General features: G+C 43.6%; 1 long non-coding RNA gene across 1 annotated transcript; it reads right to left on the reverse strand.

Annotated features, from left to right (window-relative positions):
* Window positions 1–14,829: 14,829 nt before the first annotated feature.
* On the reverse strand, window positions 14,830–58,203 carry LOC103882607. Its single transcript, XR_002520827.2, has 4 exons — window positions 57,064–58,203; window positions 54,462–54,627; window positions 19,629–19,704; window positions 14,830–15,787 (listed from the first exon to the last, which is right to left on the reverse strand). It is a non-coding gene; the product is annotated as an uncharacterized LOC103882607 (long non-coding RNA).
* Window positions 58,204–72,089: the final 13,886 nt, after the last annotated feature.

The raw sequence follows: 72,089 nt of genomic DNA on the forward strand, positions 1-72,089 counted from the left end.
TTAAAGATGATACGGTAACAATAAGGTCATTTCATTCAGTCTCTAAATTCACGGCAGACGGGCACGGTGGTGCACACCTATAGTCCCAGGACTTTGGGAGGCCAAGGCAGATGGATCACGTAGTCAGGTGATCGAGACCAGCCTGGCCAACATGGTGAAACCCTGTCTCTACTAAAAATATATATATAAACAAAAAAATTAACTAGGTGTGGTGGTGCACACCTGTAATCCCAGCTACTCAGGAGGCTGAGGCAGGAGAATTGCTTGAACCCAAGAGGTGGAGATTGCAGTGAGCCGAGACCACACTACTGAGTGACACTCCATCTCAAAAAATAAAAAATAAATAAAAAAGATGATATGGTAATGATAAGGTCATTTCATTCAGTCTCTAAATTCACGGCAGATGGGAATGGTGGTGCACGCATGTAGTCCCAGCTACCCGGGAGGCTGAGGTGGGAGGATCCCTTGAGCCCGAGAGGTAGAGGTTGCAATGAGCTGTGATTGCACCACTGCACTCGAGCCTGGGCAACAGAATGAGGCTGTGTCTTAAAAATAAAAATTAAAATTAATAAATGAATGCCAGAATTAGGAAGGAAAATTTAATTATATAAATTCTCTAAGACTCTGTAAAATAGCCAGATGAGTGGTCCAATCCTTTCTCCAAATAGCTTTGGTTTCAATTTTATGTTTGTTGGCTTGGGGTCTGTTCATCTGGGTCATGTGTTGGGCCAGTGTGGGATCTCAGGCATTGTTACTGGGTTTGCACGGCTGTTCCCTGACCTAACATAGCAGCATTAGATGCCAGCACTTTGATCCATGCACACACACAGGATATAGACATAAGAGCTTCCCAAACCAACTGGAAAGAGTCCCAGTGGGACTACTCCATGACATATTCATCAAAGTCAAATGCAGAGCAAATTGAACTGGCTCATTAATTATGAAAATTCTCTCACAAAGTGACATGTTGTTAACTATGTGGAAGCTTAGCACATTTTCACATGGTTCTTTTTGTCTACTTGGATCTAAAGTGTCACATTTAGTAATGCATTGAGGTTTTCTTTTCCTTACTTAGGAAGAAAAAGCTATTTTATGCCTAACCCACATCTAAATATATATACTTGTATGTTTACATATGCCCACTATGTGGATAGAGGTAGCCTGTTGGTAAGAAGGAAGTTTGGCATGCCAGAATTTGTTTTACAAAGATATACAGAAGGAATTCAAAAAATAAATGTTGATGATTTTAAAACCGTTGAATCCATGTTGAGCGCCTGCGCCCCCTGGACTAACTGGGCAAATTCAGACATCATATGAAAAGCTGGCCTTATTTCTCTACACATGTTGGCTAAAGCAATGAAAAGAACGTGTGCCTCTCTTCATCATCACTGAAAGGAATTTCAGTTCCTTGGGTCTTTGATTTCTTCCCCCAGAATGTGGGAATGAGAACTTTCAGAAGGTCACAAAAGTTACCCTTCTATATTCAGGCCTTTTATCTAAACTGAGATGGTCATTATGTACTGCTTGACTTTTAAAAGCTCCTAAATGTGACCAGGCACGGTGGCTCACACCTGTAATCCCAACACTTTGGGAGGCTGAGGTGGGTGGATCACCTGAGGTCAGGAGTTCGAGACCAGCCTGACCACCATGGAGAAAGCCTGTCTCTACTAAAAATACAAAATTAGCCGAGAGTGGTGGTGCATGCCTGTAATCCCAGCTACTTGGGAGGCTAAAGCAGGAGAAACGCTTGAATCCGGGAGGCAGAGGTTGCAGTGAGCCAAGATTGCGCCATTGCACTCCAGCCTGGGCAACAAGAGCAAAACTCCATCTAAAAAAAAAAAAAAAGCTCCAAAATGCGCCTACTGAATCTTATGACAATGCCTAATCATTGAAAATCCTTTCTGGATCAGTTAGGTTATTGGTTTGGCTGTCATTAAAAAAGGTCAAAGTAACAGTAACTTAAATTGGTAATAGTTTATTTATTTTAAATATGATCTAATCATAAATATTCAAGGTGTTGTAACACTCCATAGTATCAGAGTTCCTGCTCTTCCTGTCTTGCTGTTCTGCCATCCAAAACACATGGCTTCATTTTGCTGGCTACTGACACGTGCGTACTTGTGCCTACCTACGCCTGTGCATGGAGGCCCCATAGCAACTCTGCACATAGCCCTCAAGGTCACATCACATGTGCCACATGGCACTTCTTGCTGCAAGGGAAGCTGTGAAACACAACCTTTGTTCTGGGTTGCACTGGACTCAACATAACTAAAGAAAAGGGGCGGGTGAGACCAGCCATGTCTGCCACACCCTTCTTTTCATTAAAGTGCAGCATTTCCCTAAGTATTGGCACAGAGAAGGCACAAAATAGATATTTGTTCAATGAACAAGTAAACAAATGAATAAATAAAATTCTTCAGGGAATGCTTACCTGAAAACAGACATGAGAACAGTTTGCTAGGATATTCATGGTTGGTTGTTTTCATCAATTTATCAGAGGAGAAATTTAGTTTTTATTAGATCATCAAATCAATTTAAACAGACATATATTTGTATATCAGCATCAGGAAGAGCCATGTAAATGTCCTACGGGTGACATCATCATATTCTTCCCCAGCATTTCTCAAACCTATCTAGCCATGGAACCCTTTGTCAGAGAACATTTACTAATGATTTACAAGACATTCATGAAAAATACTCTCCTGCCTAAAATCTTAGCAGAAAAATAGAATTCAGCCATGTATCCACTTAGGATAGGACCATAAAGAAGTCAATATACATGTAAATAAACTACGTTTTTTTAAAGCAACAAGAGAGAAGTCTTTTCAGCACATACTATTAACAGTCCCATAGTATCTTCCCATGGCTGTGAATAACTAGTAGGTTGACCTGCCGCCTTACGTAGTGTCTTCATCTCCCCAGTAATTTCCCAGTAATCCCGGAGTACTGGAAATGGAAGACACCTTGAAATGGTATCAAAGCCATTCATCAGCCTTCAGATCCTATTGTTACTAAACTAACTGAGGGAAACCAACATGAGAGCGAAACCTCATGACATGAGCTCGTTCCTACACAGGGTCTGGAAAACATCACTTCCACTTTAAGTACACACTAAAAAAGGGTGATGATCCAGACAGACAATCTTAGATGCACTACACGGGTGGACGAGGGGATTGTAACCAGCCCTCCAGGAAATCTGGCATCTGTCCAGAAAACAAGTCTAAATTTTGAAAGGGCTCTGCCTAACACATTCAGTTTATGTCCACAGGTCTCTGAGGAAGTGCACTTTTAAAGAGGAGATGACTACGTTAGAAATTATGACTGAGGCAGCTTTTGTGCTGTAACTCTTGCTTAAAAGGGAAGTACGCCAGTTCCCCTTTGAAACAGTTTCTAAGCAGCAGGTGGTTACCACGAGGAAGCGAGGCACACGATGCAGCAGTATTGATATCTGACTGTGTTGTAAAGATCTTTCCTTCATCCGTTTGAAAGATGTGACAGCGAGGGCAGAGAGGGTAGAATTTTTAGCTGGTAATGGTCTCTTTTAATCAAAGAGACCAATAAATTACAAGGAGACTGAGTCACTTGTCCTATCTCAAAGAAATGTCAGAAGAAGAGCTCAGGGCAGTAAAGAAAGTTGAATTAACGCAGCCGGGTGTGGTGGCTCACACCTGTAATCCTAGCGCTTTGGGAGGCCATGGCAAGTGGATCACCTAAGGTCAGGACTTCAAGACCAGCCTGGCCAACATGGCAAAACCCCATCTCCACCAAAAATAAAAAATAAATAAAAAATAGCCGGATATGGTGGCACATGCCTGTAATCCCAGCTACTGGTACTGGGGAGGCTGAAGCACTTGAGCCTGGGAGATGGAGGTTGCAGTGAGCCGAGATCATGCCACTGCATTCCAGCCTGGGTGACAGTGTGAGACTCCACCTCAAAAAAGAAAAAAAAAAAAACAAAGGAGCTCAGTATTGGAGAACGTTTATAAGTAGCTTGGTTTAGGGGAGGACAAATGAGGAGAAAGCTGATCTAAAATACTTTGGGACAATCTACTAGCCAACTATCTATACTCTCCCACCATAGTTTTCATTATTCCATTAATGAATGCTGAGTCTCCAGAAATTAAAAAAGACTGTTTCTCAACCTGCCTAGGCTGCAATCCATTTTAATGAAGCTAAGTATAGAGACAGAGGGAACCTAGATAATAATAGAAATAACTGTGCTAATGTTTAAAAGAAAAAAAGAATGAGGTCAAGGTTAATTGCAGTAAATAATAATGAAAAATATGTGTTACTCAATGTAGTCACTAAAAGGATGAAAATATTTTCAAATGTGACTCATTCCAATTGAAACAGGAAGGGAAGTAAAAGCATCAACATCTGACAAGACATTAAACTCCCTAAGTCAGAGCAGCACGGCCCCCGTGGGGAAGAAACTGTCCTCCTCCCAGTGGCACAGAACCAACTCACTCAAGCCAGGTGCCTTCAGAGAAAGTCACTGAATCACATACGTGTGCACACACACACACATGACAATAGCCAGCCAGAGAGTGAGAAAGAGAGGGTATACTGACCCCTAAAGGACCAAGGCAGACTGTAGATATCTTTCAAGATGGAAAGGAATGAAGAAAAAAAAAAAAAGAAAAGGCAATATATAACTTAGCTCAAAATCATGTTGGGAGAGGGTTGACCTGTTCTTGGACCCAGGGATCTTGAGAGAAAGAGTAAACGAGCCCAAATGTCCTCAGTAGGCACTTGAGGTAAGGAGCCAAGAGCTGACTTAGAACTAAGGAGAGGGAAGGAGGACCCAAAGGAATAATAAAGCAAGAAGGGGAGCACTTAAATACACCGCATGTCTTCAAATTCACAGGCCCTGGGGATTTGTAACTTGAAGAAAATGACCAAAAGTTATTTCTGAAGGCTAGAAAAAGGTACAGAAAACACATGCTGCTTCAAAAGTGGGAGTGGAGAGAGTGGGAGAAAGGGATGACCTGCTTCTATGAATAAATATTCCCACTGTAATTCCCTAACTGGCAAAGTACTCTTGTGTAAATGATACTTTTTAAACCCATAGGCAGAAACCTAGCTAAGAAATAATCAGCACAATTAGGCAGAGTACAAATGTGTCTGTATTTATGCAACTTTCTTGGTTGTTTATTTTTAAAAAAGCATTAAACTTCACATCACAGAAGAATGAAAGCAGTGTCATTTGTTTTAATTTTTTAATACTTTAATTTAACCTAATCAAGATTTTGGTACGAGTGGAATCAACTACCCTAGGAAGGCAGATAGAATTAGAGTCTTGAGGTGCAACTAAAATCTAGATGTTTCCTCCTGACTTTCCCCCACCTCAGCCTCCTCATCCAACTGCCATTGGACCCTCCACCTTCCCAGACTGAACTCAGTACTTCCCCTTCCTTCACTCTATCTCCTCTTCCATTTTCATCTCTCCTTCTCCTCTCAACCCTCTTGCACTCTTTTCTAGATCTCAGTTAATGAAGTCAGCATCTATCCAACCTCCAATGCAAGAAATATTTTGAAAACCCCTGCTTGAAATAAATGTCACTTCCTTCACCTATAGAATAAAATCCAAACTCCCCCAGCATAATAGAGAAAAGTTCTTCATATATAAGTGCCCATCTACCTTTCAAACCTGTCTCCCCTCCTTACCCTATGTTCCCAACACACCCAATTATCCTCCAAGCCCCCAAACCCAATCACATTGCCTTCATCTGGGGTGCCCTCCTGGTCTTTGCCCAGGGAAATGCTATCTACTCCAAGACTCAGCTGAAACACCAGCTCTCTGTGAAGCCCTCCCTAACTCCCCAGGCATAGTCTGTACGTCTCTCTTTTATCCCTCTATCGCCTTGGGTTAATGTAATAGTGCTTCCCCTGTTTCTGGTAATTGATCTGTTTTTAAGACTGTCTTCCCGAGTGGAAAGCAAGAAGATACTGCCTTCATCTTTGCATGTGAGCACTAAGCACCTTTGTCACCTTCCCTAGAGGAACACGCTTCCTGCTATGTTTCTCCCTAGCGCTACCATATACTTGCATGTTTACTTGTTTATTACCTGTCTCTCTCCACTGGAATATGAACTACATGAAAGCAGGTATGTTTGTCTATTCTGCTCTCCCCTGTAGCACCAATGCCCTGAATAATGCCTGGCACATGATAGGTACTTAATACACATTTGAATGAACATGGATCCAAAATGACTTAGAACAGTGTCTAGCACATTCAACATACAAGTACCTCCTACTCCCTAGAAATTTTCTCAGTATTCCTCCACTTCTCCCTCCACCTCCTCTGAATTCCTACCATGACTACATGAGGTTCCACAATACTTGGCATTTCATCCATTAATGTATTTTAATCTTGTCTAAGAAGATTATAAAAATCCCAAGGACAGGTGCCACGTCTTTTAAGAAAATCGGTATTAAGTATAACTAGTGCCAGGCACTTCCATGCTTATTGGATCACTTAATTTTTTCCCTAAACATCCTGCAAAATTATTATATTATTCCAGTTTGACAAATAAACTAACAGAGGTGCAGATCTACCCAAGCTCACATGGCCTTTAAGTAGCTATTCAAATAAGCATTGACTCTAACTTTCATGTTCTTTCCAGTACCTCACACTGCATCTGTTAATTTAGCTCTGACAGGGTGCGGAGGCTCATGCCTGTAATCCTAGCACTGTGGGAGGTTGAGGCGGGTGGATCACCTGAGGCCAGGAGTTTGAGACCAGCCTGGCCAACATGGTGAAACCGTCTCTACTAAAAATACAAAAATTAGCTGGGCGTGGTGGTGTGCGCCTATAATCCCAGCTACTCAGGAGGCTGAGGCAGGTAAATCGCTTGAACCCAGGAGGCAGAGGTTGCAGTGAGCCAAGGTCATGCCACTGCACTTTGGCCTGGACAATGCGAGTGAAACTCTGTCTCAAAAAAAAAAAAAAAAAAAAGTTGTGTTAAAGATTGAATTGTGTCCCTGCAAAATTTATATGTTGAAGCCCTAACCCACAATATGACTGTTAGATAGGGCCTTTAAGGAGATAATGTTAACCTTTTAACCTTCAAGGTCACATGAAGTCATAGTCCAATAAGACTACTATCTTTGCAAGAAGAGAAAGAGACACCAGGAATGTGTGTGTACAGAGAAAAGGCAGCCACCTGAGAGCCACAGGAGAAACCAGCCCTGTCAACACCTTGATTTTGGACTTCTAACCTCCAGAATGGTGAAAAAATAAATGTCTGTCGTTTAACCACCCAGTCTGTGATATTCTGTTAGGATAACCCTAGAAGACTAATGCAAGCCCACTGTTAAATTTTCCAAAGCTACAGAAAAGCCAAAAGGAGAAAAACAATCACCCACAAACTCATCATCCAAAAGCAATTGCTATTAACATATATTCTATGATCTGGTCGTCTTTAACTTCACATATTTTTAAATAATTGTAATTAGACTGGAAATACAAATTGGTTATACCGGTTTTTCAATTAATATTCTTAAGTTGTGTACCATTTTTAAATTAATATTATAATGATACAACAATTACTATTTATCCATAAGAAGAAACTTTTCCAACATATTTTTCAAAATGTTTTCCCTTGTGAAAAGAAGAAAAAAGTTTTCCCTTGTGAATTGTGTATTCTTTGCCTACTCATCTATTTCCTTGCACATTATACAAAGAATATTCTTTTTTATCCCTTTTTTGGAATGATTTTCTACGCCTTTTCTCAATTATCTCACCCAGTAAGTACCTACCATTGTGCTGAATACAAAACAAGTGTGACCTAATGTTGATGATCAATCATTAAAAACCATTCACCCAACAAAATGATCAAGGTTAACATCAGCAGTATGAAGTCATGTTGATATCACATGCACCTGCCATGATGCAATGAAAAGGGCACTTCATCTTCGTGGTCTTCTTCCCAGAAACCCAAAACCTTGGTCTAATCATGAGAAAATATCAGACACATGCAAATGGGGAACATTCTACAAAATGTCTAACCAGTTCTTTTCAGAAATGTCAAGGTCGTGAAAAACAACAAAAGACTGAGAAACTGTCACAGATTGGAGAAGACTAAGGGGGTGTAATGACTAAATGCAGCATCAAGTCCTGGATTAGATTCTGGAAAAGAAAAAAAGTCATTAGTAGGAAAACAAATCAGAATAAAGTCTATCGTCTAATTAATAGTATTGTATCAATGTTGAGTTCTTACTTTTTATGAATATGCCACTGTTATATAAGAGGTTAACATTAAGGAAAACAGGTGAGGAGTACACAAAAAGTTCTCTGTACTGCCTCTGCAACTCTTCCATACATCTAAAATGATTTCGACATTAAAAGGTGGGTTTTGCTTTTAATAATTCACTCTGGATGCATAACTAGTGGCATTTCACAGACAATCACACCTTTATCCAACACAACCTTAACCCTTTCATCAACAGCCTTAAATTATAAAATAAAAGAAGTATTTATTGAGTTCCCAATAAATTAGAAGATAGCTAAGACCCAGAAACTGAGATTGCATATTGAGTGTGAGTTTGCTGAGCTGAAAAGGAGATTGACAAGAACAAAATTAGGTCCATAAGACAGGTCAAAATCATGCTCTCTGAGCAGAAAAAGTGGACCACACAAACTAAAGACAAGTTCCCCCAAGGCAGCATGGTATGTTGGAAATATCCTGGTTCTGAAATTGAATCACACAACTGCTAATTTCCAGTTGGTTAGGAACCTTAGGAAAGTAAATAATCTTCCAGAGTCTTGGTTTCTTCAAATTTAAAACTGAAGTGGTAAGGTTTACTTTATGAAACTCTGGAGTAGGGGGTCAAACAACTTTTTCTGTGAGTTAGACATATTAGATTAGGGCCCACCCATAGGACCTTGTTTTAACTTAATTACCTCTGCAAAGACCTTATCTCCAAACATGATCACATTGTGACATATTGCAGATTAGGATGTCAACATGTAAATCTGGGGACAAGGGGAAGGAAAGAACAGAAGGAACACAATTCTATCCATAACTCTTTAGTTTTTCTAGCTTCTAAAGGCCACCTACATTCCTTGGTTCATGGCCCCTTCCTCCATTTTTTTTTTTTTTTTTTTTTTTTAACGGAGTTTCACTCTTGTTGCCAAGGCTGGACTGTAATGGCATGTACTTGGCTCACTGCAACCTCCACCTCTCGGGTTCAAGCAATTCTCCTGCCTCAGCCTCCCGAGTAGCTGGGATTACAGGCATCTGCCACCACACCTGGCTAATTTTTTTGTATTTTTAGTAGAGACCGGGTTTCACCACATTGGCCAGGTTGGTCTCAAACTCCTGACCTCCGGTGATCCACCCGCCTTGGCCTCCCAAAGTGCTGGGATTATAGGTGTGAGCCACCGCACCTGGCCTTTCCTCCATCTTTAAAGCCAGCAGTATTATGTCTCCAAATAGCATCTCTCTCTGACTTCTGCTTCCATCACCATGTCTTCTCTGACTCTACCTCCCACTTTTCTTAAAGGCCTCTAACTATTACATTATATAATCCCCCTTTCTAAAGATCCTTATTTACATCCACAAAGTCCCTTTTGCTACGTAAGGTGTCATAGTCATGGTTCTAGGAATTAAGACAGGGATGTCTTTGAGGAGCCATTGCTCTGCCTCACAGAGGCACACAACAAGTTCATTGGCGAGCTGCAGCCGTTGGCCCATACTTGTTCCTGCATCTCTCCAAGAGGAAGCATGTGCCAGTTCCAGGCATCTGCATCTGCTGAGCCCTTTTTTTTTTTTTTTCTTTTTTTGAGACGGAGTCTCACCCTTGTCACCCAGGCTGGAGTGCAGTGGCGCGATCTTGGCTCACTGGAACCTCCGTCTCCCGGGTTCAAGCATTCCCCCTGCCTCAGCCTCCTGAGTAGCTGGGATTACAGGAACCCGCCACCACACCCAGCTAATTTTTGTACTTTTAGTAGAGATGGCATTCCGCCATGTTGGACAGGCTGGTCTTGAACTCCTGACTTCAGGTGATCTGCCCACCTCAGCCTCACAAAGTGCTGGGATTACAGGCATGAGCCACTATACTTGGCCAGCTAAGCTCCTTCTTGAACCTCTGCTCTTACCTCAGTTCTTGTAACCAGACCATCATCCGGGAAGGCAGATGCAGCAAAGAGAGAAAACAGGACATGTGAACATTACCTAGCCCAGGATTCTAGAAACCTGGAAGTATGGTTGGTCCTTTGACTCTCTAGTTGCCCAATCCTGCATGTGTTCACAACCCCATCAATTTCTAATTGCTTCTCATGGTGTGTTTTCAATTGATTCCATAAACTGGGTGATTTGAGCATCTCAATTTGGTCTGTGAGACTTCCTCTTCCATGACAGCAAGGAGAGCCTTGGGGTACCGGAGGTGGGATATTGGAGGCTACCACGGCATCAAAGTAATCTTCCACCTGCTATCAGCTTTCATACAGGAGTAGATTTTTGAGTCAAAAGAGCATGGTGAAATTTGAGGGAGGAGGGTGCAATTCAGGACATGGGGCTTGGGCTCAGAGAGGACAAACTTGGAAGAAACCCAGCAGTGAGCAGCCCAGAGCCCAGTGGGGGCCTGAGCATCTGAGTCCTCAGGGGTCAGGGGGGATGACAGAGCAGCAAGCAGTGACAGAGAGGAACTTGCTGGCCACCTTCTCCCTTCACTCCCCACCCAACCAGCCCTGCTTGCACAGTGCCCAAGGCTCAGGGCAGGCCAGATGCCAGGAGCATTGGGTAACCTGCTTTGAGGTGGTTAGTCACACCGATGAACTTGGAATCATGTGGGAAAGCTGACAGGCAGGGCACGAACCAGAGGGCAGGAAAGGAACCTCAAACAGAACCCTTGGTTTCTCTTTTGTGCCGTTTCTGAGCTGTCACTTCCATAATTTGTGAAATCCAAACCAGAAGAGGAATGTTAGAAGGCTTGTGTGTACACAGGTTGAGAAAACGTTCTGCCCTTTTCCCAAAACACCAAGAACAGAAGCATTCCAGATTTTTAGGAAGGAAATGCATATTTAAGTTCAAAACTCCATTTGGAAAACATTAAGAGGTTCCTTTGTATACCAAAATACTGATTTTTTGACTTTTAGAAATGAATTAATTGTTCTTTCAAAAAGATTTTAAAAGTTAAATTAATATCCTTTTAATTCAATGTCAATCTTTTAAAAACTAAAAAAGAGAAAGGGCTTTCTCAATGGCATGGTCACAGAAACACTTTCAACCACTACATTGTGGTTCTTTTATTAGAATGGAAATAAAATGTGTCTTTCCTGGTGAAAGAACATAGTTACAAGGGCCATGCCAAAAACACTTCCTTGAGATCCCCAGTTGCGAATCAGGTAAGCCTCGCACATGTCACCTGCATTAAACCCACCAGCGATTGGAGGAGAGTGTCACAGTCTTTAGAAACTGTGGATGTCTTTAGAAACACACAGGGGGCCTCTCACGGATCTCTCCAAGTGATAGAAGATGCTATAAACGTACAAGAGGGTATAAAAAAGCAGCCTTTGCTGACAGAAAGCCTCAGGGTTAAGCTGTCAGAAAATAAATGATGCTGGTATAAGGCAAGGAGAACTTACTTGCAAAACAGAACAATCTGAGTTTTCTACCTCTGACATGGACTTGTCTAAAAAGATGCTACATGAGAAATATTTTCAAGAATTCTGATAGTATCCTAATTTCAGAGACCCTTGATCCAGCTGTGAGTTTATAACCAGAAGGGTGAAGAACTCTTCCTGAGAAATGTTGCACTTTACTTCTACATCAAGAAGCCATTAGCCCTCCCTTTAATTCCAATTACAGAAATTCGTGGTAAGAAATGAATCAGAGATGTGAGAACAATGCATCTGTAACAGTGTTTATTTCAGCATCATTTCTGAAAGTAGAAAATTTGAAACAAAACCTAAGTGTCCATGGATAGGGAAATGATTAAATATTAATATTAAATGATTAAGTATGATTAAAAATACAGCATAGGCAAAAGGTGGAATAGTATGTTGCTGTCAAAACTCAGTTTTTGAAGAGTAATGATCTGGAATACAGTATGTTCATTACACAATATAACATTAAAAGGAGGATATAAAGTTATGCATTCAACATGATTTCAGTTTGATCTCTAAAATGGTAAGAATTCTTGTTTTCATAATAATTTTTTGTATTTTCCAGATTTTCTACAATGGAAATGCATGACTTTTATAATCAGGGGGAAAATTATTATTCAAAGAAATGGATTTGTCCCAAAGAAAACCCCCTTTTCAGTGACAGTATGGTTACAATAGCCCAGCACATGGATAAAAGTGACTACAATAAAGGTTACCATGATCCCAACGTCTAAAACATCATCTCTCTGTGCCTCCTCAGCAAGGTATCCTCCTGCTAAAGGCAGTGTCTACACCCGTAGGTGGCATACTATTACAGACACTCTGGAGAACCAGGCCAAGAGTGACTTTTCAGTTACATTGATGGCTCAAAGTTTGACCACAAAGCAGCATTAGCAGAGTGGGTTCTGTCTATTCAACAACAGATGATCCTGCCTCCCAACTGTCACAGATAAGCCATTCAACAAATGCACCACCAGCCCAAACAACACTTGTAGGGTTATAGCACTCTGTGCGATGCGTATTCATGCGAACAGCTAAAGTTTGTGCCTGGCTAATTTTAAAATGTGCTGACTATAAAATTTTCCCAGTATTTCCAGCATAGGAAAGAGCACCTCTCTAATTAAAACAGTTCCTCTGTTCTCTGTTTCTTCTTTCGATGACTTAACATTATCATCATCAGCTTTGTCTTAGGTGTACAACAGTCTAGAGGACTTGTAACTGATGCCCGGTGAAAGGGGAAAACTGAGCCGTTCAAACGCTTCACACACAGCCTGAGCAGTTGTGTCTGCATGCATTAATGAGCATGCATAGTAATGGAGATTTAGCATGGATACAGAGGGCCATCTAGTGACCAGCTAAGTAAAAAACACAGTGCAGCCTGCAAACTACATGGAGGTAGCCATGGCTCCTTGCCCTAAAGTTGTGCTTTATTTGATAAATAAGTATTGAACATCTAATATGTCCAAGGCACTGCACTAAATTTAGGGTCTACAAGGAACAAGACAAAAATCCTTCCGTGAGAGACAGGATTTTCCATAATTTAAATCTGATGGAAAAACATCTCATTAGAAAGTATTTTTTCTGTTGTCTCTATTCATGAAAGACAAAATGAAATTTCACACTCAAAACAGAACATCCCTCTCAAAGGAAACCCAAATTATTTCCTTTCCTATTGTAAGATAATTTTCTAAAAGCACTAGAAATAAAGTAATATTCTATGTCAGCAATTCCAAACTTGCAATACATGCAACAGGTTTTTTCTTTGATTTGTGTTAACAATTTCCCATATTTCTTCCCCAACCCAAAGGGCTGAGCATTATAGAAACAGTGCTCGTAAAATGAATTAAAACAAACTTAGTTCTGATAATTTTAGAAATTAACTTGATCGTACTCCTTAAGTTAATCAGTCCCAACATTAGGCTCACAAACGGACCAAAAGTAAATACAAAACTGGAAAATGCTGAATGCAAGCCCCAAAACTACTATCGAAGACATGAAAGCGGGAACTTTTCTAACCTAACATTGAAAGGAATCTGTATGTGTGTGTGTATGTGTGTGTGTGTGTCTTAATCCTTTACTCCCTACCACCACTAAAAAATATTAACATGTGAAAGTTTTGGAATGTATTTTATTTGAATATCATAATGTTTTGCCTATGTAAAATGGCACATTGCACACTACACCATCATGCACTTCTTTTCTGTTATAAAAGGAGGAAAACAATTAAATAGTGCTGTACACAGAGCGCGTCAAGAAGTTTGTGTGCAATCCTAGAGAGAGTTGAGTGCCTTTCGTCTGGGAAGAGCCAGTGACAATCCAACTCACTGGATCATGTAAGACCTATAAAAGTAAAAGCAATTCAACTCAGAGTTTATTTTATTTGGGGGTTTTGGTGAATACGGAATACAGGATATTGCCATTGTCTTCAAAGTGAAGACTAAGAAACATTAAATTATTCAGTAAACGCAGTAAGTAAAAATAAGCTCTAGTTCTACATTATGTACACTTCAGAAAAAGACGCGATGATGAGGGTGGTAATCAGGATAAAACAGAGACCATGAGACCAATGTGGTCACTTACCGTGAGCTACATGCCCCGAAGGCAGATTGGCTATCTTTGGAAAAATCTCAACCCTTTAGATTCAAAGGGTGAGTGAATATTTCCAGAATTTTAAAGTTAAATGTGTTTAGCTATGGCCATTGATGCCTTTTTGTCCTCCTTCATTTTCTTCCCAATCTTTAGGGTGGCTCCTTCAGCCCTCTCTAACCTGCCTTGGCCTCTCTCACTCCAGCAGCCCTGCAGCAGAGGAAGGCAAGGAGGCTCAGCCCATGAAACTTCATGCCTGTCTCAGCTCAGCCTCTTTCTTTCTGGCATTTTCTATAGTCATGGCTCTCAAATAGCTCACCTGTCACCATCTTCTTCTGACAATATCTTCCCGATGGTTTGAATACAAGTACCAGGCCAGGCTGAGCCCACAGAGGGCACCAACCAGACAGGCCACTCAGAGGAGGCCAGGGTCAGACCTATTGGATCCATGCATGCTGCATACACATTGGTGTGCACACACACACACTGCATGAGCAAGCATAAACACACACACACTCCTACTTACTTACCTCCTCATTACACATCATGCACACACACATCCCTACCTGTGTACCTCAATTACACATCATACACCTACACACTCACACACACAGCCTTTGACAAACTGGTGTGCGCACACACACACACACACCACTACTTACCCCTTCATTACACGACACACATCTGCACAGACACACTCCTTCCCACATACTTCCTCATTACACATCATACACACACACATCCCTACCTGTGTACCTCAATTACACATCATACACCTACACACTCACACACACAGCCTTTGATAAGAATAATTTTATGAGATAAATGAACAACTGATGGCCATTGTCATTAAACCAAGCTTGTTCACCCCTGATTTCAATAGTGTCGGCTCCCCAAAAAGGAGGCTGGGTCAATGCTGCTGTGTCAGCAGAAAGAACAGCGTGATTCCAAATGAAAAATACCCAGAGAAATTACAAAGAGAGTTATGGTGATTAATCAAATTGGAAGACTTAGAATTTACCTTCAAACAGGATTTGTCTAACGCCTCCATTCACAAGAGCATTAAGAACGTACACATCAGGACAGAACAGTGGCCCAGTAAGACCTCCATCCAGACAGCTCCAGCCTGTCCTCTTGTCACAGGCCCCAGCAAGGACCTCATGCCACTCCTCTCCACCTCTCCTAGGTCTGCACCCAGTGCTCTGTCATCCTGGTAGACTGTAGGTGGGGGTGGCCATCACCCCATTGGCCAGGACAGTCCCACTTACGCCTCTTGCCCTGGCAAAATTGTTATTAGCACTCTCTTTTTATTCTAAAAAGAGCTTTGGTCTGGATAATACATTACATGGCAATTTACCTGTTGGAATGTTTTCTCCACCAACACACCTTTCCTACCTGTTCAGTTGCAGTGTCAGTGTAAACATGGGATGCTGATCCTTGCATAGCCCCGTGATTATACATTGGCCCTGTCCGTGGTTCCCAGAGGCCAATGTGGACACCTTGTAGACCATGTACTTGTTGTCCAAGGTAAATGGACCACACGTGCCTTCTGCCTTCTACCTTCCATCTTCAATCATGTTGAACTCGAATCTGCATCAGACACACAGGTGAGTGAATATTCAACAAGAGAGAAGAACTCTAATGTATTGAATCCTATTAATGGATCCATAATACAAATAATTATCCGTAAGGTTAAGGAAGATAGTCAGCTACTCAGTAGTAAGTAATCACTGAAACCTTTTAAAGAAGCTCAATTCAAAATTCAAATGGGGTGAAATCCACGAACATCTTTATTTACTTTTAATACTAGTAAATGTAGAGAAGGTGGCAGAGCATAGTTCACATGAATTATTAGAACCGACATTCAAGTGTAAATAAGCCTTTTATTTATAAATGTCATCTGTCCAAGTGTGTCATGAAGCTGTCACCTCATGGCAGACACTCAGCGAGTATTCATTGGCTCATTTATTCACAGAACGAAGCCATTTCTCAGGCTCCATTTGCAGGCAGCATCACAGGTGGTGACGAGGACAGGTGGGGATCAGACATGCCTCTCTTAAAGCCTGGCTCTGCCTTATTAGCTCTTGGCTTTGAACAGTTCCTTCACCTCTCTGAGTTTGTTTCCTGCCTTTGAGTAGGGATAATAGCAACCAATCCCTTAGCATCATTATAATACTGCATTTAAAGTCCTTATCACAGTCCCTGGCACTGAGAAAGCTTTCAATCTTTATTTTTACCTAAAAAATTCATATTGTGCTTATTATGTGCCAGGCCCTGTTCTAAGCACTCAGCGTATATCAGTTCATTTCATCCTGTTAACGACCCCATGGTATAATTTTTTTTTTTTTTTAAAGACAGAGTCTCATTCTGTTGCCCAGGCTGGAGTGCAGAGGCATAATCTCAGCTCACTGAAACCTCTGCCTCCTGGGTTCACACGATTCTCCTGCCTCAGCCTTCTGAGTAGCTGGGATTACAGGTGCATGCCACCACACTCAGATAATTTTTGTATTTTTAGTAGAGACAGGGTTTTACCACATTGGCCAGGCTGGTCTCGAACTCCCAGCCTCAGGTGATCAACCTGCCTCAGCCTCCCAAAGTGCTGGGATTACAGGCATAAGCCACTGTGCCCAGCTGACCCCATGATATAAATATAGATATTAGTATTGTTCCCATTTTACAGATGCAGAGCTGACACATACAGAGGGTAAGTCCCTGCTCAGAGTCCCACAGCTGGTTGCCATCCAGTTAACCTGGCTCCAGACTCTACTCTCTTCATGCTGCACTAGGCTGCCACTATGGTTTGAACGTGTTCCCTCCAAAATTCAGGTGTTGAAACTTAACGGCCAGTAAAATGGTATTTGGAGGTGGGGCCTTTAAGAGGTGATTAAGCCATGAGAACTCCTTTTTGATGAATGGGTTTAAAGGCCCCAGAGGCTTCACACAGCAGTGTTTGTCACTTGCTCTTCTACCTTCCACCAAGTGAGGACACAACATGCCTCCCCAACAGAGGGTGCAGCCCTCACCAGACAATCCAACCCACCAGCGCCTTGATCTTGGACTTCCCAGTCTCTAGAACTGTGAGGAAATAAATTGTTGTTCTTCATAAATTGCCCAGGCTCGGGCACTCTGTTTTAGCAGTATGACATGGACGAAGATAGCTGCTATTCCATTTCTCAATATTGCTGGAGCCCACATGGAGAATTGCTAGAGCTCATAGAGGCCAAAAGCCCAGGAGCTAAGTTAGAAGCTCACAAGTAGTGTCCGTAGCAGCACATGGACTTGAGCAGCACAGTTACTGCTCCCACGATCCCCAGCACGGTGATCCATAGAGATAACCAGCAGCCAGATCATTCCATCTTAAACCCAGATGGACCCTGAATTATCTTCTATTACTTAAAAAAACAAAAAAAAAACAAAAAAAAACAAAAAAAAAAACCTGCTTATCTTCATTTTCCCTTTTGCACTGATACAAACAGATGTGGAGAGAAGATGCATCCAACAGCACCATATCTCCAGATAAAGAAGCAACGCTGAATCATTCCTTCAAAGGGAAAGTGTTTCAAAGAACCTGCTGCTTCGTTCAACCTTTACTTCAGAGACACATTCAGTGGAAAATCATAACTTAGTGATAGCTTGAAGGACTTGCTGAACTCACTAGGGTAAGAGTAGGTGGGGGATAGGGGTCTGGTATGGGTTTGTATCCCCTCAAAAAATACATGTTGGCATTCTAACCTCTAGTACTTAATTTGAAGTAGGATCTTTATGGAGTAATCAAGTTAAAATGATGTCATTAGTGTGGGTTCTAATCCGATACTACTGGTATCCTTACAAAAGGGAAATTTGCACACAGAAACAGACACAAATAGAAGGCAGATAATTTGAAAAGACACAGGGGCCAGGTGCAGTGGCTCACACTCGTAATCCAGCACTTTGGGAGGCCAAGGCAGGAGGATTGCTTGAGCCTAGGAGTTTGAGACCAGCCTGGGCAACAGAGGGAGACCCCCATCTCTACAATATATTTAAAAAATCAGCCGGGTATGGTGGTGCATGCCTGTGGCCCCAGCTACTCAGGAGGCTGAGGCAGGAGGATCACCTAAGCCCATGAGGTCAAGGCTGCAGTGAGCCATGTTCATGCCAGTACACTCCAGCCTGGGTGACAGAACGAGACCCTGTCTCAAAAGAGAGAGAGAGAGAAAGAGAGAGAGACAGAGAGAGAGAGAGACAGAGAGAGAGAGAGAGGGAGAGACAGAGAGAGAGAGAAAGAAAGAGAGTGGGAGACAGAGAGAGAGAGAGAGAAAGAAAGAGAGTGAGAGAGAGAGAGAGAGTGAGAGACAGAGAGAGGGGGGAGAGATAAAGAGAGAGAGAGACAGAGAGAGAAAGAGAGAGAGAGACAAAGAGAAAGAGAGTGAGAGACAGAGAGAGAGAGAAAGAGAGAGAGAGAGAGAGATAACCATCTACAAGTCAAGTACAGAGGCCCAGAACAGTTCTCCTCACAGTCCTCAGAAGGAAACAACCCTGCAAAGAACTCATATGAGCTGGACAGTGGGCAGAGACTGGACAGTGGGCAGAGACTGGACGGTGGGCAGAGGCTGGACAGTGGGCAGAGACTGGACAGTGGGCAGAGGCTGGACAGTGGGCAGAGACTGGGAGCTCAATGCCCCCAGGCAAGACCAGCAGAACCCCACCCTCAGCATCAGAGGGTCCACATGCTCTGAGCGGAGGCCTGATGTTCATCAGCAGAGCAGCCGCTGCAGACCCAGGGTGAGTGGCCTAAACTCCCAGCTTCCCACAGAGGAAGGGCCAAGCCACACAGCTCAGCAAACATCCATTTCCTTTCTCCTTCCTCCCACCTGACTTGCTGACTGAGGAGACCCTGAGAGACTCCCCACTCTCCCACTGGGGTCACCTGAGCATTGAAGCCAAGAAAAGTCCCATCCAGCTCCGCTCCCCTGGCCAGCCCTGCCCAGGCAAGAAAGCCCCTTGCTCTAGCACTCCTATTTCAAACCCCCACCCTCTTGAGGTTTACAGTCATCACCACTGATGCCTATTTTATTAAAACCTGGGACAGGGGTATGTTCCCCTTCCACAGGTTCCCTTCCACCTAGATTAACCCTTTGCCTAATTGGCAGAGGTGAATGAACACAGTTGAACCTGAGGGTGCTACCCCGAGAAAGCAGAAGTCCTTTCCTGTACATTCTTTTATTATTATCTTTAAAGACAGGGTCTCCCTGTGTTGCCCAGGCTGGTCTTGAATTCCTAGCCTCAAGAGATGCTCCTGTCTCAGCCTCCCAAGTAGCTGGGATACAGGTGTGAGCCACCACGCCCAGCCTTCCCTGTATACTCTTCTCTTTGTCCTTGACCTCAAGCCTTCCCTAGCAAGTAACTATAGGCCTATGTACCCCAAACCTCTGTGCGACTTCTGGTTACTTACCTATGAACACTCCACTCTGCCCCCTTAAATTTCACTCCTCTATGTGCTCAGTGATGGCCATTGTGGAGCTGGTGCCCTGGAAAGAAAGGATATATGTGAGTATCAGGGATGATTTGCACTCTGTTAAATATTGCATTTATATTCAGCACCAGCTTGAATTAAACCCTCCAGATTTGTAGGAATTACCTTTCTTACTGAGGTTTAATTACTTCTATGATGTTGATCTACCAGGAGAGAAAAGAAAATGTACAAGACATAAATTTTAAAAACAGAAAAGGGAGCACCAGACAGCTGACAATATTTTTCTTAATACAGAGCATACAGATCCTAATTGCCTTCAAACAGCTATCACCCTGTGGATGAAATAGAGATATCTTTATTTTTAATAAACAACAAGAAAAGAATCTTTTATGCAGTGTTCGCGTGGAAGCACCAAACATCTTGCCATGCCAAGGATCAAATAATTTTATTAATTGACCAGTCAAAGCCTTAACCATTTCTACTGTAGTCCAAGAATATTCAATAACATGGGGAAAATATTTGTACAACAATGTTAAGGGGTAAACGGTAGAATTCAGAATTAAATATTACATAATATATGTATAATCACACACAATGATTCTGTACAGGCACAAAAAAATGAAATACTTTAAATAACGGTCATTATAGCTGACTGATGAGTTCCAGGTGATTCCAGCACGTTTCTGTATTTTCCCAATTTATTAAAATAAGCTTACATTACTTTTTTAATCAGAGAAAAATGTTACATTATATCTTAATCATTTAACAATTATATATTTACTTTATAAGTATATGAATTCAAATTAATTTTACATACCAGGCTGCTAGCCCATTAGGTAAAATTTTATAACCCCAAAAGTTATTACAAACTGTGTACTGGAACCCATAGAAGCTCAAGATATATAACTGCAAACAAAAATTAAATAAAATATATGAGGTGTTATCACTTCAGCAAGGATAGTTTTTGGTAACTGATTCTGTTTTAGTGTGCCACTAGAAATATATCCTCTTCGTTTATGTCCTCTCTTGCTTTCTCTGAGCGTATAAAATGACAGCTTATGCGGAAATCAAGTCGAGGTCAAATTACCAATATTCTGTAAGTGGCTGGAGGTCAGAATTACCTTCTAAAGAGCCCTGAGCCCCCGGAGTGAGTTTCTATTTATTCAGCATTCTACTTCCCAATCTCAGCTAACCAAAAAAAAAAAAAAAAGGAGAAAGGGGGAAAATGGGTCCCAAGCTCAGGGTTCAGCCTGTGTTTTCAAATAACCAAGAAAAAGACAGGCAGGCATATGCAGGCACAACCAGACAGAGTACAGGGTCGAAGTCCCTTGTATTTGTAAAGGCAAGTGTTTGATTAGTTCCATTCAGCTTGAATAATTCTAGTTATGTGATAAAAGAAAAAGAAAAAAAATTGTACCCCGGCAAACAGCTAAAAAATCCTTAATGGGCTTTGAGGGCTCCCTATAGTCATTATATTTTTAATGTAATGGGCAGCCACCATGCGCCATGCCTACTGCTAGAAACGTTAAGATGCCATGATGGGTGAATGTGGCCCTAGATCCTTGGAAGAGCGGGGTCACTTCTTTCCCAATTGTTGAATCTTTTTATGTCTATTTTTGGTTTTAATACATGTTATGGAAGCATAATCGTCCTTCCAAAAATACTTGGTAAGCAACATTGGTTTAATTGTGTATAAAATTTATTTTAGCTCTAACGAGGCATCTGGATCACAGATTCCTATAAAGGTTGCAAAGTCAGGCCCCGAGTGATACAGTCCATGGGACACTGCCTTTCCCACCCCTATCCATTCCTCCTGCTCCTACTCCCAGCTGCCTTGTGTGAAAAGGTCAGTTGTACTGGTTTACCCAGGATAATGAAACGTCACTTTGAATGAGCTGCTATAATACTATTTTTACTGCTTTTGCATGTTCCTTTCTATTTTTATCTCATCTTTGAAAGATGCTTCACGACATCTTTGCAAGATGAATGGAAAAGGCAACGGGGCATGAGTTGAAATGTGGACTATGCTAAAGCTTTACAACTCAAGACCAAATTCCACATCGATACTTCCTATTGACTTCCATAGTCTGCTTGCTGCTTTCCCTGCCTCCTCCACCCTATCCCACCCCAACCCCTTCACATGGACTTCAAAAATTCAAGTCCGGCAGGGCATGGTAGTTTATACTAATCCCAGTGCTTTCAGAGGCCAAGTCAGGAGATTACTTGAGGTCAGGAGTTCAAGACCAGCCCAAGCAACACAGTAAGACCCTGTCTCTGCAAAAAATATAAATAAATAAAAATTTTAAATTAGCTGAGCATGGTGGTGGGTGCCTGCAGTCCCAGCTACTCGGATGGCCGAGGCAAGAGGATTACTTGAGCCCAGGAGCTTGAGGTTATAATGAGCTACGACTGCACCACTGCACTCCAGCCTGGGCAACAGAGTGAGACCCTATCTCTAAAATGAGTGAATGAATGAACGAATAAATAAATAAATGGATTAATTTAAAAAACAGTCAAATCTGATAATGATATTACCCAGCCTAATCCTTTCCAATGGTTCCATGTCACTTACCAAAGACAGTCAGAACTGCTCATGCGTATTCCAGGCCTTTCTGGTCATTCCTGCTGGCTCCTTCCCCACTCCTGCAGCCAATGTGATAGCCCCACACCTGTGTGCATGTATTCCCCAAACCCACACCACCCTCATCCCACCTCATCACCAGAAGAGCAACTCCTATCTGCACCAGCATCCCATCTTCCATGAAACATGTTTCTCAGGAAAATGTTTAATTAGGAAAGAAATTTAAATCAGTATCTTCTTGGAAGAATACTGGAGGGATGGGCTTGGCCCTGGAGAGAAAGTTACACCCAACCTTAGAGAATCTTGCCTCTGCTTTTTCTTTTATTCAGTACCCAGTAACTACTGATGAGGTGGACTCTGTACCACACACTGATTTCACTACTAAAGCCCCAGGAGAATAGACAAGTCCTGGAACCAATCCGGGCTGGCAAGATTTCATGGGAAAATGTGCACAGAAGTAAAACATGCAAACACGTATTTTGAGTCCTTGTGAAATACACTTCTGCAGAAGTATATCTTCCACTTTTATCACATCACTGTCCCCAAGAACATTTGGGGAATAAGGTGGCCACTCGGAGAGTTAAGCTGCAAAACCATCAGACAATACGTATAAATGGCAGGTTTAAGAGAAAGAATAGCTCCCAGTCCAGCAATCCTCCCACGGGGATGGATTACCATGTCTAAAGATAAAATGTGCTTCTTGTAAACTAGAGTGGCCAGCCATGGAAGCTGCCCAGCCTGTGCGCAAATGTTGGCAGGCCCCATAGAAGCACGGTGCAGGGAAGGGGCTGGCCCAAGGACTCCAGCTGCCTGGCCCAGGGGCAGCTCTATCTAAATGAAAGAGTGTATTAATTTCCTAGAGCTGCCATAACAAATTAGCACAAACTGAGTGGTTAAAAACAACAGAATTGTATGGTTTCACGGTTTTGGAGGCCAGAAATCTAAAATCCAATATCATCAGGGTTAGCTCCTTCTATAGGCTCTGAGGGACAAGACATTCCATGCCTTTTTCTAGCTTCTGGGGGCTGTCAGGAATCCTTGACACTCCTTGGCTTGTAGCTTCATAACTCCAACCTCTGCCTCTGTCTTTACATGGCCTTCTTCTCTTCTAAGGGCATAGAATTTGTAAATTGTCATTGGATTTAGGGTTCACCTAATCCAGGATGATTTCATCTTAAAATCCTTAACATAATTACATCTGCAAAGACTCTTTTTCCAAATAGGGTCACATTTATAGGGTTCGGGTGGACACACCTTTTGAGTGGCTCACCATTCAACCCACTGCAGAAAGCATCCATTATTCTGATTGAGCCTTCACCACTGACACTCCCAGTTCTGAATCCAAGCTGATCACCCTTCTTTCTGATTGTGATTTCATTCCCCAGGTAGTTAGACCTGCCTGGCATTCTTGAGAATCCAGGCTCTCTGCAGTTATATTTCTTGTGAAAAATCAATGGATTGGAGATCTGGTTTTACACTTGAGTCTCATGAGAGAAGCATGTGTCTGTGCTAGAGAGAGAGAAAAAAAAAAAAAAAAAACATCTCTTAATGTGTTGACCCAATCCTCTCTGAGCCTGCCAGCCTGGGGCCAAACCCAAGCCTGGAAAATTCTCTAAGGTAAGCCATCCTGGGAGGCCCCTGGAGACACTGCCTGTCTGCAAAAGACCTTCTGCTATGCGCTGCCAAGTGAGGATGAAGAATCAGAGCGAACTAGAGCTCCTCAATGAGCCAGTAGTCACCCCAGATCCTTCCACCCTACATCTGTGCTGACCAGTGGGGTGCACAGTAGTGTGCCCTAAGGATGTGATCCCTTGGATTATTCTTTTGGAAGATGAAGAGTGGAGTCAGTCAAAAGGCAGAAGAAGAGATAAAGAAGAACCTTAAAGACCATTCTGACTCCTCATGAACTATCTCAGATTGGGTGATGCCCACCGTTCAAACACAAGTGTGACCAACCTGTGGCCAGGTAGCTGCTGCCTGAGAGGTAAGGACCCTCTCAGCTACTGTCAAAAAAGCCAATAGAAATAGATCTACATTAAGACTTTTTAATCCGTTTTGTGTTGCTAGTTTTGTAATTGCTATTGGTGTTTTTGCATGATTTCCAAAAGATCTGGCTTCCTGGAGAAGCTGGCAGTTTTCCAGTGATTAAAACTATTCTCTGTGATAAGAAAATGATTGGCTGGATGTGGTGGCTCACACTTGTAATCCCAGAACTTTGGGAGGCCAAGGCAGATGCATCACTTGAGGTCAGGAGCTTGAGACCAGCCTGGCCAACATGGTGAAACCTCCGTCTCTACCAAAAAACACAAAAACTAGCCAGGTGAGGTGGCACGTGGCTGTAATCCCAGCTACTCAGAAAGCTGAGGCAGGAGAATCACTTGAACTCAGGAGGTAGAGGTTGCAGTGAGCCAACATTATGCCACTGCACTCCAGCCTGGGCAAAAGAATGAGACCCTGTCCAAAAAAAAAAGGATTAGGAAGTAAGATTAAAGGTCGCAATGACACTATATGTGTGTCCTCGGGGAAGACATTTTAGCGGAGAAATAAAAGCTTGCAGGTGCTTTCATCTGTGAGCTTCCAACAAACCTGTGAGCCTCTGGCAGTAGTAGAAATTCTCAGATGAGATATGAACTCATTTCCAGACCCACAGACATTGAAACAGGGAAGAAGGAGCTAAAGTGAAAGGACAGAGGTAAGGGACGGTTTGTAGCACTAGAGCCAACAACTGGGAACCTCATAGCTCCAACTGAGTCATCCTGGCTCATGCTTCTGAAGTTAATTTAACTTAAAGAAATACTTTTTTCTTTATGGATGAAGTGCATGGGTCTGTGCTGTGTGTCCTGCCCAGCTTCCCTTCATTTTCTGTGCCAAAATCAGCTGAAATGCTGTGTCTGCCCATTACTTTTGGCCAATCAAGTAGAAATGCAGGGGCTAGAAGCTCCAGCACATTCCTGTCCCATTTCCTCCCTGTCCCCTATGATACCAACATCAGCAGGAGATTGTCCAAAACTGGCAGTGGTTTCTGGAGGGAAGGAAACGGCTTCCTAGCGAGAAGGATCAGGGCAAGGGCTATGCATGCTTCTGCGTTTCGTGTCAGACCTAACGCCTCTGTGCCACTGCCCGAAAGAAAAGAAAGATTCTGGAGGATGTAAGTGCTGGAATCATCACATGAACATCTTTAGGGACAATGTTCTAGAGGCCCACCCCTATGGCCCCTTGGATGGGAAATAGCAATATCATTTCAGGAAACATCAATGAATTTAATAACTTAACATTTCCTGTAAAGAGAAAAAGGAAAGAATGACACGTTCAGCTGGCAAAAACTTTGGTGTCTAACATATGCCAACTCTTCCTTCTCTAAAGGCTTCAAAAGTCAAGGCCCATGTGAATACAGAAACATCACTGATTGAGATGACCGTGGTTATTCAATATACTTCTGCCGCAATGACACTTCCAAATGCTATCTAAGAGTTTTTCTGCAAGGAGTTTGGAATCGCTCCTGTAAACCCATTGATATTTTTGTTACATTGCAAGGATTTTCCCCTAAAGTAAGGATCAGACAAGAGCCTTAAATGATAACTTTTTAAAAACCTGCCTGCCTTTTCTTTTAATGGAAGTTTTCTTTTTCAAAGGTGAAGGATGTTGTTTTTCATGAAAGCTTTGTTGCCGCCAACAGAAATTCAAAGTAGAGAGCTAGAGGTGAATCAGGTAGGATTACCTACATTGCTGTTCTTGGAACGCAGCTCCACTTATGGGATAATTGTCAACTATTTTAATATTCTATTTTCCAGGAAAACATAGTCTATGTTCAACAGAAGCCCAGTAAATTCCAAAGCGGACAATCAACAAAGCAGACTCTGTCACCAGGCAAGATATGACTACATCTGGGTCAACAACATGAAGAAATACGTTATCACTGTGTAAATATGAACAGTTCCAGGAAACAGATCTTTGCATTCCCGCCTTTTGTTTCACTGAAACCGGGACATGGAGCTCATGCTTCCAGACAAACGTCAAGTCTACTTTGACCCTGGCTTTCCCCAAGTACACGAACACTCCAGGGAGGCAGAGAGATGCCTGGCTGAAACCAAAGAATCTTCTGGCCACCCCCAAACCTGCCCCTGGCAGTGGCCTATACAAAGTAAGTCTGAGAAATGTAATACATCTTAGGAATGCACCTGGAAAACAGCAATATTATATCCACCCAGGGAAAAGTCTTCCTGGGGATTAGAGTGGGCTCTGAAATTTGAGGCTTCTCAAGCTTTCATAATTGTTATCCCAATTAATGTAACTGCAGACACCATTCTTATATTCCCAGGTACAATAATGTCCCATGCCTTTGAAGCTCATCAAGCCATTTGCTTCAACACTTGAGGAGCCAAGCCCCAAGGTTAACAGCCCTCCACGTGAGCCTATCATCTGCCTGCTGTACAAACGCATTTTCTTTGCATTTCAGTCATGCCCTGACCTTGGAGAGGACGATGTAAAGGGGAACGCCTGATTAACTTTCCATTTATAAACCAATTATTTTACTATTGGCATCTTCATTCTGCAATCACTGACATAAAATCTTTTACAAAACAAAATGTAATAAATGAGAAATCGATTGGACTTTTTTAAAGTTTGCTTTGAAGTCAGCCATTAATAAGAAATGTCCTTTAATAAGAGAGCTCTGTCTGTAGTTCTTTGATGTCAGAGCCCAGCTGTGTGGCTGCTGGAGGAGATGAAGCCACATTCAATCAAGGCTTAGGAACTCTTCCTTGTTCATCTTTAACTGCAAGGACAGGGGCATACTATTTTTCTTTTTCTTTTTCTTTTTTCTTTTTTTTTTTTTTTTTTTTTGGTAGACAGGGGGTCTCCCTAGGTTGCCCAGGCTGGTCTCAAACTCCTGGACTCAAGCGATTCTCCTGTCTTAGCCTCCCAAAGTGCTGAGATTATAGGTGTGAGCCACCACACCCAGCCAGTACCAGAAGTACTGCTTTTCTACTTAAAAAAGAGGGAAAGAATGTTTTCATGTAGATCTTCGCATGCTAAAATCACACCAAAACCTCATGCAAGGTCAATGAAGAACAAAGTTATCTGTTCCCACCACAGAATCTTTGCATTTACTGTCACTGTCCCAGACACTCTTTCCCAGAGGTCAGCATGGTTCCCTTCTTTATCTTCTTCAGTTCGTCATCAAGTGTCACCTTTGGGTGAGACCTTCCCTCACCTCCCTACTGACAATTATGAACCAGCAGCCCTGACACCCGCATCCCTTCTCCACCCTGCTTTCCTCCATAGCACTCCCAGGCTTGACATTCCTTATATTGTGTCCACTCCTCCCTTTTGATTATTGCATGCCTCCCCACCATGAGAATGTAAACTCCATGAGGACAGGAAGATGCCAGCAACACCTAGAACAGAAGCCAACGTACAGCCAGCACTCAATAAATAAAATGAGACATATACATAAAGTATTTACAATGGAAAGTCAAAATACCACTGCCCGTCATGAATAAGTCATTCCCCTTCTCTCCACAAAGATAGACAGTGTGGCCAAGCCACTGCCCAGGTGAGTCAAGAACAAAGAAGAGAGAGAAAAACTGCTCCTGTTCTCCCACATCAGATAAAAAGCACCGTGCCTTCCATGTCACCTGGGAGCCCAGACTCAGGCAACTACCACGATCCCTGCCCACACCTCCACCTGAAACTCCAGAGGGAAGAGGGGTAATGTTCCCTCTTGCTTCTAGTTTGCTTGTGGCTTGCTGGTGAGTTGTATCCAGGGCCAGCTCCATGGGAACTGCTGTAGTCACACCCAGGGTCCCACACTCAGAAGAGTCCCAAGCTTGGTTTCATGCTCTGCTGTGGCCATCTGGAAATTCTTGCCAATTTTACCTTTGAACCTGGGACAGTGGAGCATGCACGTGAGCAGAAGAGATTCGTAAAACCAAAAGAAAAACTTTATATTTTAGTACCTTTAGCAGCATTTTTTCTCTGCTTTTTCAACAAGCAGATCCATATTTTCTTTTTGCACTGAGCCCTAAAAATTATGTAGTTGGTCCTGGATGTATTCATGTTCTTTGTGGAGGGAAAACTTTCTAAGGTGGAGAAAATCCACTCTGTCTAATGGTTCTGTTCTCCCAACTTGAAAGAAGCGTGGTCATCTCTTTTTGGCTAACAACAGCAACAACAAAGCTTAGATTCTATTAAATCCCAAATCAAGGAGAATAATTGAGCTGACGAGTTGCTTTGAAGGAAAGAAATAATAGAGACAATTCTTTTATAAAAATCATTACTGGAAATGCTAAGAGTAGCTGGGAAACTACTTTTGTTGTTGGGAAGCTATTTTTGTTGTTTGGAAACTTCAGAAGGTTATTTATTGAAGTCACATCACAATTTCTACTACATGTGCACCATGTACCAAAAGGGAATTGTCAATCCACCTCTTCCCAAGGGAAGAGTCAGGATTAGTGGACATAAAACCCAAGGCTTTACAAATACTGAAGAGAACTTGGCTATTCAACAATTATGCATATTAATAAATGGCAAAATGCATCATTAATTCTATAACTTTCTAATTTTGAGAAAACTCCGTAGACTCACAAGTTAAATTTAAAAGTTAGATGGGTCATTCACATGTTGAATGATAACGATACCCAAATTTGATAAATTTCAAAAGATCAAAAAGTTCAACTTCATCTAACTTGTGATGGTTAATAATGAGCGTCAACTTGGTTGGATTGAAGGATACAAAGAATTGATCCTGGATGTGTCTGTGAGGGTGTTGCCAAAAGAGATTAACATTTGAGTCAGTGGGCTGGGGAAGGCAGACCCACACTTAACCTGGAGGACATAATCTAATCAGCTGCCAGCAAACATAAAGGAGGGAGAAAAATGTGAAAGGAAAGACTGGCCTAGCCTCCCAGCCTACATCTTTCTCCCGTGCTGGATGCTTCCTGCCCTCGAACATCAGACTCCAAGTTCTTCAGTTTTGGGACTCAGACTATACACACACACACACACACACACACACACACACATATATATCTTCTATTAGTTCTATTCCTCTAGAGAACCCTGACCAATACACCAACTGAGTCATATTTTCCTAATTTGTCAATCCTTCCCTATTTCTCTATCTCTACTATTCTATGAAAGATAATACAAGACCTAGGAAATAAAATCAAACACCTACAGAAGTCAGACATGTAACGTAAACATGTGAACCAGGCTGAACACAAGATAGAAGGGGTAAGACAGTGGGACTGCATGTGTACCTTCTAAAACTTGTTTGAGGCAGAATATTCCTTTGTCAACCAAGCTGGAGCACAGTGGTGCAATCTCAGCTCACTGCAACCTCCACCTCCTGGGTTCAAGCAATTCTGCCTCAGCCTCCCAAGTAGCTGGGATCACAGGCACGCACCACCACACCCAGCTAATTTTTGTATTTTTAGTAGAGACGTGATGTCACCATGTTGGCCAGGCTGGTCTCAAACTCCTGACCTCAAGTAATCCGCCTACCTCAGCCTCCCAAAGTGCTGGAATTTTACAGGTGTCAGCCACCGTGCCCAGCCACTTTTTAAAATCAAGGGATCTTCTGAATCTTTAATCAAGTCAGGATCTTCTGAAAAGCAGAAACCAGGGCAGGATTCAATGTACAAGTAATTTATTAAGAGAAGTGCCTATAAGTCTCTTATTTAGGCTGCTATAACAAAATACCATAGACTAGGTGACTTATAAACAGCTGAACATGATTTCTCACAGTGCCAGAGGCTGCAAGTTGGACATCAGGATGCCAGCAGCAGGGTTAGGTTCTGGGGAGGGCTCTCTTCTGGGTTGCAGGCAGCTGACTTCTTGTTACATCTTCATATGGCAAGATAGGACAAAAGAACTCTCTGAGTATTTTTAAAGGGCACTAATACCATTCATGAAGCTCCACCCTCATGAGTTAATCACCTCCCAAAGGCTGTCACATTGAGATTAGAGTTTCAACATATGAATCTGGGGGGAAAGACATTCAGTCTACAACAGAGAGAACAGGAGGAGCAGGCTACCAGAGATGTTAGACCATCATGTAGGTCTGACCTCCTTGAAGGAGAGAGGGAAGGAAGCAAGGTGAATTAGATGCTTCTTCAACTACAATGCATTTCTCCAGGAAGTTCTGCAAGGCCAATTGGGAGGCCTCAAGCCACAGTCAGAGGCATCTCACCTCTCCCAGAAACAGGCCTGTCTGGGTATCTCACCTTGCTCAGCCATGAAAAGCAAGGTCTCGGGCCAATCAGTGATGGATTTCAGAGCACAGCAGCTGGGGCTGTTGGTCAACGATGCCACCTGCTGTCACAGATCTGAGGCCATTCTCATATCCTCCATAGTGCCCAATAGAATACACCTGAAGGTCAGCAATCTGAGATCGCCCAGGCCTTTGTTAAACTCTCATGCTTCACTCTCTCGCCAACTGTCATCTCTCCACGCCTATACCTCACTACCAACCAAATGAAAGTTTAGCTATCCATTCCATTCAGAAACATGGAAATAATTCATTCCTTGAAAAACGGACCTTGCAGGACCTGTGCTAGGAGCAGACACAACTTCAAAACAAGCTGTCCTTACAGACCTGTTGGAAGTCAGTCACTGGAGTTGCCTTCAGGCCAGAAAGTTTGCATCAGGTGTTCAGGTTGTTCTGTTTCCCCACAGAGGTCACAATGCCCTTGACTGAATGTGGCTCCATGGTTGGATAAGTTATGCAGGAATAAACCACTATTAAAAAATAATAATAATAACAAATGCTTATGCCAGCTTTTGAATCATAAAGCAATTTCCCACCCTTTCCTTTCCATACAGAAAAGTGTTCCCCTTAGGAAACTTCCAGTGATGCCACTGCTTTTTCCATGGATGCAAAAAACAGTGTTAGTGTTGTATTTTCAAAGTTGAGAAGGAAAAAAAAAACAAAAAACAGCACTACCAAATCGAGGACCTGTGAAAATATCAGTGGCAGTGTTGCCACACAGAGGGACTGAAAATATAATGGCTGCATTCCCCAAGGTAGTCTCAAGTTACCAAAATCATTCTGTGGAAGGCCAAGAGAAAATAAAGAACAAAGATCCCTGTAAATACGGAAGCAGTGAAGAGAGCAGCAACAGAAGGGCAGCCTTTCAAAAACACAAAGGAATTATGAAACATGAAGGAAGATTAACAGCTAAAGCTTCACAGGAACCAGAAGAAAACAGGCAACTGTCAGAAAGCCCAGGAACCCTCATACTCAACATGTTCCCCAGAAAACACCCTGCCCTAATGTGTGGGGTTCTTTTTTTCAGGAAACGGAAACCCCATTTCTTCCACTGCACTCATCAGAAACCTGTCCATGTTTGACGACTTCTCTCCTTCACTCCTATACAACACATCACCTGGTCTTCTTGGTTTCGTTTTCTCTTGAATCCACCTACTTCTCTTAACCCTAACGTCCACCCTGGTCCAAGTGAAGGTCACATTTTGCCTACTCTTTAACAATGGACCATCTAACTGGTCTCCTTGAGTCAACTCTTGCTACATGCCCCCATCATTCTCTAAAGAGTCCTCAGTGGTCCTCTTAAAACATAAATGTAATCCCAGGACTTTGGGAGGCTGAGGTAGGTGGATCACCTGAGATCAGGAGTTCAAGACCAGCCTGCCCAATATGGTGAAACCCCGTCTCTACTAAAAATACAAAAAATTAGCTGGGTGTGGTGGCGTGTGACTGTAATCCCAGCTACTCTGGAGGCTGAGGCAGGAGAATCACTTGAACCCAGGAGGCGGAGGTTTGCGGTGAGCCAAGATCATGCCACTGCACATCAGCCTGGGCAACACAGTGAGACGCCTCTCAAATAAATAAATAAATAAATAAATAAATAAATAAATAAATAAATAAATAAATAATTGGGATCATATTGTTCCACTGTAGTCTAAACCTCTCCAGTGGGTTCCAATCCAGTTGTCATCACAAAAACCCTCATGCTTGACAAGATCCTGCATGTTTGTAACCCCTCCCTTTCTAATATATCTGCCCCATCTCCTCAGTACCTACACAGCAACCGCACAGGCCTTCCTCGGGTTCATCAAATATCATGCTCCATCTTACCTCAGAGCCTTTGCAAATACTGTTCCCTCCACCTTTCCTCCCTCTCTTTGCCTATTACTTCCTGCATTTCCTGAAGCGCAGACGCCAGTTCCTCAGGAAAACCTTTCCTAACATGCCCTGCCTACCCCATCCCAGAACAACTCAGTCTATATATATATATATATATATTTAATACTTTTTGTAGCATGGTTGACATTTTTAGCATATTTGTAGGGTGGTTTGACTAATCTCTGTTTTTCTATCTAGACTTAATGCAGAAACTATGCCTGCCTTTAATTTTCTCAATCATTCCACCTGTGGCTAGCCTAGCATCTGGCTCATGGATGAATAATTGGATGGATGGATGGATGGATGGATGGATGGATAGATGGATGAATGGATGGTCAATCGATCCATTGATTGACTGATTGCTAAGTATCGGAATATTGTAAAACCATAAGCCAGAAATATTATAAATCCATAAGCCATCTTTCCAGGGGCAGAAATAAATATCAAATGTAGATAGAGGCTAATGGGTAAATATACCACTTTTTTAATGTTTTAATTGCTGAATAGGTACCATATGCACATACTTCAAATCTACAAGGTGTCCACTGAGAAGATTTGCTCCTGTTCTGTGTCCTTCTACTCCATTTTTCACTGCCTTTGTAAGTAACTAATTCAATAAGTATCTTATATTCGTTGTGTTTCTTTGCACAGATACAAGCAAATGTTATTTTCACTTTCTTACACAAAAGAGAGAATAGTATGCACAGTGTTTTGACACACTGGATTTTGTCGTTGCTTTTGTTTAACCTAACAACATACTCCAGAGCTCTCTGATTCATTCCCTGAGAGCTTTCTTACTCTTGGTACAGCTCTGTGGCAGTCCATTGTATGGATGCACCATCCTTTATTTAACCCTTCCCATCCTGCTGCTTCGTCTTTTGCTATTTGAAACAAGGTGGCAATGGGTAACATTGGGCATATGTCATTTTGTACCTGTCTGGGTCAGACCATAGGTCACTTCCTACAGAAGTGGGACAGCTGGGCCAGCTTGTAAATGCACTGGTGGTTTTGATAAATTGCTATCCACAGAATAATTTTTTAAGACAGGTTCTCACTCCATCATCCAGGCTGGAATGCAGTGGCATGATCTCGATTCACTGCATCCTCCACCTCCCGGATTCAAGCAATTCTCCTGCCTCAGCTTCCCAAGTAGCTGGGATTACAGGCACACGCCACCGTGCCCGGCTAATTTTTGTGTTTTTAGTAGAGATGGGGTTTCACCATGTTGGCTAGGCTGGTCTTGAACTCCTAACCTCAAGTAATCCACCCACCTCGGCCTCCCAAAGTGCTGGGACTACAGGCATGAGTCACTGTGACCCATAGCATTTTAAAGTAAAGGTTCAAAGAAGTTGAATAAAGGTAAGTTAGGAGGTGGTGGAGTAAGCCGTAAAGGCAGAAATGTCTGGGTTTGAATATGAGTTCTATCCATCATCAGCTTTGTCAACTTGAGTTAGATAAACTCTCTGAGCCTCAGTTTCTTCATCTATAAAATGGAGACAATATTCCTCTCCACATGGCTGAGGATGAAACAGAATAACACACATGAAGCATTTAGCTTCTTCTCTTGCATGCTCTCATGCAATCCATCACTTCAAACATCACCCATCACAGGAAGGCTCCCAAGTCTCCTTCTTCAGCTGAAACCTGCCCTGTTTTTCCAGGTACCCACTGGATTCTTTCTCTTGTATGTCTTGTATGCCCCCAGTCTTTGTTTTGTTTTGTATGCCCCCAGAGTCTCACTCTGTCGCCCAGGCTGGAGTGCAGTGGTACAATCTTGGCTCACTGCAACCTCCGCTTCCTGGGTTCAAGTGATTCTCCTGCCTCAGCCTCCCGAGTAGCTGGGCTTACAGGTGTGCACCATCATGCCCAGCCAAGTTTTTGTATTTTTAATAGAGATGGGGCTTCACCATGTTCGCCAGACTGGTGGCCTCAAGTGATCCGCCCACCTCGGCCTCCGTAAGTGCTGGGATTACAGGTGTGAGCCACTGTGCCCAGCCCCATATCTTTAAATTACAAAATATCCGGAACAAAACCTTCTCAAAAATGCCATTTAAAACGGTATTATTTTCCTGCATTCCCCATTTACCCAAAGACCAAGATAACTGAGAGTTTTCTTCTATACCCCCTTCTCCCTTTACCCACACTCTCAGTTCAGTCACCAACTCCTGATAATTTTTTTCTCCCAAATCTTCTGGAATCTGTTTCTTCCATTTATTTCCATTCTGACCCAGAACAGGTGTCCAAGGTTTCCCACCCAGACTATTGCAAAAAAAGGGGGCCAGACTAGTCTGAATGACTCTGGTCTCATAACCTTTCAGGAAAACCTCTCTAACCAGTCCTAAAGTGATCTTTCTAGAATACAAACCAGGCCTTGTCTCTCACTTGTTTGCCCTCCACCTTCTGTGGGCGGTGTCTAAAGGAATAGCATGTAAACCGTATAAACCACAGCCTTCTCCCAGGCTGCACCTCCAGGCCCTCTCCTGGCCTCTGGCCACAGCAAACTTCTGCCTTCCTCTGGGAAACTCTCTCTCTCTCAAGCCTCCTTCTCTTTGCACAGGGAACTTTTCTATAAGCTGTTCATTTGCTCATTCATTCAGCAAATATTTTTAAGAGCCTGATATATGCCAATTATCCTTTAACTTTAAAAAGGATGGTCCGGCATGCCCCAGACTACTGAACTCCTAGAAACTTCCCTGGTGTAACAGACCCCTGAATTTGCATAGAGTTGACCTCCCACCACGGGTTCACAGGGGTCTTCTAGGACAGTGTTTCCCAACCTTGACACTATCGGCATTTGGGGACAGATAATTCTTTGTTGGGGTTGGGGGCTATCCTTTGTGTTGTAGGGTGTACAGAAGCATCCCTGAGCTCTATCCACTAGATGCCAGTTGCTCACATCAACCAATTATAACAACCAAAATATCTGCAGATGTTCCCAAATATCCCCTGGGGCTTAAAAGCATCCCAGGTTGATGCCCTGTATTAGGGCATCTATGATACTTGCAACTCCCAGATCAGTAAGTCCAATTAGCATGATGTCACTAATAGGTGAGCCAGAGCAATGTTCAGCAGAATGTCAGTATGATCAAGATCCCTGCAGACATGCAGACAGTGAACGTATACTGCTGTCCTTGCTACAGAAAGGCCAACCACTGCAGAGTCCCCCTATTGATGGAGGTCGAGAAGAAATCATTTGCCAGATCAATAGTCACATACGAAGTTTGAGAATGCGTGTTGCTCTTCATCAGTAAATATAGCAAACCCAGCACAACAGCTTCAAGGGGGCTATCACCTAATATCATGTGCCATAATTTATCTGGTTTTTACAGGGACACAGTGCGTAAACTGGAGATATTATGAGGACCACCACCTTGCAGCTTTGATGTTCTTGATGACAGCAATCATATCTGCACTTCCTCCTAGAATGCCTTGTTATTCCTGATTACCATCTTGAATAATGGGGAAAGAACAGTTGCAGATATTTTACTTGGCCCTTCCCACCATGTTCCTTACTTCACAAGTGGGAGTTCTGCCAACCACTAAATATATCTATCCCAATTATATATTGGGACCTGATAAATAACCACAGGGTAGTTTTTGGACCCAGTGGACCAAATGGACCCATTGTGAAACAGACTTGGGGTACAACTCTATTTATCACCTGACTTCCTAAAACTGCCAATCTAACAGGGGACAGGGCAGGTGGGGAGGGACAGCATAAGGCATTTAAGATCCCTTGGTATTGAAGCGGCTACATTGTCTGGGGTAAATACCTGGGGTTCGTCATCTCACACGGGGAAAATTTAGGACATGGACACACATGAGGCATTTAGGAGCAGAAGTTTAATACGCAAAAGAAAGAGAAAGGAAAACAGCTCTTTCTCTAGTGAGAGAGAGGGAACTTCTGAGAGGAAAAGGCCTGCTGGGGGCGGATGTGCCAGATTTTATAGTCAGGCTTGAGGAGGTGGTGTCTGATTTACATAGTGCCCACAGATTGGTTTGAGGCAGGGCCTGATTTACATAGGACTCACAGATTGGTTCAAGGCAGTGCCAGATTTACACAGGGCTCACAGATTGGTTCAATCAGGTATGATGTTTACATACCACTGGGGAAGGCTGACCACCCCACCCTAATCTTATTATGCAAATGAACTTTCCCCTTGGCTGGGTCATCTTGTCTGCTCCTTACCGTACACCCATCTTGAACATGATTGGCACAGCTGCCAGCATCTATGTCTGCAGCTCGATTTTTTTTTTTCTTTTTGAGATGGAGTCTCCCTCTGTCGCCCAAGCAGGAGTGCAGTGGCGCGATCTTGGCTTACTACAAGCTCCACCTCCCAGGTTCAAGCCATTCTCCTGCCTCAGCCTCCTGAGTAGCTGGGACTACAGGCGCCTGCCACCACGCTCAGCTGATTTTTTGTATTTTTTTTAGTAGAGACGGGGTTTCACCGTGTGCAGCTTGATTTTACAGGCTGCTCTTTGTTAGAAAATGATTTGGGGCTGCTTTTCATTGAAGGAAAAATCTTACTGAGGGCATCCATATCCTCACTATCTGCCTAAGTAATTTCTTCTTAACTCCTGTGTCAGTATCAGCTCAAACCTTGTGTATTACTAATCCTCAAAAAGTCTGAATTGTCCCCATTCTCTGGCACTAGTTACTCGGGGAAATGGCTGCAAATTCCTTAAAGGGGAAGATTAGAAGAACAACTTTTCATGTATACTGTGGAAAATAGCAGGGTCGTTCTTCAAGGAGGCCTAAGTCTTCCCCTCAATCCACGTATCAGTCATTGCAATAAAAAATTGGGGACTCTCACTCAGTTTTCAAATGTATTTGGTTGGTGCAAAAATAATTGCGATTTTGCTATTAAAAGTCATGGCCAAAATTACGGTTACCTTTGCATCAACCTAATAAGTCAGTTTGAAAACTTTACTTCAAGCTAGTTTTCAAGCTGGCTTACATTTGAAAACCGAGACTGATGTCAACCTTCTATTCTCCAGCTTTCTTTCTTATTATACAATCTTAATAACACGCTAGTTAGCTGTCCTTCTGTCTCATGTCTAGGAACACCATGATCTCTTAACCATTGCTACAAATCTCTGAAGGTTGAGGCATCCTAAGTACTATTCTGCACTGCTTCCAATTATAATCATTATGGCCACCTTGCCTCTGGTGGTTACGAGCTGTCATCCAGTTTTATAATTCTGGAATCTCACCATCCCCATTGACATAAAGAAGTTCAGTTCCAGCCGGGTGCAGTGGCCCACGCCTGTAATCCCAGCACTTTGGGAGGCTGAGGCAGGAGGACTGCTTGAGGTCAGGAGGTCAAGACCAGCCTGGCCAACATGATGAAACCCCATCTCTACTAAAAATACAAAAATTAGCCAGCCATGGTGGTGGGCGCCTGTAATCTCAGCTAAGGCAGGAGAATTGCTTGAACCTGGGAGGTGGAGGTTGCAGCAGGCTCGGATTGCACCAATGCATTCCAGCCTGGGTGACAGAGTGAGATTCCTATTAAAAAAAGAAGAAGAAGAAGAAGAAGTTCAGTTCCATGGAAGTGTCTGTACCCACTACCCCTGCCTACAGAAGACAGACACTAAGCTTCTCAAAGATATTAGTGAGCCCTTCACTTGCGTATTCCTGCTGCATTCACAGCAAAAGTGTCTCCCGGTCTTTTTCAGGAAACACAGTGATGTGGCAGGTTCTCAGGATTTACATAGTAAATTCATTCTAACATTCCCAACTGCTTGAGCCTTAGCCCCTTTCTCGAAATAATGCCAGATATGCTCCGGCATTTCCACCTTATCAATTGCAGCCATCATCCTATCTAAACATCATGGAGCTGTCTCAAAAGATTATTAGGACCAGCTCCAGGTAATCATGATGATCTAACACCCTCAAGATACGCTACTACAAGGTGTTTGCTAATTCATGCTTGCCAGCTCCTGTAAGCCTTCGACACATAGACTGTTTCCTCCTGGAGCAGGGATTGTACTTCCTCATTGAAGCTGTGCTCAGGCCTGACTCTGGTTGTTATCCAGGAAATAATGAGAGATAGTGGGGACAGATCTGGAGAAAAACAGCGGTCAATGTGTGGAGCACCTCCAGGTGAGGTCATAGTCTAATGCTCTGGGAAGAGGAGGCTGTTCTCTCCCCAAGTTGTTGGGAACAGCTTCTGCCAGCCAGGAAGCTTCAGGGAATTGAGGGCTACAATATTCTTAGCCTTGGCCATGCAAACATCACCATCCAAGGTCTTGGTGGTCTACTCTCCCATCAGGTCTTTACTTTGACACTGAGGAGCTGTTAAGGCTGTGCATCTTGCTTCTTTTGCATTTCTGCCACCCTTATAATGAGACCCTGGGTTTAAGAACCTTCTATCCTGTGGGTTTTAGAGATGAAAACCTCCTCTCAAGTGACTTCAGAAATACTCTGGCTTTCAGACAGGGCCTCAAGGTGGCAATTAGCTGCCCTACACTTGTTATTTTCTTTTTGCAAGGCTTCCAATGCCTTCAAAAGTTACCGCCCACATCCAAGTCCTTAGAGTTATTATTGCTCCAAAATGCATCAAGTGTCTCAGTGTCTTGTTAAGTCAGTATTTTGGCTTCCTCCTCTACCTCATCCTAATTAGCTTCAGATAAAAGTTTTTGTAATTGTGATGCTGCAGAATGTCAAAGATTGTCACCATCCACTTGCTGCTACCAAAACCCATCAGAAGCTCTGCTTTCTAGGGCCACGTTTCCCTGGACAGTAGAGCCTGGGGCACACGTTTATGTGCTAAGACTTCACTGACAAGTGCAATCCTGGGGAAGCAGGAGTATGAGGGAGACCAGTGAGGCAAGGAAGAGGAAGACCAAACACAAGGGCATGGGTTACTGAGCTACTTTTCTTTTTTTTTTTTTTTTTTTGAGACGGAGTTTTGCTCTTGTTGCCCAGGTTGGAGTGCAGTGGCGCAACCTCAGCTCACTGCAACCTCCACCTCCCAGGTTCAAGCGATTCTCCTGCTTCAGCCTCCCAAGTAGCTGGGATTCCAGGCACAGACCACCATGCCCAGCTAATTTTTGTATTTTTGGTAGAGACGGGAGTTCACCATGTTGGCCAGAATGGTTTCGAACTCCTGACCTCAGGTGATCTACCTGCCTTGGCCTCCCAAAGTGCCGGAATTACAGGCGTGAGCTACAGCGCCCGGCCTACTGAGCTGCTTTATAATAGCCTGGATGATGGCTTGATCTCATATAATGTCTTCAGGAAGGTCACATGGATGCTTGCATCTCAGAACTGTATCTGGGGCGGGGCATGAGGTGGAGAAAGGAAAATAACTAATTAGCCAGTCCCTTCCTATCCACCACCTACTGCTAGGCAAAGTTGGCAACAGGGGGTTTTAGTTTCTCCATGCTTTCTAGATACATGCCCCAGCCTCTTCAGGTGAATCTTCTTCTAGCCAATTTAGTACTGCATGGAGAGCAACTTGGCCTGTAGTACAGGCAGCAACAATGGCAGCAATGAACTGACTTTGTGACTGCAGGAGCAGCACAAGCCATGGCTGGGGTCAAGCCAGCCAGTGGGCAAGAGAGGTGGGCAGCTCTGTGGTGGTACAGAAACTGAGTTAGAGACAAGCCCTAACCTCAGGCCTCACACTTGAATATAAATAAGCTCATTTCAGCACAGGCGCAAGATGCAGAGACTGGCAAAGTCATGTGAAGTCCTATCTGATTCTTTGCAAACTCATGCCCTTAGTTTTTGGGGTTTGGGTGGGTTGTTTTCTTCTTGTTGTTTGTTTGTTTGTTTTGGTATGTTTGTTTGTTTTTGTTGTTAGAGACAAGGTCGGTGTCTGTCACCCAGGCTGGAGTGCAGTGGCACAATCACAGCTCACTGCAGCCTCGAGCTCCTGGGCTCAAGTGATCCTCCCACCTCAGCCTCCAAGTAGTTGAGACTATAGGCACGTGCTGCCACACCCAGCTTATTTTATTCTTTTTTTTTTTTTTTTTTTGTAGAGGCAGTATTTTGCTATGTTGCCCAGCTGATCTCGAACTTCTAGCCTCAAGCAATCCTCCTGCCTTGGCCTCCCAAAGCACTGGGAGATTTTGTTTTTTAAAAAAACGAAGTAGGCTGGGTGTGGTGGCTCACACCTGTAATCCCAGCACTTTGGGAGGCTGAGGCGGGCCAATCATGTAAGGTCAGGAGTTTGAGACCAGCTTGGCCAACATGGTGAAATCCCATCTCTACTAAAAAAAAAAAAAAAAGCAGTGGTGGCTCACACTTGTAATCCCAGCACTTTGGGAGGCCAAGGCCGGTGGATCGCTTGAGGTCAGGAAATCAAGACCAGTCAGGCCAACATGATGAAACCCCATCTCTACCAAAAATAACAAAAATTAGCCAGGTGTGGTGGCATGCATCTGTAATCCCAGCTACTCAGTTGGCTGAAGCAGGAGAATCACTTGAACCTGGGAGGTGGAGGTTGCAGTAAGCTGAGATCACACCACTGCTCTCCAGCCTGGGCGACAAAGTGAGTGAAACTCCATCTCAAAACAATAAAAATAAAAATAAGAAACAAAGCTACATAACAGCTAAAATGTTGACATTTCCTTAATGCATTAATTCAACCTGAGACATTAACCATAGATTTTCAGGGAATTATGCCTGTTCAACCAGTAAAGCTGATATAGGAAACCAGAATTGGTTTAAATGATGAATTGTATCCCATTGGGCACATTCTTTCAGCTCACTATTGCTATTCTGTCTTGTGGATTTTTGCTTAATTAGCTAGACAAATTACATAAATTCTGCAATTCTGTTTTTACTTTAACTGTGGCCAAAGCTCCTTTTCAGTTTCTCATAGCTTTCTACCCTTTAGCTGCTAGACATCCCCAATCATAAGGCAACTTGAAGTGTGTGCAAGGGACAGAAGTTTGTATATCTTAAACTACAGTTCGATAAAACACAAGACAAAGGGAGGGAAGGGGGGGGAGAGAGAGAGAGAGAGAGAGAGACTGACAGACAGAGAGGAATAAAAGTCCTATTTGCACTTACCATGAATTTGGGGGACTTGAAATATTTTAATTGTAAAATGTACTATATCAGGCTTCATTACAGATTTTGCTCTTAAAGGTACATTGACATTAACCATATTATATTTTATCTAAATTAGGAAAATTCTCTTTAAAGACCCTGCATTGAATCTTTTTCATGCTAAGTATCATTTTGTGATATGAATAATTGCAATTGATTTTTATCTGTTGTGTATATTCACATTTATCCAGAAATCTTTCAGGAGGCTAGCCCTGTATTTTACATGTTTGGTTTAGGACTTAGTATCCAAAGCATGCTTTGCTTTTATATTAAATGAATACTACAGTGCAATACAAGTCAATACAGACCAAAAACAGGAGCAACAACAGAAATGCATTCAATGGTATGACAGTAACTTTGTCATGCCAACAAGGTCCTCCTTGTACCTCCTTTGTACCCATTTGTCTTGGGTACAAAGTACACAAGACAGTGCATAGTCACTATATTTTTCTGGTTTTGCGTTCAGTAAACCAGCATTCATGTGGCATTTGAATACCAAGACAGGGCAAAGTTTAGACAGTCACCTTTCATTTTCATCTTTCATTATAATGAGACTTGACGTAACCAGCTGCCTTTGAAGTGCATGGCATGAACTTGCCCATTTAGCTCCCTGCTCTGCCAAAGGCCTATGGAGGAACAAGACTGGTTGTCCTGATGTACAGAGAGCCAGCACAGTGTTCATCTATAATACGACTACGGAGAGGGGAGAACTTTTAATAAAAATATCCTGTATTCCAACCTGAATCTTTCAGACTGGATGAGAAAGGATTTCTTAGACACCCAAGCTAATAACACTTGGTAGCCAGTCACAGAGCACACTGCCAGGCACACAAAAGCCTCCCTCAAAACCATGCATTTGCTTTAGGTCCTTAATTACTTTCCAATTTATTCATTTTCTGCAATACAGAAGGAAAGAAACTTGCATAGATGAGAACCACATAGGAAAACACGTTAGGGATATGACTTTATTTTTTAATTTTTTAACTTAAATCTTATTTAAGATTATTTTTTAATTATTAAATTACTGAATTTTTTAATTTTACAAATAATAGCCAATTGCATAAAAATAATTTGTTCAATAATTCATTTTTTCTCCACTGATTTAAAATGCCTCCTTTGGCTGGGCACAATGGTGCATACCTGTAATCCCAGCACTTTGGGAGGCCAAGATGAGTGGATCGCTTGAGTCTAGGAGTTCAAGACCAGCCTGGGCAACAAGGTAAAAACCCATCTCTACAAAAAAAATACAGAAATTAGTGGGGCATGGTGGCACACGCCCATAGTCCCAACTACTCAGGAGGCTGAGGTGGGAGGATGGCTTGGCCCTGGAGGTCGAGGGTGTAGGCAGCCATGATTGTGCCACTGCATTCCAGCCTGGGTGACAGAGTGAGACTCTGTCTCAAAATAAAATAAAATAAAATAATGTGCCTCCTTTATTGCATGCCAATTTCCCATGTATAATACTCATACAGTTGAACACCTTAAGAGCAAAGACTGAGATTTCCCAAAGATGCAGCAATTCTGCCTCAAGACTGCAATACAGAAACTACCCGAGTTTCCAGCCTGCCTGGCCCAGCCTACAGAATTCAGAATCAAGACTGCAGTGTCAACTCTTTATTTTATTCTGTCTGTCTCTTGGTCTATTCCTACACCAGCATCTCTCTCTTTTAATTACTGAAACTCCATAGTTCATCTTCACCTCGAGGAATGTGAAAATCTCTCCATTATTCTTTTTCAAAAGTTTCTTGCCTTTTCTACTGCCTTTGCTTTTTTAACTTTAGAATAAAATCTGCAACAGTATCATCATCTACATTCAGCCTCAAAGGAAGTTCCTTCCCTTCTTCCTTTATCCAAGGTATACTAATGAAGCATCTACTGTGTGAGGGCCACTGTGCCCAGGGGCTGCTCTCACAATGGTCCCAAGTGTCACAGAGCCACAGTCTAATAGACTACAGACTAGTTAATAGTGACTTTCCGGCCAGGCTTGGTGGTTCATGCCTGTAATCCCACCACTTTGGGAGGCCAAGGTGGGTGGATCACTTGAAGTCAGGGGTTCAAGACCAGCCTGGTCAATGTTGAAACCCTGTCTTTACCAAAAATACAAAAATTAGCCAGGCATGGTGGCATGCACCTGTAGTCCCAGCTACTTGGAAGGCTGAGGCAGGAGAATCACTTGAACCCAGGAGGTGGAGGTTGTAGTGAGCTGAGATTATACCACTGCACTCCAGCCTAGATGATGAAACAAGACCTTGTCTCAAAAAAGAAAAGAAAAGAAATACTGAATTTCCACAGTGCAATGTAACGGGAGAAATAAAGGATGCCTGGATACTCAAAGAAAGGACTTGATCCAGATTTAGAGGTTCAGGAAAGGTTTCCTTAATAAGTGATAGCTAAGCCCCCACATAAGCAAAGGAGTTGGCCAGAAAAGCAGAAAGGGGAGAATATTTCAGGCAGGCAGAAGACCAAGGTAGAAGGTAAGAGAAGGTAAGCTTAGCCAAGAGACTCAGTGGAAAATGTTCAATGCAACTGGAAGGTGGAGGCCAAGGCCAGGGGCCTACAAGCTGTACTAGGGAGTCTATACTCTTTCCAAGAGTAATGAGCTGCCTCAGGAAGGGTGTTGAGCGGAAGAGAGTAAGGAAAATGTGTCAGGACATCTGATAGTCATTGACTACCCAAATGTTCCCCCACCCTTCCCAGCAGAGTTTCGCCCCGTGGTGAGGCAGCGCTGTGTGAGTAGCTCTGGCCAAGGCGCAGTGAGTGGAAGTGACCTGTGACATTTCCATGCTGAAGCTTGTAAAAACTGGTACTTGACCAGGCACAGTGGCTCATGCCTGTAATCCCAACACTGTTGAAGGACTAGGTGGGAGAATCACTTGAGGTCAGGAGTTCGAGACTGCAGTGAACTATCATTGTGCCACTGCACTCCACCCTGGGTGACAGAGACCTTGTCCCCCAAAAATAAAAACTAAATAAATTTAAAGCTGGTTCTTGACCTTCCACACTGGCTGCCACAGCAATCTGGAAGCCATGTGCTGAGATGGTGGCCTCCATGCATGGAAACAGCCTTGATCCCCATGTCACCACAAGGACAGCTGCCCTGGAGGCTTACCCAACCCACACTGGAGTTTTCACAAGCCAGAAAGAAATCTTTGTCATGTGAGCCATTGAGGTATCAAGGTTTATTTACTGCAACAGGAGCAAACTGACTAATAAAGTTTGCAAACATGATCCAATGATTGGGATCCAAGTTTTCAAAGCTCTACAACAACATTAAAAATCTTTGTCATCTCTAGCAAAAAACATGTCTTCCTGCTTTTGAAAGAAGGGACTAAGATAAACTCATGTCACTGCTTTGCCTTTTCAGGGGGTTACAGCTACTTCATTGATGAGCACATTACTCTACTGAGCAGACGTGAGATTCCTCCTGTTTAGAGAACTGTAAGCAATCTGTGATATTCCTCTCTCTCTTTTTCCTTCTTCACGGCTCCACCTTCCTTGATGATGTATGTGCCTCTTTGTTCTTTCAGGCCTGGCCCTTCTCCCATCTGTCTTCAGCAGTGAGATGGTCCTGGCTGGTAACTGAAAGGTGGCCATGCAGCAGCTACAGCCACAAACCGTGTCTTCACACCCAGCCCTGCGGCCCCCTCCCAGGGCAGGACAGTCTCCTAATACTGCTGCTCCCGCAGGTGGAGGAACCTGAACTCAAGCCTCGCCTGGTCTCTTATGCTTTGCATGAACTTGGATACATTCCCTGACTTCTCTGAGACTTAGTTTCTTCTTCTGCAAAATGAGGATGATAATGCTTACTTGAGGGTCTTATGGAGATTTATAGGGAATAACAAATGTAAAGTTCCCAGATCAGTGCCTGGCATAGGATAGGAATTTCCTAATTCTGTTTTTCTTTTTCTCTTGCCCTTTCTTCTGAGGAAGAAGCTGAACCTTCTCAGATCTTCATGGTTTAATTCTACATCTATCTATCTAGGCCTTTTGATGGGTAAAACTCCACACTTGAGTGTAGAGGATGCAAAAGATGAAACAATCTAGCTGGAGAGGCAATATGTACCCATGGGGAAAGGTTAACAGGCTTATTAATGAAATGTGTAAATGCCCAAGTGTTTAATATAGACCACAGTGCTCAAGAAGTTCAAAGAAAGAAGAGACACCCCTGGGCTCCTGGGATTCAGGCTAACGATTCAGCACAAGGAAATGGGAAAAGAGAGGCCCTTCCTGCCTGCCTTCCCAAGGCCAAGTCTCCCCACTGCTGAGCTGGCTACTCTTTCTAATCCAAGAAGGTCATCAAATTAATAATGAGGGAGATAGAGATTTTCTGACCAGCTCAGTCCACTCAAACCAGATACGTCCACAGGTACTATCTAATGATTCAGAAAAGTATAACGAGTATACTTTTGAATGAATTTGCCCACCCAGCACATGCTCTTGGAAGGCCTGCTCAAGGGTAGATATATTGGTTGTACTTCACACTGAAGGTTGGGACTTTGCCTGGCACAATTTGCTCAGGTAGACCAGGCACACAAAGAGGATTCCCAGAATAGCATAAGAGATTCCCATTGCTCTGTAAACATTGCACACAAATGCCCTCAAACTCCTAATTCTGGTGGCATTAGTTCCTTATTGATAACCCCTTCAGCTGGTTGAACTGTTTACGTGGCTATGACCCGCACATATAATTTTTGTCAAAAATCTAACAAAGCTCCAGCCACCATTCCCAAAGGAGAACGTGGATTTTTGTGTGATCCTATCATATTAAAAATGCAAAACTATGTAAAGTATGCAATATATCCACTTACCTAAGATTCTAACATCAAATACCACAAAGGCCTGGATCGAAACAAAACAGGTCAATAGTGACAGGTCAGAAATTTTGTTTCTGCTTCTTTCCAACTCCTCAGGTACATGGAAATTTGAGGGAATAGAAGGCTTAAATTCAGATTTTAAGGTAGGCAGGATCCAATAGCTGCTAAAACACTAGCAGCTGGTTAATAGAGGTATAGTGTTGTAAACAAAGGTGGACAACAATCCCACAGTTCTTTCTCAATATATGAACAACATATGGACCCCACATGTTCAGACCTGGAAGGTGGCCGAGTAGTGATGAATGTTCTTCTTTAGCATCAGAAAGCAGTGAGGATGGTCAGGAGACAACAAGACAGAGAAAACACTAGTGTCATCCTTAAATGTTGCAAGAACCGTAGCGTGAAGACAGCTAGGTTTTCCCTATAGTTCCGAAGAGCAGCTCTAAGACCAACAGATAAAAGTTACCAGGAGGCACATTTCACCTACGTGTGAGGGAGACCTTTCAAGTAATGAAAGCCATTCAAAAACTGGAAGATCCACAGGAGGTGATGAGCGTCCTGTCACTGACAATTCCTACAAAGGCTGTCTTTCACTTTCTTGGCTGCATGGAATTTCAGGGGATCATGAGATTCTTCAGGCTTCGAAGTCAGGTTTTGTAGAGAATTTCCACATGGACAGAGAGGTTAGGATGGGTGTCCTCAAATGACTGCCCACAAGCTAACCGAAAATTCTTACTTCCTTTGATAATATTTTCTTCCACTACAAAGGTTAAGAATTTCCTACATGCAGGGCTTAATACCTAGGTGATGGGTTGACAGGTGCAGCAAATCACTGTGGCACACATTTACCTGTGCAACAAACCTGCATGTCCTGCGCATGTATCCTGGAACTTAAAATGAAATGATATTAAAACAAAAAAATGTCCTGCTTCAGATTCTCAGTGAGCAACCTAATCACATCACTAATGTTTCTCGTCTTTTTCCCACCCGACAGGCCACATGTAGGTGAAATTTGTCTCCTGGTAACTTTTATCTGTTGATCTTAGTGCTGCTCTTCGGAACTATATGGAAAACGTAGCTCTCTTCATACTGCGGTTCTTGCAACATTTGAGGATGACACTAGTGTTTTCTCTGTCTTGTTGTCTCCTGACCATCCTCACTGCTTTCTGATGCTAAAGAAGAAATTCTCTACAAAACCTGTCTTCGAAGCCTGAAGAATGGTGCTCGATGGCATTTGTGTGATTCTCTCCCCGCCCCCTCCCGAAGTCACACCAGCACTCATGCTAAAAGCTGTCCACTCTGAACCTCATCATTTATAATGCAAAAAGGGAATCATTGATTTTGAGCTGATTAGTCATCATAATGCTTTTCTCTTATATGTACTTAATCACTGTGGTTTCTTCGAGGATGGAAAGCTTTCCTTTCTGTGGGAGGATCTAAATAGCTCTCTAAACAGACACCAGCTGGGCAAACAGTGCAGAGAATTTCAGCACAATGTGATAAGAGCAGCCACACCCACAACCCAGGTCGCTTCTCAGTACAGCAGCCAAATTAGAAATAGCTACTGAGCAGATCCTTTTGATCTAACCGTAGGATACATATCTCTCTCTCTCTCTCTCTCTCTCTCTCTCCTCTCTCTCTCTCTCTCTTTTTCTCTCTTTCTCTCTTTCTTTCTTTCTTTCTTTCAGACAGAGTCTCACGCTGTGACCCAGGCTGGAGTGCAGTGGCACAATCTCGGCTCACTGCAACCTCTGCCTCCCAGGTTCAAGCGATTCTCCCGCCTCAGCCTCCCAAGTAGCTGGAATTACAGGCACCCGCTACCACACCTGGCTAATTTTTTGTATTTTTAGCAGGGACGGGGTTTCACCATGTTGGCCAGGCTGGGCTTGAACTCCTGATCTCAGGTGATCCACCCGCCTCAGTCTCCCAAAGTGGTGGGATTACAGGCATGTGCCACTGCACCCAGCCAGGATGCATCCATCTCTTAAGAGAATGCTATATCCAGTCTCACGGTTAGTCGCCAAACCTGAAAATGATCAATGTATCATGGAATCGGAATGTGTCTCTCCCAGGATGGGAAATGGACAGAGCTGGTGCAGCGCCCAAGCAAGGAGGAAATGGGAAAATGTCAGCCATGGGATAGGGGTAATGAAATGCTTCCCTTTAGTCCTCATTTCGGTGGCAGCCTTTCCCATCCTGCCTGGCATCTTCATACTGTGCTAATATTTGTACAGGGGTAAGACCTTCCGTGTTTATTTCTTCCTTTTGTCCCGAAGGAAGCCATGGTAGTTTGCAATCTTAAACACAGGAAACACAGAACTCAGAATCCAAGAAAGCATACTTTGCCTCTCTCTCTTAAGGAGAAGTCTCAGCAACTATTGAACAAGCTGTGCCCATCCAACATCATATACTTGTTTGAGGCAGAATGAGATAGAATGAAGACAATGAATGAATGAATGAATGACTCCTGTAAGATTGCAGACTGTTGATAACCATGTAGAAATCATCCCTTTAGGAATGTTCTAGCGTGTGCATGGGTGTAGATGTGAGAAGAATCACAGTCTCCTCATATTTAGGGAAACAAGGGCTGGCCAGGGGTCTTTGCTAGAGAGATTCCTCGGGGCTGGAGTTAGGACAAGTATTTCCAGCTCAATGCACCATGGGACATTGAAGCTAAAGGAAGAGACAGAGCAAATAAGGTCTTTAATGCCAAGGACACCTAGCATGTGACTGTGAGGACAGTCACCTTCCAAGGCAGGTCACATGAACTTAGACCCCACCTTTTTAAGGGCAAGACTGTTTGGCTTCTTGCTCTGGTGGAGGAGTGAAGCCAAATCTTTAATTTGCATTTCCCAGTTGAGTGGAATCGATCTCTTTTGGATCCTGAGATATTGTGGTTGCCTTGACTGGGTAGTATCTTTACATGCTGAATTCCACACTGCCAGCTACAAACACACTTTCTTTATTTGTACCTTGTCTTTATACAGCCTGGGACACACTCAGAGGAGGGTGAGCCACGTTCCGAAAGGAGTACACAGCTTACCTGATTATGCCCACATTAGTGAAGCAAATGGGTCTACCCAGTTGAGTCCACCCAGTCCAAGACTCAATGTTGAGCCTTGACCAGAGGTTAACTACAGGATGTGGTGAAAACAGCTAAACCATTAAACCCCCTAGGAACTGAAAACTACTCTATATATAGTGTATTTGTTCTCCTAGGAGCTGACGTGGGCATCCAAATCTAAGAACTATGTTTAGCAAGATACTGGTATCAACAAGGGAATGAGGCCCAGGGCATTGTTGGGGTGACAAAAAGCTTCCCTTCCTTTTTTCTAGAAAAGAGGAAAGGAGTCAGGCTGGGTTCAGGGTTCTGGGGAGGAAAGGAGGGAGGCAGGTAGGGATTTGTTCTTGGAACAGAAAAGCACAAGCAAGCTGAGTGGGCATCCACCTCAACGCACGACACTGACCATCCTGCAGACACAGGTGCTGAAGGAGCCTCAGAACACAGCTGGCATCATAGGCAGCACTCATGGGCCCACGCAGCCTCCCCAAGCCTGCTGCCCCATGTCCCTTCATGCCCTGCCCACTTTCCTAACCTTCTGCCCCAGGAGTTTCCACTAAGAGGAGGAACAGCTGAGCTCATGGTACCTGGAGTTCTGTTACACACACAGCTGTGCAGGCCCTGCATCGCCCTCGGGCCAGGACAACACTGGGGTTATATTCACCCAGCTCCGCCACCTCCAGTTGCCCCATCCTGAGAAATGGCTTCAAGAAGCAGCCCTGTCCTTTGGCCTGGATTTCTCTATGTGGGCTCAACTCACCCTTTTCCGTGTGTCCTGCTCTTGTTTCTGCAGAGGCTATGCTGAGATGTCACTTTCTTTTTTTCAGAGACCTTAGTCTTGGCCTCTCCTTTTGAACTGCTCAAGGTCCCCTGATATGTGTTCTTCATTGAAGTTTTTTTTTTTTTTGCAGAGGTTTGCTTCCCTGGAGATTAATAAATGCCCACAGCACACTTTGCTGAGGAAGCTGGGTGACACTCAGAGAGCTCTCTCTGTCTCTCTACCCTCCATGCTCTCTAGCAACCACATTCTCCACCGCACTCTGTACTCTGAAAGTTACAGGAGAGGACTTGCTGGGAAAAACCATTTTTCCAACTGGACTCCAAGTTGGAAACTGTCAAGTGGAAACATAAATACAATGAAAAGCTTAGGAAGAAAACTCAACAATAAATCTCAAGAAGCAGAGAATAGAATGTTGGGTGTCAGGGGCTGTGGAGGGGGAAAAGGGGGAGCTTTTCAGTGGGTATAAAGATTCAGTTATGCAAGATGATATGGTTTGGCTGTGTCCCCACGCAAATCTCATTTTGAATTGTACTCCCGTAATTCCCATGTGTTGTGGGAGGGACCTGGTGGAGATAACTGAATCACGGCGGCAGTTTCTCCCATACTGTTGTCATGGTAGCGAATAAGTCTCACGAGATCTGAGAGTTTGATAAGGGGAAACTCCTTTCACTTGGCTCTCATTCTCTCTCTTGCCGCCACCACATAAGAAGTGCCTTTCGCCTTCCACCATGATCTTGAGGCCTCCCTAGCCATGTGGAACTGTGAGTTCATTAAACCTCTTTCTTTTGTAAATTACCCAGTCTCGGGAATGTCTTTTTCAGTAACGTGAAAATGAATCAATATACAAGATGAATGAGTTCTAGAGATTTGCTGCACAACATCATGCCTATAGTTCACACAGTATAGTACACTTAAGAATGTGTTAAGAGGGCAGACCTCATGTTAAACATTTTTACCACAACAAATGAACATATAAAATTAAGAACACAAGGAAACCTTTGGAGAGCATATGTTCATTAACCTTGATTGTCGGGATAGTATCATGGGTATATCCCTACGTCCAAATTCACCAAATCGTATACATCAAACGTGCAGTTTTGGTTTTGGTTTTGTTTTGACACAGGGTCTTGTTCGGTTGCCCAGGCTGGATGGAGTACAGTGGTGCAATCATAGCTCACTGCAGCTTCAAACTCCTGGGCTCAAGCAATCCTCCTATGTCAGCTTCTCATGTAGCTGGGACCATAGGCACGTGCCACCACACCAGTCTAATGTTTTTTTGTTGTTGTTGTTGAGACAGAGTCTCACTTTGTTGCCCAGGCTGGTCTTAAACTCCTGGGCTCAAGCCATCCTCCTGCCTCAGCCTCCAAAGTGCTGAGATTACAGGTGTGAGCCCCTGGGGCCTACCTAGTTTTTCAAATGTATCAGTTATACTGCAATAAAGCTGTTTTCCAAAAACAAAAGAAAACTCAACCACAGCTGGTGATGGGCTGTGAAGTGGGAGGGAGGATTCCTCCATGGCTCCCCGACTTTGAACTTGGATGCCCAGGTAAACGGCAAACCAGGGAAGACACAACAGACGCAGGTATTGGTGGATTTCCACCCACAACTGCCCCACACAGGCAACCACTATATGAAATGTTTTCACCTCTTTGTTCATGATATATATATATGCAGTGATGTGATGGTAAATGTTTAGCAACCACATCTCCAAGAAGTTGAATGTACGCATGTGGGTATGTGTGCCTATTCCTTTATAACTTTACTACAAATTTTTAAAAATTTTTTCCAGCTTAATTAAGGTATAATTGACAAATCAAAAGTATACATATTTATAATGTATAATGTGACGTTTTGATCTACATACACACTGTAAAAGATCAAATCAAGCTAACATATCCATCACCTCACCTCACATACTTAGCTTATGTTTGTGGTAAGAACACTTAAGACCTACTCTCTTAGCAATTTTCAAGTACACAATACTATTACGATCTGAATGTGTGTGTCCCTCCAAAATGCACATGTTGAAGCCTAATCCCCAATGCAATCGTCTTAAGGGACCTTTAAGAGGTGAGGAGGCCATTGAGGTTGAGCCCTCGCAGAGGACTCAGGACTGAGGAAACTTGTTCTTCCCTTCTGCCATCTAAGGACCCAGCTAGAAGGCACCATCTGCGAAGCAGAGAGCAAGCCCTCGTCAGACACCAAATCTTCCAGCACCTTGATCTTGGACTTCCTCAGCCTCCAGAACTGTGAGCAATAAATTTCTGTTGTTTATAAGCCACTCAGTTTATGATATTTTGTTATAGCAACCCAAACAGACTAAGACAAATACATTAACCATAGTCATCATGCTGTGTCTTATAAATTTTTTGACATAAAGGATGTATAGCACCCAATTTACAAATAATAAGATTGACTTTTATGTAAATCGGTAAAGTCAGTTGATTCTTACAGAATGGTTTTGTTGATATTTGCCAAACCATTGTAATTGCAGCGAACATATGGTTGCAACTGATGAACAAGTGTAGTTCCAATATGAATGCTGGTTAATATTTTTGTTTACATTAACAAGTAAGAAGAAAGCAAAATAAATGACAAAGACATATGGTGGAAAACATTTTCATCATTCATAAGGGTAACTCTTTGTTGAATCAGGTAGTAGTTGTCAAATACTAGAAGACTGTTTCCTCAATTTTTGTGCCATTTACAATGCAGCAGCTGAAGACATGGCGAACTTTTAAGTCAAATCTGCATGACTAACATTCCCCCTACCCTGCCACTTCCTTGTATCTAGATCATCAACAAAACAAGCAAGCTCTGATTGGCAGCATTTGTCAATTTTTTGGTGTAAATACTCCCATTGTGGCCTATTCCAGGCTACCAAGGTGATATTACTGAACACAGAGCTGCAAAGAGATGTACAGTAGCAAACCAGAGTAGTGTATTTTCATCACGCAGCTGTAATAGCTGCCAGGCGCGGTGGCTCAGGCCTGGAATCCCAGCACTCTGGGAGGCTGAGGCAGGCAGGTCACTTGAGGTCAGGAGTTCAAGACCAGTCTGGCCCACAGGGTGAAACCCCATCTCTACTAAAAATACAAAAATTAGCTAGGCTTAGTGTCACATGCCTATAATCCCAGCTACTTGGGAGGCTGAGGCAGGAGAATAGCTTGAACCTGGGAGGTAGAAGTTGCAGTGAGCCGAAATGGTGCCATTGCACTCCAGCCTGGGCAACAAGAGTGAAACTCCATCTCAAAAAAATAAAAAATAAACTGATGCAATAGCTATAAATAACCTCAAAAGCACAGCTAATAGTAAAAGGCAGTAAAATGATTAAGAAATGATGAGTTTAGAATATTAAATTCAATATAATTTAACTATAAGTGTAATTAATTTTTAATAATGGCTGTGTTTAACAACTGGCTTGCAAAATTCCTGAAAAGTTAACTGTTGGCTCTTGCATGCCAGTTCAACCCAGCCCCAACACACCATGACAAAAACGCCCAAAAAAAATGTTATTTTGTTTTTGTACTTTAAGAAATGGTAATATGCTGCAGGCACTGGGAGTTGCTTTTTCATACCACATTATGTCACTCCTGTCTTTTGACCCTCAACATGATCCTTGCCTCTTCTTTGCTCTCAGCTGATGAATCACAGGATGGGGCAGCCTGGGAACAGCCCTTACGGTCTCTGTTCTGAGATCACCAGCGAGAAGTGCATGGTGGGACAAACATGGATTTCACTCTTCCTGGAGCAGTGACAGCAGCAGATAACCGGGCTTCCGCAGTAGCAACAGAGGCTTCCTGATCCCTCCTGACTTCTGAGGAGCACCACCTCCCTAGGATTTTGCTCCCTGACCATCCCTTGCAACCATTTTTTTTTCCTTTTTTTTTTTTTTTTGAGATGGAATCTCACTCTGTCGCCCAGGCTGGAGTGCAGTGGCGTGATCTCTGCTCACTGCAATCTTCACCTCCTGGGTTCAAATAATTCTCCTGCCTCAGGCACCCGCCACCACGCTCGGCTAATTTTTGTATTTTTAGTACAGACGGGGTTTCACCACATTGGCCAGGATGGCCTTGCAACCATTTTCCAGGCACCTGATTTCCTGAATTAAACCTTTCCTGCTGGAAATAAATAAAATGGTTTCTGGTTCTCAGATTAAAAGGCTAGAATGTATTCATGCTAATGCCTGTTACCTACTCTCATCATTTTCACTGTGGTATAATGTCCCATTTTGTGACCATATCCCACAGGATTCTCCCTAACTTGGCTCCATTTTACAACCTGCCTGCCCAGCCTCTGATGCTTTTCATAGCCAGTGTTCACAGAGACCGTGCTGCGGTGTTTACCCAAATGGTTCTCATGCTTACCCATTAGCGTCCTCAATCCTTGATCTCATTCCCCCTCCTTTTCCCATAGATGTCCCAGTAGATCCTGCTTTCCAGTCTGTCACCCTTGGCGTACAGGCTACCATAAGTTGAAGGAGGGTCTATTGCTGGAGAAGACTAGTTCATAGGAGTCAGTTCAGGCTCGCAGCTGCCAACATGAAAAAAATCATCTCAGAAAAATGTAGCTCAGCTGCTTACAGTAAGCCCTTGTTATACCTGCGTTTATCTTCGTGGGACACAGATGCAACCGCTTCTCTGTGCTAACAAGCTGATTAAGCTCAGCCAGGACTCTTCCAGAGGGTCCTCCCTCTCCCCACATAATCTATGTTGAGATGCTCAGCACAGAAGTTAATGCATTACTGGGACAAAAAAGAAGTCTCTCTTTAGAGGGTTCCCAGCATCACCAGAACTCCCAATTCTCCTCCACCTCTTTGTATCCCTTTGTATCATTCATCCCTCATTCCATGTTTGGTGTTACTGAGCCTTTCAAAGAGGGCAGATAAAGCTCTCTGTATTTCACAGAGACATCTAGAATTGCAATTACATCCATGACACATATTTTCATGCCCCTCCATTCTAGGGCACTCATAGACCACAGTAAGAGATGCTCCTGCTCCTTCTGAGGAAGCCCAACAGGCGAGATGCACCCCCTGACTGTCCCACCAAGAGTAGACCATCCGCCCTCTCTGACCGCATGCTTCACTCTGTCAACATGAAATGGCATGTTGTTCCTGAACATCTCATGATGGTCTGTGCTTCTGTGCCTTTTGCCTATCCTATATCTGCTTCTGGGCACACCTTTTCTCTCCTTGCCTTTGGGTTGAAGCCCTACTCACCCTTTAACAACCAGTTCATTCTGAGTGGGACTTCTGGAAGGATCAGAAACTATCCTCTGTGCAGACACTACACATCACTTCACCCTCTTTTTCCCCAAGGCAAACACCACTAATCTAGTCCAGGTCACGTTCCTGTTAGGTCCAGATGTGCCTCAAAAACTCTAGCAGAACAGTGCTCCAGGCAGCACTTCCCAATCACATGAGCAAGCAAGATATATGCCTCTCCGTGTCCCTGTCTAGGTTTCTTCCTTTTCTGGAGACAGGCTGGGGGCTGGCAACTGGGGCTGTGTATTGCTAAGTGCAATTCCAGGAGTCTGCAGAATGGAAGCCACATCTTTTTTTTCTTTTAGACAGAGTTTTGCTCCATCACTCAGGCTGGAATGCAGTGCCGTGACCTCGGCTCATTGCACCCTTGGCCTTCCAGGTTCAAGCAATTATTGTGCCTCAGCCTCCCAAGTAGCTGAGATTACAGGCATGCACCACCACGCCCAGCTAATTTTTGTATTTTAGTAGAGACAGAGTTTCACCATGTTGGCCCAGGCTGGTCTCAAACTCCTGACCTCAAGTGATCCTCCCACCCCGGTCTCCCAAAGTGCCGGGATTACAGGTGTGAGCCACCGCAACCGGCCAGGAACCAAATCCTTGATGCCTCCAGGACCAGAGGCCAAGCGGGCCTCCCTCTTCCAGTGCTTTCTGATCTGTGCTAAAATCAGGTGCTCCCTCTGTTCCCCAATCCTGAGCCACTTGGATGCACATGTGATTTTGGTACAGCTTCCTTTAATTTCACGTTTAATTAGTTTTCTTACTACAAATCTTCATCAGAGCTGTACTTCTATGCTTTTTACCTTCATTGGCAAAGCTTCTAGAAACAAAGTATGTTATTGAAATTTTAAAAATAAAAAAAATTACATAAAACCCAGTTCAGGTATCTCCACTTCTATGAAGCCTTCTCAACCACCACCAATCTGAAATACCCTATTCCATGTCCTCTGCACCTTGTATAGGATTCTTTATGCCCTTGAGGGATGAGGGAAAGTCTTCCCCCTTAATTTCCGTCACTTTAGGAGCAAATGTAGTAACAGACAAGGAGCAGACTTACTGTTTACTATAAGAGCTGTAGATTTCCCAAGTTCAGTGTTCATCAGCTAAAATGTAAACTCACTACATGCTTAGCATTCACCTCGGCACAACCAGGTTACCCCTGTGGGACTTGAGGGGCAAAGGGAATCAATGCCAAGATGACGCTCATGGGGCCAACATGACTGGCCCCAGAGTCAAGCGTAGGTCCTGATTAGTATATATGTAGAAAGTAATGAAGTTCAATGGACTAGACTGAAGACAGGGAACTTTCCTTCTGCTGAATACCGCTTAGCCCAGTGTTTCTTTTTATTTTTTTTTCTTTTGGCCCAGTATTTGTTAACCTCAGCACTATTGACATTTGGAACCACATAATTCTCTGTTGTATGGGGGTTGTTCTGTGCATGATAGGATATTTAGCAGCATCCCTGGCCTCTACACAGTAGATGTCAGTAACACCCACCCCCAATCAAAAATGTCTCCAGACATTGCCAAATGTTCCCTGGGAGAGCAGTATCATCCCCTACCCTCACCACTGAAAACCACTTATTTTACCTATCCAGAAGTGGGCGTGGGGTGGGGAGGAGGAAGCAAGGGGTTATAACTAAATTATCATTTAGTGGAGTTTGAGATGCTAATGTACCGGAGAAGTATAAAAATATTGCACTCACCTGCCTCTTCACTCAAGGATCACACATGATAAGTCACAACATATTGCAGCCAACAGCAAACACAATCTTCATGAGCACCCATGGGTGCCAGGCAGGAGCGTCCACTACATCGTCTCATCCACACCCACAGCCATTCTGCGAAGTGGGCATTTCCACTCTGCAAGACCCTGAGGCACGGGGAGGTCACGTACCTTGCCGAGGGGAAGAGTTTGGACTTGAACACAGAGCTGTTGATCTCTGTCGCACGTGTTCTTAATCATTAACCTATTGTTAATGATCCCACAAAGAAAGTGGGGGATGACATGGAAGAGAGGGGATTGGAAGTTATGAAATGGGAAACCAAAGTTTACTTTGAGGGGGAAAAAATATCAAACTTACATGTCAATAGCATCCTCTTAAAGGTTGAAAATATGTAACCCTTTAGATATTTTAAGAGCACATAGAGTACCAGAATCTGTACCAACATGTACTTTAATTCTTATGTAAAATGTTAAAATACAGGCCCAAGTGAATGGCTCTCTTTCCTGCACCCAGAAAAATGCGAACCATCCAGTCTAGGAAGCAGCAAAGTGACCAAACCTGTTTGAACAAACCCAATGCTACACTCCACTTCAATGGAGTACCTTTCCCATCTGGTGGTGGATTAAAGAATTGTCCCTAAAACACTTTTAAATCCAGTCATGACTTTGCAAAGTAGCATCAGTGCCGGCCTGAGTCCCAGCAGTTAGACACATACTGATCCCCCAAATTGATTACTAATTGACACCAGATTCTGGTAATTGCAAGGGCAGGTCAATTACTGACTGCCTATAGAATTACTAGTACAAAGATGAGATACCCCTAAGGAAAAACACTATTTCGACTTTATTTAAACTTTTCCCTGAGAAGCTAACATTCCCCTACATCATTAATTCTCAGAAATATTTTTAATGCACTATAATATTTTATCCTGGAGGCAGAGTAAAATAGCAAGAAATAAGAAAGGGGAAGAGAGGGAATGGGAGAGAGGGGCAGTTGCAGTCATTGCCATAATGGGTGGAGAGCCAAAAATAAGAATACATAATTAGATTGAAAATATATGAGGCCGGGCATAGTGGCTCATGCCTGTAATCCCAGCACGTTAGGAGGCCGAGATGGGTCGATCACTTGAGGTCAGGAGTTTGAGACCAGCCTGACCAACATGGTGAAATCCCATCTCCACTAAAAACACAAAATTAGCCGAGTGTGGTGGCAGGCACCTGAAATCCCAGCTACTCAGGAGGCTGAGACAGGAGAATTGCGTGAACCCGGGAGCCAGAGGTTGCAGTGAGCTGAGATCACGCCACTGCACTCCAGCCTGGGCAACAGAGTGAAACTCTGTCTCAAAAAAAATATATATATATATATACACACACACACATACGTGTATACATATATATACACACAGTATCTATATGTATATACACATAGTGTATACTAGTGTATATATACTATGTGTATATACGTATAGACACTGTGTGTATATATGTGTATATATGTATATACACATAGTATACATACATATATACATAGTATATATACACACAGTACTTGTAATGATACATATCGATACATATATAGATATATATGTATATCAGTTAAAGATTTTAAAAGGGGTAAGTCAATTTCTCTCAGGAATCTCAAAAAACATCATCCAGAAAAATGAATGACTCCATAACTAAAAGATTAACTATACTTAAAAGTAGAATTGATGACCAATACTGATATATCCAGATAACTCATACTGACACAAATCTCTCTCTCCAATAATTTTATTTTTTTCCAATATAATTGTCTCATGTCTTCAGTCTCCCGATCTTTACACTGTTCTCTTTCTTTTTACAGTAATATCATAGAAAAATCGGTAACACATTTTTATTCATTAAACTGACAAATAGTTATTGAGCACCTGCTCTGTGCCAGGCATTGGGATACAGCAGTGAATAAGACAAATCCTTGTCCACATGGGGCTTACACTCTAATTAGGGACACGGGCAATCTACAAGTAAACATACCTCAGGTTCCATAGAAAGCACTAAATATCATCTCATCTAATTTTTCCAACTCTATGTGGTGGGTCCTATTATTTTTCATTTCACATGTGAAAAAAAGAAAAGGCTCAGAGAGGTTAACTGGTTTGCCCAAGGACTCAGATGAGCGAGCAGCAGAACCAGGATTCAAAATCAGATATGTCTTCTCCAAAGTCCACCATCATCCAGCTGCAAGTTTTCAACAGCAAATGCAGCCAGCGTCCACTGATGACAGCTTGTGTGCCAGGTCCTGGGGAATACAGAGGTGTATTGGGGCCTGCCTCCAAGTGTTAGTGCAGCATCTGGCTGCCTAGGGGACACCAGGCTTCCAGTGTCTAAGAGCACACCCACCTGCTCACCAGCATTCACTGAAAATAATAAATACTCCCAATCTCAGCTCCAACATTCTGAAAAAAATGCCAAAAATTATTATTTACAAATTATAGCAAAAGTTGGCCAGGTACGGTGGCTCACGCCTATAATCCCAGCACTTTGGGAGGCTCAGGTGGGTGGATCACCTGAGGTCAGGAGTTCGAGACCAGCTGGTCAACATGGTAAAACCCTGTCTCTACTAAAAATACAAAAATTAGCCAGGTATGCTGACGCATGCCTGTAATTCCAGCTATTCAGGAGGCTGAGGCAGGACGATCACCTGAGCCCAGGAGGCAGAGGTTGCAATGAGCCGAGATCAAGCCACTGAACTCCAGCCTGGGTGACAGAGCAAGACTCTGTCTCATAACAAGAAAATTACTGTAAAAGTGAAATTCAACAAAAGGATTAACATCAAGAGATTAACATCAAGATTAACATGAACCGACACTGCGATTTCCCTACAAGGGGAGGAAAAGCTAGGTTTGAGGCTCTTTGGATTTTTGTGGGCTTTCTTTCCCCATTTTATTTAAAATAAGGCAATGGAAGTGGAGCTCTTGCTTCTATACTAAATGCATTTTGACAGGCTCAGTGACACCCAACATCAATGAGGAATGAAACATTACAAAGATGTTCCCCTTTAAACAAATCTGAGGTCAGCGCTTTTAAATATTATGTGCTTCTTGGACACGTATCCTAATTCAAGACAGCATCTCACACAAACTGGAGCTGGCAAGCAGTCAAATAACCTGGCTGGGCACATCACTGATAAGGCCAATGACTCCCAGCACCTTCTGACAAACCTTTGTTTCCTGCTTCTTGTCTGAAGTACACTGTTTGTTTGGCAAAAGCCAGGAGACGTGAGAACCTCCCACAGCAAATGTTGATATAAAGAAAATGTCCTAAGTGACCAGTGATATTTATCCAGGTATTATTTCCACCACCTGTGCAGAGTTTACCAAGTAGGTGGGTAGGGTCGCTATCTTGGGTGCGTTCAGCTTGAGTTGCCCGGATACCACATCTTGAGTTCAACAGGGAACATAAATCTAATTGTTCCTCTCTTCACTTAAACCCTAAGGATTCCAAATTAGATCACATTGCTGAACCACATGAGTGAACCTTGTGCATCTGAACTCTCAGTGTGGTTTGCAAAGCTACACTCTGGAACTAAAGGCAGGAAGCTTTGCTATCGACAAGATGTTAGCGTCTCATCAAACACAGCCAACGTTCAAGAATCTTGCCCCTTGGCAGGAGCGTGTTTTAATTGCTGGCGATATTGCAGAACAGATTTCTGAAGTCTAATTTTCTTTCTGCAGCCAAATTTTTGACGTACATTAATAAGATCCTCGTAAACTTCCATCTGTGGGCACAGTCATCGCTGCCATTAATTCAAAAACATAGCTGGCTTCCACAGCTCTAAAAAAGAAAAAGAAGAAAATTTGGAAAAATTATTCCCAAAAAGGACACGATTATAAAGTTTATAGTAGGAGCAAACTTCAAAGTGACAAATCCTATAGAACGTTTAGAAAATTTTAATATGGCTGGGCACAGTGGCTCACGTCTGTAATCCCAGCACTTTGGGAGGCCGAGGCAGGTGGATCACGAGGTCAGGAGATCAAGACCATCATGGCTAACATGATGAAACTCTGTCTCTACGAAACATACAAAAAATTAGCCGGGCATGGTGGCGGGCGCCCGTGGTCCCAGCTGCTCGGGAGACTGAGGCAGGAGAATGGTGTGAACCCAGGAGGCGGAGCTTGCAGTGAGCCGAGACCACGCCACTGCACTCCAGCCTGGGCGACAGAGCGAGACTTCATCTCAAAAAAAAAAAAGAAAGAAAATTTTAATATGATTAAACTTCATGGAAATGTTTAAAGTCTCTTTTCATGAAATGATTTTTTTTCTTTTGACTATATTTCCATTTTATAGCACTATCACAACAGCAATTAATGAATTAGCTGCATAATGATCTATTTTATGTCAGTCTCCCTGCTCGTTCTGTAACCCCCCAAAGGGAGTAACCGGGACTGACCTGTTTACCTTCCCAATGCTCGGTATACTGACAAATAGCAGGGGCCCAAAAAATTTTTTGTTGCTGCTATCCCCACAATAGGATTATGATTGCATTGTCAGAAGTGCCAATTAGCTATCTCAAAACCACTCGGCTTCATTTAATGACTTCCTCTATACTACAGTTAGGCAAGATGTGACGGAAGTGAAGGAAACATGCAATCTCCTTGTATATTTTTTTGCAACAACCTGTGAATCTACGATTATTTCAAAACAAAGAGCTTTTCTTCAAAAAAAAAAAAAAAAGATTTTGCTCCCTGCCACCAGCTTCTTAGATTTCACCTAGATCTTAGGAACTTCCATCTCAATCCTCTCATACTCACAATATACTTGGCTTCCTGATTTCAACAATGTTTTCCAGGAGGTTGACTTTCAACAACCCAATCTGAGCTAGAAGCTCAGCGTTCCTTCCCACCCGCCCTTGACAAAGCAGATTACTTTATACAACAACAGCCACTTTGCTGAGACGGCCGGCCAAAACACCAAGTGTGGTGCCAATTTTTTACAATTGATTCCTTTCTGTCTCCTCCACACAGAGACCACCAAAAAGCTGTCACATGGTAGTAATTTTCAAGAATTTGCTGGCACATCAAGGGTCAGAAAGAAATGTTGATGAGCTGGTCATTTGCTCAAGATTTCTGGTTGGCAAGAAAATACAGAGCATGTGCACCCAGGTTCCCAGGTGACAAACCACACACCCAAGTATTATTGAGCCTCATCCATGGCAGTCTCATGTTACACAAAGAATCAGGCCACCACAGAGCTGCCAAGAGCCTTGGAAAACTATGCAAAGTGCATTAAAATCAACAGAAAAGCTTCTCATGTCACAATATTTAGATAACTTCTCACTTCTCCAAGCTTCCCCCAAAAACCACCCCTCCCTGGCCAAAGTTTGACACTACTGCCTTGAATCACACAGTCAGATTTGGACTTTTCAACAAAACACAGAACAGATATTAACTTTCCCGCGAACCTGGGAATACGGTTGGCAGTTCTGGGCATGAAGAGAAGTTCATCGTCCAGGGGCAGAGCTGAGCCAGGGTTGCAGGGAGCCAGCAGAAGGTGGTTCCCAGCTGCCCTCGCCACTCCTGAGCTGAGCCCACTCTCTGGGCCTCTTTGTCTTCCCAAATGATGCCCTTCCCTGGAAAAAAAGCAAAACAAGACCAAAGGCCAGGCGCAGTGGCTCACGCCTGTAATCCCAGCACTTTGGGAGGCCAAGGTGGGTGGATCACCTGAGAGGTCAGGAGTTTGAGACCAGCCTGGCCAACATGGTGAAACCTCATCTCTACTAAAAATACAAAAAATTAGGTGGGTGTGGTGGTGCGTGCCTGTAATCCCAGCTACTTGGGAGGCTGAGGCAGGAGAATCACTTGAACCTGGGAGGCAGAGGTTACAGTGAGCCGAGATCGTGCCACTGCACTCCAGCCTGGGCAACAAGGGTGAAACTTCATCCCCAAACAAACAAACAAACAAGGCCAAAAAATCCGCCTCTAAATTCACATCAGTCTCTGCGGGTCAGAAGACAAAGTCTGTCTAACTCTCCAACACCTTCAAAGGCTTAAAGCGTGACCTTCCACTGACTTGTGTGAAGGCAACGGCAAATAACAGACATTCCAGGAGAAACAGCTTTGACGAACCTCTCCCGACAGTGAGGCTAGGAGAGAGAGAAAAATAAATGAAAATCAATTTGCATGACCACCAAGACAGAAATGGGGCAGAGGGAAAGAGGGCCGAAAGGAGAGAGAAACGATCTTCGTTATCAATGTTTTTAATATGGCAGCATGATTAAGACATAGTCTCCCCGCCAGGCAGCAAGTCCAGAGGGAGACAAACTGCCCACCTTCCCATGGGTTTTTAGCACAAGAGTAATGCCCATTGGCATAGCCGTTTCAAATCGATACAGCACTTCCACCTATAGAAACTCACTTAAGGGTGGGTGCAGTGGCTCATACCTGTAATCCCAGCACTTTAGGAGACCGAGGCGGGCAGATCACCTGAGGTCGGGAGTTCGAGACCAGCCTGACCAACATAGAGAAACCCTGTCTCCACTAAAAATACAAAATTAGCCAGGCATGGTGGCACACGCCTGTAATACCAGTTACTCAGGAGGCTGAGGCAGGAGAATCTCTGGAACCGGGGAGAAGGAGGTTGCAGTGAGCCAAGATGGTGCCACTGCACTCCAGCCTGGACAACAGAGTGAGACTCTGTCAAAAAAAAAAAAAAAAAGAAGAAAGAAAGAAACTCACTTAAACTCTCAGCCATCCTGAGCTATTGTACCCAATTTACAGAAGAGGAAACTGGGACTTGGAGAGTAAGGGGCAGAACCAGGAGAACAGTGCGATGAGTCAGGCCTGCGGTTCCGTAGGGAGATGAAAGAAGCAAGTGAGAATTGCTGTACTAGTCTTTGGGAAAAATGAGATAAAGCATAGATCCCCGGGTGCGGGTGCGGGGAGATTCTTCTCCTCCTTTGGAGTAGGCCTAGGACTACACAAACAGGATTTCAGAGAGTTAGGCTTGTTCTTATTCTGACAATCCAAAGAGAATAGTCCCTAAGCAGATAAATATTCATTTCAAAGGTGATTCTCGAACATTGTCTCCAGAAAGAAATCCACCCAGAAATGTGAGATGAGAGGGCTGTACACAAAGGCCTCAGCTGCTGCTTCCATCAGTGGCTCCAATGGGATACCGGTTTAAGTTAAAATATCGAAGGATTTGACAGTGAGCAGCTCCTGGAAGGGACTCTGGGATATGATCTGGGCCCCCGATGGAGAAGTAGGAGCTCAAAGACCAGGCCCACTGAGGAGGCAGGAGGCTGAGTCTCCCACCAGAACCCAGGTGCTGGCCTGGCCAGACTCCTGACTGCAGCCATGAGGAGAGAGAAGCCCCTGTTGTCCAGCCTTCTGTTCGCACATCTGCATTTTCCCAGTGCAAACAGAGGTGACCTTGAGGGGTCACAGCAGGAAAGTGAGGAGGGAGAGGAGCATCACTGTCCCTCACTGAGGCCACAGTTTCCTTTTCACCACTGGGGATAAAAATGCTTGGCTCCAGGCCAGGCACCATGGTTCACACCTGTAATCCCAGCACTTTGGGAGGCCGAGACGGGCAGGTCATCTGAGGGCAAGAGTTCGAGACCAGCCTGGTCAACATGGTGAAACCCCGTCTCTACCAAAAATACAAAAATTAGCTGGGCATGGTGGTGTGCAGCTGTAGTCCCAGCTACTCAGGAGGCTGAGGCACGAGAATCGCTTAACTCTGGGGAGGCAGAGGTTGCAGTGAGTTGAGATCACGCCACTGCACTCCAGCCTGGGCTACAGAGTGAGACTCTCTCAAAAAAGAGAAAAAAAAAAAAAGCTCGGCCCCACCACCTCACAGAGCCGCAGTTAAAAGCCAACTAGGGCCAGCGCCTATTGCATCTAGGAAGGTAAAGCCTAGTAACCTGGGAAAATAACTGGTTTCCAACTCAGCCTACAATTCCATTTTGTTTTATTTAGCCTTGTTCTGGGCGTGCAGTTGTAGCCACTTGGGAGGCCCGTGTACTGCATCGTTTCCAGTGTGCCGAACCGGACTGATGCTTCCCTGATGCTGGGCCAGTGTGACCTCATTTCTCCTTCTGTTAGAGATTTTGGGAGCACGCCTCCCTGGGCAGAGGCTAAGGGGAGCAAACAGTGCGCTCCCAAGTGCTAGCAGCCAAAATAAACCATCAGGCTTAGTAGTAGGGACTGGAACAGCCCCCTGCAATGGCTAAAATACATGTCACACAAAATTTACCATCTTCACCATTTTTAAGTCTACAGTTCGGCAGTGCTAAGTACATTCACATGCGTGTGCAGCCACCTTCACCACCATCTCCAGAACTCCATTCATCTTGCAAAACTGCAACTCTGCCCCATTAAACACTAACTCCCCATTCCCCGTCGCCCCAGCCCCCGGCAACCACCGTTCTACCTCCGTCTCTATGAATTTGACTACTCTACAGACCTCGTATAAATGGAATCATACAGTAGTTGTCCTTTTTTAACTGACTTTTTTCACTTAGTGTAATGTCCCCAAGGTTCATCCGTGTGTCCAAATTCCCTTCCTTTCCAGGCTGGGTGCTGCGCTGCTCTATCTACGGCCATGCAGCATTCTCTGTATTTAGTCCCCACTCGACGGACACCCGGGCTGCTTCCGCCTCTCGGCTATGGTGAATAAAGCTGCTGTTAGGACAAGCGTACACATATTTGTTGGAGTTTGCAGCCCTTTCTCACAGCTTCCCAAACAGATAAATAGAAGTGCAGGGCGCATCCCAGAAGACTGTTGTTTCCCTATTGCAGGGTTACTGCCCAAGTCCACCTGAAGGTGATGGGCTGGGCCCTTCTAGTTCAAGCTGGGGATCAGAGGTCTGCCTCAGAGGCTGCTAAGGCCCCTTACTGTTCAGTGCCTCACACACACACAACACCCACCACAATGCCCAAGCTTCGCACAACATGCACCCCAACTCTCTCCTATACCCCAACTCTCACAACACACACCCCAACTATCAGATGACCCAGCTCTCACACCTCAACTCTCACACCCCAACTCACATACACCCCAACTCACACATACCCCAACTCTCACACACCTCAACTCACACACACACCCCAACTCACACACACCCCAATTCTCACACACCTCAACTCACACACACTGCAACTCACACCTCAACTCTCACACACACCCAAACTCTCATAACACACACCCCAACTATCAGATGACCCAACTGTCACACACCTCAACCCTCACACACATCCCAACTCACACACACACCAGCTCTCACATGCATCCCAATTCACACACACCCCATCTCTCACAACACGCACAACTCTTACACACACCTCAGCTCTTACATCCCAACTCACACACACCCCAACTGTCACAACACACACCCCAACAAAGGGCTTGTTCCACAAATGCCAGCACCTACCTGACTCACTGACCTGACCCAGCACTTCCTTAAGCAGTAGCCACATGGACCACTGAGTAAGCAAGTGGTGCAATAAGCAAGGATGAGTGCAATGAGAACTGCACAGACGACGCTCAATCAGGAGGGCAGCAGGGTCTTCCCGGACTCTCCTGATAAGGGTACCTATGGTGACAATAGCAGAAAGTGGCCCCAGACTTCAACCTTTCTGCTTTCCTGCTTCTAGGCCCCAGCCCTCCTCGGAAGGTTGACTTAACCACTCACCACACCAATAAACAGACCTCCCTTCTACCTCAGGCAGTTCAGGCATCGGATGGCCAAAGTACAGAGAAGGATGCTTTCCCTCCCCTTTTCAGGAAGATTGGAGAAGTCCTGTGGATAACATCCACAGATTGACTGGCTTTGCCAGGCCTGTGGATAGTTACAGTCACAGATGTCACAAGGTGCACAAAACGAAATGATCCAGCCATTAGAGACCAGGCTGCTTCTCAGCAGGGCGCAAGGCAGGAAATCGAACGACCACTCAAGTCTCTAATGAAGAAACCCAATCAGAAACAACAGAAGGCACACCTTCTCAACTATCTCAATCAAATGTGTTGTCATCTTCTGCAACAGGCCTTACTGTCTTTGAACCAATGCATTCAGTCCTATCTCAAAAGACTCCCAGTTCTGGATCCAGTTGGCTTGAAGTTGAACCCATTTTACCAGGAACCAGGAGGACAGGCTACCTAGGCGGAGCATGAGGCTGTCAACTCACCTCTTGTGGAAAGGGTTGCTCTGAGTTTATTTTTTAAATGAAGAGGGCAACTGCAGGAAAAATTACGTGTAGTAAATATACTACTCCCCACCTCAAGTAACCTCTTCACAGTAACCCAGACCCAGGAGAGTCTGTCATTAAGGTCCATAAAGGAAAAAAAGTGCACATCAACATTGAGGTTTTTGTGGTGAGCCATGATGAACTCTCCCTAGAGTCTGCTGGTACTATCTCACCAGGCTCTTTTATCCCAACATGGCTGTGGTTTAGTCTTCAAACAAGTTGAAAGATAAGCAAATACCCTTCCTTCCAGGTTACATTTGACTGCCCTCAGTGTCAGGTGTATTTTGTGAATGCCAGTATTATCATAAAAAGCCACCGTTCACCCACACACAACCACAGAACCCCCATCTAAAATAAACCAGAACTGGGGCAGAGTTTCTTATCCAGAGAACAAAATCAAATGTGCTTAAAAGGTGATACAGCCGGCTTCGTGATCGTGGATCTTCTTGAAGTGGGAAGTGACAGAATTAGAGAAATCAGATGAGTAATTCAAATCCCTGTAAAACCCGGCCAAAAATCATAAATGAAGTTTTTTTTTTTTTTATTTCAATAGGTTTTTGGGGAACAGGAGGTGTTTGGTTACATGAATAAGTTCTTAAGTGGTGATTTCTGGGATTTTGATGCACCCATCAGCCAAGCAGTGTACACTGTACCCAATGGGTAGTCTTTTATCACTCACCCTCCTTTCCTCCAAGTCCCCAAAGTCCAATGTATCATTCTTATGCCTTTGCATCCTCATAGCTTAGCTCCCACAAATGAAGTCTTAACAACACCAACAACAAAAATTAGGGTGTACTGACTAAATGTGCACTGTCTAACTCAGTAGTCATTAGCCACATGTAGCTATTTCAATTTAAATTTTAGTTCATTAAACTGAAACAACGTTTAAAATTCAGCTCTGCAGTCATGTTAACCACACATATCAAGTGCTGAAAAGCTACATGTGGTTAGTGACTACCATATTGGACAGCACAGATACAGAACATTTGTATCATCATAGAAAGTTATATTTTCCAGTATAAGACTAACTACTAAAAAAGGGAAAGGGAATAGAAAAAAAAAAAAAATGGTCTTAAAGAAAAAGGTCCAAAACCTAGGCATCCATGATATACCTCTCTTGCAGCTTCCTGGAGCCTCATTCAAACACAATAAACATTCAGTTGACTTGGTATGAGACTCTAGGACTAAATAACCAATGTTGTTCCATTAAAAGATAGTAGCAGTACATGAGCCATGCCTTATTATTTTTGTAATTATTACAAATTTTTAAATAAACTGAGACCAGCCCTTTTAGCAAAAGATTGGTTGATGGCCTCGTGTTTATTTTGGGAATCTGTTCTGATTTCTGGTGGGATGATTTTACATCTTCCTGGAAAGGAACAGGAAAACATCCTACTTCCCACTTCAAGCACTTTTAGGATGTATTTATTTATGATCCTTATTCTTTCCATAAATGTTCAACATGGATTGAATGATTTTTCTTATTTTAGGAATTTTCTTAGCATAAGCATTTGCTAAGGACCACCCCAACTTTGGATGCTAGTATAGAACAGCAGAGATTATCTTAGTCAAGGCTCTTTGCAAAACAAGTAATGAAAACCAACTTGGGCTCCTCGATCAGAAAAATGAAATTTGTGAGAAGGATGCTGGGGTGCTTTATGGAACCCGAGGATAAGGAGACTTCATGAGCGACTGGGGGACTTGGAAATCCACGAGCTCTCTGCCTCTTAGCTCCACGTCTCTTTGTACAACTACTTTCTCCAGAACTTCATTGTTCACTTCATAGGGTAGAAGAAGACCATCTTACAGCTCTAAGGAATAGCTATGGCCACTCTATGACTTCTGGATCTTTGTGTGCTCCTTGGTACTCAGGATTTCTGAGACCCAACTGTAAGTGCCCAGGAAAGCTGATTTACCCAGCTTGCCCCAGTGGTCCAAACAACCACGGAAGGAGGGGGGAACCATCTTAATGCAAACATGGCAGCCGCAGACACTGAGGTCTCAGAAATCCTGAGTACCAAGGAGCACACCCTCAGCACTGTGGGACCTGAGTCGATGGTTCAAAATCCAGCCATGGGCCACTAAATTTCCACTTAAAACCATTGTCATGGACTTATTCATGATTTATAGTTGGGAGAGTTGTGTAAACTAAACTCCATTTTGCCATTGACAAAACGGTGGAAAGAAGGACCTTCCTGACTTGTCTAAAGTCATAGCCACTCAATGGCAGAGACAAAAGAATTATATGTGTCCCTTAATTCCTGCCTCCTCCTATTTCTACCACATCCCATTGAAACTTTCACCAATTAAATACAATTGAAATTGTTGAACTTGCACCTGCTAATGATCCCTCGATTATTAACTATTCCCATATTTGAATGTTGTGTACATTCTTTTGCACAGTTCTAATGATATGTGCAACAGGAATCTTGTCTAGGTTGTAGATGAAGCTCGTGGAGGTGAAAGACCCACCCACAGGCATGGCATCCACTAATTATCATGGGGTCCAGGAACCTCCCCCGCAAATTGCCGGAATCTCTGTTGAGCCGAGGAGCAGGTAGAACAGTGCCAAGTAGGGGGGCCACAGAAGGTGGGAACAGAGGAGACTGTGACAGTCCCTGGGACAGAGTCTACTGTGCTGGATAAAGGTTGAACCTGATGTGTCAGATTCACCAGCAGGACCTGTGGGATAGAGGGAAACGGTAATTCTAGATACGATTCTGCCTGGATGCTGCCCGCAGGCTCAAGCACATTGACAGTGTGTACCTGATTTGGGGAAGAAAAAGGATGTACAATACAAACAATTAAGAGGCTCCCAGCATCTCTGAAGAGGGAGAGCCTCCAGAAAAGCAGAGATTGGAAGGTGTTTCTCTAGCAGCAAGAGAGGGGTAAGCCCCAGCACACCTAAAGTCCAGGAAGCAGAAGAGGATGCCTTCCCTCCTCACTTTCACTGCCGTCCCCACCTCCCCACCGCCCCAAGCAAGTATCAGCAGCCCAAGAGTCTTAGAGCTCTAGCGGACTTGGAGCTCCAGAAACAAAAGCAAGTTCTACCAACAAGTCCAATGTGAAAAACTACGGGGAACGATGCTGATTGGCCCTTTTTGCATTACCAGACAACTCCAGGACTAATCACCATGGGGGGAAGGAAGTGGTACCATAGGCAGCACACCCTGAGTCAGGTGCCTGTTGAGTTAGCCAACCCCCCACAACCACACACGTTAAGAGAGGACCAGCAGGACCTCAAAGGTGAAGAGAGGTGCTGTTACTGGAGGAAGAAGTGCTAAACACACCAAAACAGCAGATATCTACTGGGGACTCCCCGCCTAAGGGATTTCTAGATGGTTAACCTAACAAGGTCAAGAATAAAAGGTATGAATAAGTCGAAATCACTTTAGAGAGGAGTTTCCTAAAAAGAAGGTGCTAAGATAAAACCTTAAGGTTCTCCAAGTGGATAATATGGAAAAAAGACAAGGAGCTAAGACAACCAAGAAACAGAAGTACAGAAATGAAAAAGACAAAAGAAACTAAAGAGCAATAAAAGTTGTCACATAGGCTGGGCACGGTGGCTCACGCCTGTAATCCCAGCACTTTGGAAGGCCGAGGCCGGTGGATCACCTGAGGTCAGGATTTCGAGACAAGCCTGGCCAACTTGGTGAAACTCCATCTCTATTAAAAAGACAAAAAATTAGCAGGATGAGGTGGCAAGTGCCTGTAATCCCAGCTACTCAGGAGACTGAGGCAGGAGACTCACTTGAACCCAGGAGGCAGAGGTGGCAGTGAGCCAAGATCACGCCACGGCACTCCAGCCTGAGCAACAGAGCGAGACTCCATCCCCCCTCAAAAAAAAAAAATTGTCACGTAGTAGCACCTCCTAACTCTACGTGCATTCTTTCATTTAATCCTCCTAAACAGCCCTGAAACAACTCTGCATGATAGATGATCACCCCCACTTAGAGAAATCTGAGTTTCACAAAGTGAAATCACTCACCCAAGGTCATTCAGCTAGTTATACGGCTGGATTGGAAATGTAACCTAGGTTTGACTGACCTCCAAGCCCCTCCCACCCCCTTTCATGTCTGTCTGCCCCCTCTCCACTATACTACCCCCACATCCTGCAGAGTCTGAAAGTCAATCATGAGGACTTTGGAGCTTGTGTGAATATTTCTGAAAATGCAGTAATATCCATATCAGAAGTTTGCATACAAGAATTCAATAACTACTTTAACTGGAATGGAGGGAATTGGAAAGCCAGGAAGGTGTGAGGTAGGGCTTCCCACATGTTCATGCTGTAAGCATCTCTGTGTGCTTGTTAAAACCACCATCTAGGTCCTCATCCCCAGAGATTCCAATTCTTTGGGTCAGGGATGAGGCCCAAGAAGTGCCACTGCAGCAAGCATCAGTTGATTCTGAGGTCATCCTTCAGAAACCCCAGGGAGAGACCAGGGAGGAATTCATGATAAGAGGCTGTGATTACAGACAAAAAGGAGAAAAGTGTTACATTCTAAGATTGTGAGAACTGGAAAAGAAGAAAAAGAAATGTGTCAAAGGCGACCACTAAATCTACTTATCTGCCTTTGACAATGAATGTTGTCTTTATCCCAAGAGGAGAATATTCTGGAAGAGCTGGGCAACTGGTAAAAGGAAGGGGAGACGGGGGAGGTGCCTCCTGCATCACTAAGTGGCAAGGTACCAAACCTAAGCTAAGGCTTAAAATAATTATTAATACTTGATTTAAGGTTATAAAAGAATAAGGAACGAAAATAAGAGGAAAGAATGCACT

The sequence above is a fragment of the Papio anubis genome, chromosome 4, assembly GCF_008728515.1.
Source record: "Papio anubis isolate 15944 chromosome 4, Panubis1.0, whole genome shotgun sequence".
Classification (NCBI taxonomy): Eukaryota; Metazoa; Chordata; class Mammalia; order Primates; family Cercopithecidae; genus Papio; species Papio anubis.